Source organism: Pinus tabuliformis, chromosome 1_2 (assembly GCF_031772625.1).
Source record: "Pinus tabuliformis cultivar Carrire ecotype Pingquan chromosome 1_2, CPIR1, whole genome shotgun sequence".
Classification (NCBI taxonomy): domain Eukaryota; kingdom Viridiplantae; phylum Streptophyta; class Pinopsida; order Pinales; family Pinaceae; genus Pinus; species Pinus tabuliformis.
This window is the reverse complement of record NC_142298.1, coordinates 684,990,864-685,062,952: the sequence shown is the minus strand read 5'-3', so window position 1 is coordinate 685,062,952 and position 72,089 is coordinate 684,990,864. Positions and strand designations below refer to the sequence as shown.

Sequence of the window (72,089 nt, the reverse complement as noted above, 5' to 3'; positions counted from 1 at the left end):
GAATGAAGTAACCTTCTTGTTGATGGACATTTGTTACCTTGCCTATCAGTTAGAATGATGATGATTATATTCCTTCCTAGATCTTGTAGATGGGATCTTATGAAGATATCCTACATCCTTGATACCCTTTTACTTTCATGAAGAATATGTGACCTTCTTCATTGCATCTTTAGAGAATGAGTTTATCACCTACATCACTTCGATTTCTTCAGTATTTCTATGTGAGGGGATCTTTCATAAGCATCCATTTCCATAAATTTTGAGGAGACCTATTGATATGTTTAATGACTTAAACTACTTAGAGGACTATGTCTATCCTCCTTCTTCATGTAAGGAATCTTGATGGCCTATCCAACCTATAGATGTCCTTGCAATCATGAAGTCATTTAACCAAATATATAAATTGAAAAGATACTTACATTTCATGTGAAGGTGAAATCTTCACCTTGATTGCTTTGATGATGGTTGAAGCAGATGCATTGATTCTTCCTCTGGATGAGATCCTTGATGTAATGGTATGAAGCTTTCCTTCTTGTCTTCAAGGTTCTTCGACTTATACATCTGATTCTTATGATTCACAACCTATTGATGAACTTGAGATATCATTGTCTTGCTACCACATAAGTGGATTATGGAACCTTGTAATATGTAACATTGTGTAGAACCATATTTTATGGTATTGAGATCCATCAATAAACAACGTCATTCTATATTGAGATCCCTATGGTAAGACATAGACTAAGACTATGAGAGGCATCGAAAATGTTGCCATGAACCCTAGTTTTGAGTACTTGTGATCGAAACTTCATTCTTTGACAAAAGCCTTTGCTGTTGTAGACTGTTGTTGTGGGCTAATCCTTTAATCTTGACAAAGCTCTTGCTTTGATGCCCTTCTTGAAGACTAGTCCTTGTATGTCTCTTTTGCTTCCCTTCCTTTGACTTTAGCACCTTAGCTCTGATGCCATGTTGAAGAATCTAGGGCAAGTAGGATTGATGTGATTCTTCTTATACTTGATAAATATTTGTGAGACATTTTAATTTTCTTCTTACAATCTTCTCTTTGACAATATTAGAGTGTGTGTTTCTTATTTCATCAAATAGCTACCAAAACCAAAGAGACAAGAACACAAGATATTTGGCCTTTTTCCAAGGCCAAAACCTCTCCCTCTTGGAGAGGAAAATCTGCACACAATTCTTCTTATAGAACTTCCATTTGATGAATACCAAGACCTTGACCCTTGACCTACTAGGCCACTCCATGACCAAGACACCAATCCTCATATTTGACACTGTTGAAATCATCATCATTGTTGCACCATTGAGGTCATCACCGCTGCATAATTGAGGTCATTATTGTTGCACCATTGTTGTTCCTTTACCTAGATCATTTTTGCATTCTTCTCTATTATCATCATTATGTCTTCATTGAAGCACTAAGGTATTCATCGTGCCCTTGTCTTCACCAAGATCATTATGTTGATATCATAACTGTGTATAGTATGTTGAGAGAGTATTGTTGTGGAATTACTATTATGTTGATATAGTGATCAGTGTATCATCCTCATCTTCTTCATAAAAAACATACCGAGACAGTGATTAGCACTAAGGTCTATGTCATTACATCTATAACGAGATTGTGACTGTGGTCTTTCCTTGCATCCTAGACTATCACCACCAAGGAGGAGAAGACTATAATTTTCTTACTCAAAATAGTAGGGGTATCCAAGATGTATCCTTCTGTAATGCGAGGTTCAGATTCTTGTACCCATCCGAGAGGATCTGAGGTCCTGTACTTACCCGAAGTTTCAGAGATCTGAGACATTGTTCTGTTGCCTTGATCCGAGATTCCTGTACCTACTGCACCCATCCGAATTTCATAGAAGAATCTGAAATCTTGATTTTCTATGGTGACCCTAACTGTGTATAAATAGTAGTTAGGTCTCTATATTTGAGCCAACGTGACAGTGTGAAGTGTTGTGTCCTTTTATTGAGCTGATGTGACTTTCTTTAGTCTATTTAATTCAATCTGAGGCCAACATGACTCCTCTCTTTATTATTTTGCTTGTTGTCTTCTTCATGAGCATTGTGTTGATCTTGGAGGGCTAATCTGGTCATTAGGTAGACTTATATACATTACATATATGCTCAAGAAGAGCTCTTTGACTCTGACTTTCCTAGACCTATGAAATGAGCAAGAAACTCATTCTCATAATTTAAAAATAATATTTATTTTTCTTGACAAGTACAAAGATCAAAATTACATTTGTAAATACCGAGCCTAGTTACACTTTCTTCAACATACAACCTAGAAGAAACTCCCAAATATCATCAATCCAAGACATAAGAGCTAGTTTCCACACTAGCTTCCCACTAAATCATCCCACCAGTGTTTTGTTGAGGATATCTAAGATGTTCTCAAACTAGATGTTCTTACCAACAACCATAGAGACCGACCCATGCTTAACCCTAACACATTTCTTAGCTTTTGGCTCACATCTAGAATCACGAGGTGAGAATAGAGGTCTCAATGGAGGGCATGACATGGGAGGCCAAAGGGAGACCAAGCAGAGAAAACATTGATTTTCAAAGACTATAGACTCTGCATTTCCACTTGTTGTAGGTATTTGGTTTCTTAAGCTACATACTATAGGCCTTGGATTTGTTATTGGAGTTCAGAATGCTTGTCCTCCTCTTGTGGATTTTCCTACCAAGAAGTTAGCATTTGAAGGGGTGTTTTTATTTGGAATAACTACTCTACCTTTTCCTTTAAATGTACCTTTATTTCCTCTAGCCCTGCTCATATGGGACTAGCATAATTATAGAACCAAAGAGATAGTAGACTCACTAATTTGAATGCATTGAGTTGTTACACTTCCGAAAATTCTAGAGCGAGGCCATCTTTGTGTCTTACTGTTAACTACCTCACTAGTTATATAATGCTAGTATTTGAACGAAAGAAAAACTCGCACATGACAAACTCTTGGAATTAAAGATATGTAAAAAAAATAAGCCATAAATGTGTTAATCCCTTTTAGCATCTCCCCAACAACGATGCCAACAATATAAATCAATTTAATTAACTTAAATTCTGGAGATGAAATTATGAATTTGGGAACATAAGTGTGATATACTAACAATGTATGTGCAAGGTTTAGGACATGAATGGACTTCTAATTGAGGAAAAAAGACTCTTAAACTCTATCTAATTTTTCATAACAAGATCACACCTTTAAAAATCTATATAACTTGAAACAGAGACTTAGAATACCACAGAGATTTTGTTTACTAAATGGTTAATCACAAAAATGCCTCGCTAGTCATGAATCTCTTTCATTCAAGCAACACTCTTAAATGTTTCTATAATTGGTTACAAGTCAGGTCTATATTCCAATCTTTAATGAAAACTATTCCTTTCTAAATAATGAATCAATATAGGTTAGGATAGTTTTAAATAGAGGAGGAATGACCTGTTATAGAGTTTTATGAACCCAACGTTTCGAACTACCAAGTGATTTCATCATCTTTATAATATCTATTGACGCATCCCCTGATGATGGAATCACTTGGTAGTCCGAAACATTGGGTTCATAAAACTCTATAACAGGTCATTCCTCCTCTATTTAAAACTATTCCTTTCTAGTTTACTAGCTTTGATTCTAGGTGGAGACATGTAGGGAAATGTGGAAAAGAAAGTCTAACATATAGGCAATTATGAAAAAACTCTAATGGCTACTACATAAACTAAGATTTCAACAAGATGGCTTTCATCATGGATTGGCAAGTACAAAGTGACTTTAATAGCATAGGTTGAAATATTTTACTTTGTATCAAATTCAAGTGTTCATATAACAAAATAAGAAGCACAACTTCGTCTTTCAATCTTCAATGGAAGGCTTACTCTTTGCAAAGGATAGTACATAACATAACACACAATGAAGATTACCATAAGCAATGAAACAACGAAACAAAACACACAGTGTTTATGAAATTCGAAGAAATACATAACAAACCATATATGCCTATCAATTCTGATACTAACAAGTTGAAGAACAATGTTGGCCAAATTGAGGGGCCCTCCCAATTAGCTTCACACTACTAGAGAACTAGGATGTTAAAGGAAAATCACACACAAGTCCATCTCTGAACATTAGCTCATTCACTTTGTATTAATGGATTAAAGGTTTAATAACACAAATAACAATCCAATGATATTCTTCTATCTATCTATCTCTCAATATATTTATATATGTCATTACATTGTTTTGTTTCTCATTTATATAGACATAGACATTACAAAAGGACACACATGCAAATTCTAACAAATCCCCTTTTTCATGCCTTGAGCATATCAACTACACGATGTGAAAGGTTAAAAAAAAAAGAGATACAATTTACAATCTAGTAAATCCTTGGCAAGAATACAAAACAAATTAGATCAAGTGATATTATTATACATGGAAATGCATAAGAATATCCTTGACCGTTGCCTACGACTACATGTCTCTCTCAGTACTCTATTCTTGGCATGGTTTGATTGCAGGTTTCACTAGAGAAGAGCACCCACCTCGTTTTCTTTGGAACTAATGTTGTAAATAATACTGAGAGGGGGGGTGAATCAGTATTATTAAATTAATAAAACTTTTTCATTTCCATATTAAGATTCATATACGCTACTTCAGTTAAGGCAAATCGCGTGTATACGCAACTATGTGTAATGCAACAAGCGTATATCCAGTAAACTTATGATTCAGTTAGTTGATCCTTAATGAGTGCATCGGAACATTATTAACCATATGAATAGTAAATAGGAGCAGTGAAGTAGAACAGATCATCACACACAAGAAGCACACATGAACACCATTATGTAAGGTGGAAACCCAATGTGGGTGAAAACCACCTGCTGCAAGTCGTCTCAATCTTCTTTTTAATAAGAAACTTCTTTATACAATAGTTATGTACTGGTGCAATCTTATACCAGTACACAGGCTTCTACCTACAGAAGGCTACAACCTTCTGTCGTTCTCCAGACTCTCCTGGAAGGGAGCTATAACCCCCTAATCTCTTGTACTAGCCGATCCATTTACTAGTACGTAAGCGTCGGCCTACTGAATGCTCCAACCTTCACTCGTTTTCCAGTTGCTACTGGAAGGGAGCTGCCACCCCCTTAGCTCTTGTACTAGCTGATGTACTAGTACATAGTTTCCGACCTACAGAAGGCTACAACCTTCTCTTTCTTCCTCCAGGTACCACGTTTCATAAATTTTCAGACTGGATACTCCTGAAGCACAACACTATAATCTGAAGGCCACGTTTCATCCAATTTTCATACTGGACCCATCAACAACATTGAAGCACAAAATCAATCACCACTGAAAAACACCCATCAACTACACCTGCATCATCAATCTTTGAATCACCCACTACTGAAACACTGAAACCCTGTCAACAACACAATCACCAGAACACAGAACAAACAACAGAACTTTGCAACAATAACCAGATCCAACTTCAACTTCAAATATCATGTCTCATAATGTATACGCTACTATGATGAATCAAACCAGCGTACATACGCGCTTTCACCAAAGCCAACCCGCATACAGATCTGCAAATATTTACTCATAACTTTGCAGCTATTCTAAACATCAGTCATAACCAGATCATAACATTCATACAATAAAACATGCGTCAATAATTCAGATCTAGTCTATCCATAATCAAACCATATAATGATAAAACATTCCAAGCCTTAAGATCTCAATCCATCGTTCATCATCATTCATATGGGTGCATCCTTGGTTCAGATCAATCACAGCATCACAAACCCATAACCAGCATACTAGATCTCTCACTTCATCAGATATTCATCACTTCTCAAAAATTGCCTTTGCCTAATGATCTTCTTCTCCTTTTATAGTCTTAGGCCTTACTCAATACCATGGTCCAAAACCATTTAGAACCAATACTAGGGACCCAATACCTGGGTTCAACACTTCGGACGCAATACCAAGGACCAAAACCATAGGTCTAAATACCACAGACCCAAAAATAAGCTTCCCACATGTATGTGCTTTTCCGTGCATGAAAGTGCGTGCATATGCACGCGAATTTTGATCAGCAATCCCGCGTGTATACGCACCTTTGTATATAGTGAACCTGCGTGTATAACCTATGTGTATACCCTAGTTGGTATATAGCGAACCTACGTATATACGCGACTTAGTACATAGTGAACCTGCGTATAAAGTGCATATGTACGCGACGATCTGCTGCACTATAATCTGTCATCTTGCCATCAAGGACAACACTTGTATCATAATTCCAACAATCTCCCCGTTTGGACTTGATGGCAAAGCTAACTTGTCATACTGAGAACTGTCATTTGATTCCTTTGAGTTATCCTGCATCCCATGTATTCTGTCACATCCGATATCTCTTCTATAGATTCATCTAGATATATATAAGTGAGTTGTTCTTCTACGAGTGGGTTGCCATCAAGTACAACATATGCATCATAATGCCAACAATCTCCCCCTTTGGACTTGATGGAAACAACACCAAATCACTCTCCCCCTTTGACATCAAGGGCAAAGGGCAGATCAAGATATTCTCTTTCCTTGATAAACATTCCGTTGTCCATACTCCCCGTGAGTACCTGCTGAAATCTCTGAATGAGCTCCCCCTTTGTATATGCCAAGGTGTACCGATCTAACCATGCTCCCTTTGAGTACATGTTGAAGTCTCTGCTCTGCGGAAGTGTCTTGTTCATGCTCCCCCTGACTGTAAGCAAGGTCTGCAAAAAGATGTTCTACAAGAAGAACATGACTCTATCATAAATGACCTTCCTATCACCAAGGACTCATACATACATCCATCTCCCAACCAAGTGGGGATATACCAATATTGACTCATCCACCCAACCAAGTGGGGATGCACCAGATACCAATTGTTTATACATGACTGAAATATTACATCATCTTTCCCATGCAAGGTGGGGGTACAAATTACATCATATGATCTAAAGGGATTCATAAAATGACTACAATAGATAGAGACAAATTATTACATCATGAGTCTTGATATGACCTTTACATGACATTTATAACAGAGACCAAACATCTAAATAAGACCATGATAGTCATCAGCAACTATCATACACAATGTATGATCTGCTCCATAAGCATCTGTCAACAACATCTAGACCAACAACCTGTATATGTCCATTAGTGTATAAGTCATCAATCTATAACAAGGTATGTCTGCATATAGATATCAACTCATCCTTTTGAACAGAATTCTGCATATGACATACAAAATCATTCATATTATATCATATGTGAAAAACACCATAGCTGTCTCATCAAGATTTGCATGATCCAAGTATCATCACTTTGGGAACATCTGCATCAATCAACATATGTAAGTATCAACCTATCATCATATATGTAAGAACTCATCATCATTATGTCTCCAACAATGCAACTTTGAGTAATCATTCATGTATCCAGCACTATGTATCTTGAGCTCAAGATCATTTGTCAAGACTTCTTGATATCATCAACAGCAACAATCCTCATCCACATGAGCGTCAAGAACTATAGGAATTCTACATCATAATTGTATTATATGATATTTAAGCATATGACGACAACAACATATGAGTGACTCATCATCAAGTGTATTCAAGCTTTGTACTTCTCCTTATCCTTATGAAGATCACCATGTAAGCACCATATATGCATCCACAAATCTAATTAGAACACCAACTATGTAAACCCAAGAATCATATGAGATTTTGTCATGGACAACTCATAACCATATCATAGCAAGATGTATCATTTAGCCATATAAGCATCATCACTAAGGACTACTAACCATAATGCCAACAATGTATTATTAAAAGCATATGCTCCCCCTGAACCTGTGCCATCTTGCTTACTGTCAGATCTGATCATGCATATATCAGCAAGAAGTATCATCATCCACAAGTTAAGATCAAATCATTCCTAAACATCTTACAAGTATCAAGACATTTCCACACAACATCAACAGATTGTAACCATTATGAAACAGAGCAAATAATGGACTGAATCATATCAGACCCCTTTTCCTGAGCCTGTCCCACTGCTTTTCCTCAAACTAACATATATGTGACTGTGTAATAACCAACTCGCGTATATACGCGACTTCCCTTTATGAAACTTGTGTATGGGATTTAGGACAATAAAGTTTTGCACTTTCAGGTCCTTCTGAGTCTGTTATGTTTGTTTATTGTGTTGTGCCACATCTTTCTGATTGTACTTCCTTCTTCTTCCATATCTTCAAGTGTGATGATGTTTTCTCATTTTGGTATGGTGCCCGTACTTTGTTCTTGCATTCCTTTGTTGTATGTCCAAGCTTGTTACATGCATAACATCTTCCATGTTTCATATTCCTTCTATAGCAATCAACAGCTCTGTGACCAAACATATTGCAAGCAAAGTAATATCCCTTAAAGTATCTGGAACGTGATGATCTTTCTGAGTGATGGTCTTGAACCATTCTTCTTATGCATCTGGCTGCAACATGTCCAAGATTATGACATACATAACATTCAACATTATTCATTTGAGGAATTGACCGACTATCATTTCCATGGTTAGGAATAAAAGAATTTCTTTGAAGAATTTCTTTCCTTGGTTGTTGATGGGATTGACCTCTCATCTCCTTGTTGAGCATTTCAGATTTTACATTAGAGTCCCTTGTCTTACTTTGTGAACTAGATTCTCCTTCAACAGATTCATGAAAACCAAGACCCATTATGATAGCAGGAGACCTTTGACTACTAAGAATATCATCCAAGATCTTAGTACTATCTTGAAATTGTAAGAGCTTATCCTTTTCTTCTAAGTTATCTTTAAGAATATTTACCTCAACCTAATGTTGCTCCTCCTTTTCATGATACTGCTTCTTCATGTTTTCTTCATGTTTTCTTCCTTCTTCCAACTGATGTCTTAGTTCAAGAACTTTGTTTTCTTGTTTTTCAAGAGCTTGGAGTAGTTATTTATTTTGCCTTTTTGATTCTTCAAGATCTTCTTTTACCGAGAGGATCGTAGCTTTAAGACTTTCATAGTAACTGGATCTATCTCTGAGTTTCTTGATTGTTGTGCTCCTTTCATTGACTTCATTTCTTAATGATGTCACTTCATCCTGCAACTTTTGACATTGATCTTCCTTGTCCTTGAATAACTTCCTTACCTTGTTTCCTTCCTCTAAATGAGCTTTTAGTTTGGTAGCTTCTTCTTTGAAGGCACATTCCCTTTTGTTCAATAGATCTTGTTGATCTCTAATTTTGTTTGTAAGCCTTTTAAATTCTGTCTCTATTTGATATCTTTCTTGCTCACCCATAAGAGCAAATTCAATTGTTTCGATATCACTTTCATCATCTTCAAAAGGATGGATAAATGTATCACCATAGTATAATAAATTCATACTTGCTAGTTATTTTGCTTGTTCATCTTCATTCTGAAGTGATTCTGAATCTGAAGTGCTTTTTCCACATATTCCCCAATCGATTCTCCCACTGTCATAGCTCTTCTGAGATGTCTTCTTCTTCTTAGGCGCTTTCTTCTTAAGCTTCTTTCCCATTGATCTATGGATCTCCTTCAAGCGATCAAGCTTCTACCAAAGGACCTACTCTGATACCAATTGTTGGAAATAATACTGAGAGGGGGGGTGAATCAGTATTATTAAATCAATAAAACTTTTTCATTTCCATATTAAGATTCATATACGCTACTTCAGTTAAGGCAAACTGCGTGTATACACAACTGTGTGTAATGCAACAAGCATATATCCAGTAAACTTATGATTCAGTTAGTTGATCCTTAATGAGTGCATCAGAACATTATTAGCCATATGAACAGTAAACAGGAGTAGTAAAATAGAACAAATCATCACACACAAGAAGCACACATGAACACCATGATGTAAGGTGGAAACCCAATGTGGGTGAAAACCACCTGCTGCAAGTCGTCTCAATCTTCTTTTTAATAAGAAACTTCTTTATACAATAGTTCTATACTGGTGCAGTCTTATACCAATACACAGGCTTCTACCTGCAGAAGGCCACAACCTTCTCTCGTTCTCGAGACTCTCCTAGAAGGGAGCTACAACCCCCTTAGCTCTTGTACTAGCTGATTCATTTACTAGTACTTAGGTGTCGGCCTACTGAATGCTCTAACCTTCACTCATTTTCTAGCTGCTACTGGAAGGGAGCTGCCACCCCCTTAGCTCTTGTACTAGCTGATGTACTAGTACGTAGGTGTCAACCTATAGAAGGCTACAACCTTCTCTTTCTTCCTCCAGGTACCATGTTTCATAAATTTTCAGACTGGATACTCCTGAAGCACAACACCATAATCTGAAGGCCACGTTTCATCCAATTTTCATACTGGACCCATCAACAACATTGAAGCACAAAATCAATCACCACTGCAAAACACCCATCAACTACACCTGCATCATCAATCTTTGAATCACCCAATACTGAAACCCTGTCAACAACACAATCACCAGAACACAGAACAGACAACAGAACTCTGCAACAATAACCAGATCCAACTGCAACTTCAAATATCATGTCTCATAATGTATACGCTACTATGATGAATCAAACCAGCGTACATACGCGCTTTCACCAAAGCCAACCCGCATACAGATATGCAAATATTTACTCATAACTTTGCAACTGTTCTAGGCATCAGTCATAACCAGATCATAACATTCATACAATAAAACATGTGTTAATAATTCAGATCTAGTCTATCCATAATCAAACCATATAATGATAAAACATTCCAAGCCTTAAGATCTCGATCCATCGTTCATCATCATTCACATGGGTGCATCCTTGGTTCAGATCAATCACAGCATCACAAACCCATAACCAGCATACTAGATCTCTCACTTCATCAGATATTCATCACTTCTCAAAAAATTGCCTTTGCCTAATGATCTTCTTCTCCTTTTATAGTCTTAGGCCTTACTCAATACCATGGTCCAAAACCATTTAGAACCAAGACTAGGGACCCAATACCTGGGTTCAACACTTCGGACGCAATACCAAGGACCAAAACCATAGGTCTAAATACCACGGACCCAAAAATAAGCTTTCCCACATGTATGTGCTTTTCCGTGCATGAAAGTGCGTGCATATACACGCAAATTTTGATCAGCAATCCCGCGTGTATACGCGCCTTTGTATATAGTGAACCTGCGTGTATAACTTGTGTGTATACCCTAGTTGGTATATAGCGAACCTGCGTATATACGCGACTTGGTACATAGTGAACCTACGTATAACCTGCATATGTACGTGACTTGATATATAGTGAACCTGCATATATAATCTTCTTTCTTCATTTTTTGTAGTCTCATCATCAATTCTTTGCTACTGACCTGCTGCACTATAATCTGTCATCTTGCCATCAAGGACAACACTTGTATCATAATGCCAACAACTAATATGATGAACATGGAACCATCTTGTGGAATCGAGGAGAAAGACCCATGTGTCAGAGTTTGTTTTAGAAGTGCATTGGTATGTTGAACAATGAGATTGGTTACTAGATCCATATATTAGTCACAGGGTTTGAACTAGTTAAACCATAATTAGTAATAAAATAACTTTTAACCCCCCTAATTTACCATAAACAATGGGAAAACCACTAAAATAACAACATAATTACCTTATACACTCAGGATAAGCTCTCCATTGAAAAACATGGTAAAAAGGCATCATGATGAGGTAAAAAAGAATGATTAAGTGGTCAAAAAGGGAATAACCAGCTCATTTGATATGTTTTAGTGGGTGCAAATACTTTATAATTAAGAAAGGACATGCAATTTTGCTAGGTAGGAAATATGATTTAAAAATAGTTGAAAAGAAAAAGCATTTATGTAGGAGAGAAAGGGTAACCTAAGCTAATGTTAAATCTCACAAAAGTTTTTCATTTTTCCCTCTTGTGGTTTGCTTAGACAATACACTTGTCACGAATATTTATGCCATGTTTGACAACGCAAAAAGTGCTACACCAAAATGTCCCATTTTACTTCAGCCAATTCTTTCTTGCATTTGCGTAGCGTCCATAGAAAATTTCTTAAGATAGAAATTAATGACTAAAAGCTCTCTTGGAGGATCAACAACAAGAAGAGTAATAAACCATGGTGGAAACCAAAACTTTAAAACACACTGGAAACTTGGCAACAGGGTTCAAGGACTAGGTTTGCCAATAATCTAGCTTAGCCATTTTGACCAACACATAATTCCACATCAACTACAAAAGTTTGCAAGCCAAAAGCGGTCCCCAAGAATCCAAAAATTACTCTTGGTTGACCACAAACCATTGATATTAGGTTAACCAAGGAGGAATAACTTGACTAGTATAGCAATACCTTTTTCCTCTATTCAATCTTAGCACAAAAACATCGTAAAATTCATAGATGGGATTCAATTTGTTTTTCACAATGTCCCCATCCAATTGAATTGTGAGAATATAACAAACAATAAAATGTCAATTGATTACTTGGGGAAAAAAATAAAATGACCATTGATTGATTGTTAACCTTAAGTGGAAATAGCTAATTCATGTTCCATTAGATTGCCGAAGGCATCAACTACCAACAAATAGAGTGGGGATTAATGAGCAAAGCTTGCCTAATGGATCTATAATGACTAAAGGCTTGGAGGTAGATTTAATCAAAGGTTTTCTAGTTGATGCATACACAAATAGGGTGGAGACTACTTTGATGAACTTGGGCTCTAAGGCTATAATTAATGAAATGCCACTCAACACCATCATATGATTTTTCAATGTCTATTTTAATTAATATGATTTTTGGACCATTTTTTCTCGCCCATTCCATCCCTTACCAAGCTATAGCCAAGTTGTGAAAAATAAATCCCACTATAATAATCTCAATTTAATAAGTCTACTAATAAATTCATAAAGAACAAATTGGCTTAGTGTCCAAAAGTATGTCCTTTGGGGCTATCTATAACATCTCTAAACTAGCAACAACTTTGTAACAATCATTAATCATGATGATGATTGAATGTAGGCCCTGTGAAATGTCAATGATATAAGTCCATGCAACTCTGCTAAAAAGCTATTGAAATAAATTTGATTATCAACCTAGGGCCTTAGAAATAATTTTGTAGGCCAATTTTAGTAAGATGGTTAGTCTCCAATTGGAGATTAGTTCAATATGAACAATTATAGGGATCAATTTGATGCTCTCTCAATTAATCAATGTGCCTAGATTGTCCACGTGGAACTCTTCATTGTAAACTCTAAGAAGTGTGGGGTCGATGAAGTCTCACATATCTTTATCAAATTCACAAGGTAACCCATTCATTATTTCTTTGGGGTTTATGATCTACCAGCTCAATGGCAATCTTGAGTTCTTTCAAGAAGAGGTTGAGATCAAAAGAATTTATATGATTGCACAACCCAATTTGGGTTCTAAAAGCCTGTTTATATTGTTCAAGAAATTCATGACTATTTTGTTGTCTTACTAGCCATCCCATGTCAATGTTGAAGGCAAAAATATTCTATGCCATAGGTTGTCGCTTGAGCACCTAAAAAAAGCCTAGTGTCCCTATATTTGACTAAATGGAACTTGGAGCTAATTTGAGCACGTTCGATTTATCTAGCCCCTAAAACATTGAGGATTGCGATTGTAGTACAAATAACTTCTAAAACATTGAGGATTGCAATTATAGTTCATATAGCTTCTAAAACATTCCCTTTGCCTCAAACAAGTTTCCTAACATCTCTACTACTATCAACAATAAAAAGAGTATTAAAATTGTAACAGTTAAATATTATACATATATCTCGTCAAAACAACTACTCTATCCCTACAATGGATCCAAAGGAAAATGAAGTTGTAATAAAAACAAAAAAGAATCCCATAAAATTTAAGTAATCAAAACTTAAAAACTCTATAGACAATAAAATTATAAAATTCAAAAAAAATACATAAAAAAAAATATACATAACTAATTACATAATCAAATAAAGGAAAATACATAACCAAATAAGATGATATGAAAACATTAGATCCCATGGATAAAAGTCGAGCATATGCAAAATGACAGGGCAATTCATCAACCCATTCAAACAAAAGATATGCTAGACCACTTTCAAATTTCTTAAAAGACATGAAATCGGGAATATCATGGTGAAGTCATAAACCGCAGAAAGTATTGTATAGTACAACTGGACTACTCATTTAACAACATCTCTGAATATTTTAAGAACAAATAATAAGAAATATTATTTGTTTGCTCTTTGCAAGGATGAGATCTTTGCTGATGAGAAAAGCATGCCTTTAGAGACAGTCCAAACTCTGTTCGATAAAATAGAAAACTGCCTATCTAAATGCAAGAGTTCATGACAGTTAACAAAAGTTCATGCGTTAATTGCAAATCGGTATCTATCAATATGTGTTATTTGTGTTTTTGATGCTGAAAATGTTAACAGAACCAGAACAGAGCTGGCTGGCTAAACGGACTAGTCAGGTCAATTCCGGGGTTTTCCTTCGGAGAACGGGCCACTCGAACCAGTTTTGGTCTGCACTGGTTCGGAACACATCTTGATCTTCTCAAGAACTTTGTGTATTTGTGTCTAATGGTTTAGATTCATATATATATATCAAAATCGGAATATTTTATATATTTTTAGGTTAAATCAGTTTTTGTGTTATTATTTTTACAGATTCCAGTTTTTGAGGTCAACTAGTTATGAGACCAGTCCAGTACTGATAACAATAGCCCATAAGATGTATCATTATGCAAGTAAATGCAATGGGGCCAAGAACGAGGGTGAATTTACCCTGAATGGAAAAGAATAAAGTAACTCTGTCAAAAATGCTTCTCATAAATGTTAACTAGCCACTATATGACTTTGACAATTTAAAGCAGTGTTTTTGTAGCCATTCAATTGCCAAACACACCATATAACTACTCTAAAGTGGGTTCTCTGACCCAAAAGAAAGAGAAATAGTGCAAGGAAAACGTCATATTGAAATTCCAAACAAGTAGTCATTTTAAAATTCCAACGTCATGTTGAAATTCCAAACATTCCAAACAACTAGTTATATTGAAATTCCAAACAAGTAGTGAATTCTGAATGCTTTTTCAATGCCAGTCTCTTCTTTTGCTAAGACAAACTACCTTTACATATGACAAATATGTAAACCAGGTACAGATTACACATATGGCATTTCAAAAATTCCACTTTGGCAGTGTTCCTAGTGTTCCTACCATCCAGTACAATTTATCGTATTCCCAGAGGCAACTTCATCCGTACAAAAAGCAGTAATCCATTAAAACTAACAGCAGATTTTATTCTAAAACACTTAGACATATATTATAAAATTCACTTCCCTTTAATACCGGTAATCTGTCACCCACAAGTTTTCTTTCGCTTGCTGATGAATAATCATGCTATGTGCAGTTCAGTTCCATTGCATCATCGAACAAAATCCTTGCATTCATGAGTGACTTTCTCCACCTCTAATTCATTACGTGCTCCCTTGTCCACACTCAACTTTCTAGCTTTCATGTAGTGGTGCACGACCTCTAGCCTTGGTACTACATCTGCTCTAGTGCATGACTCCTCGTCAGAGCTCAACTTTCCATCTCTCACCCAATGGTAAATATCTTGCAGAACCAAGGATTCAACATTCTTATTAACATATTTCTCCAAAAATTGTTCTTCTATTAACTGAAAATATCGAGGACATATCATCTCTGTTTTCAACACTTGCATAATCTTCAATGCCTCCATTACTCTATACCGAGGAATTATTCTCTTCTCCATACTGTATCCAAGGACAGCTGGATACTTCAAAAGACTGGCCAATGTAAACCCTGCAGATTTTACAAGAAAATCCACATGCCGTTTCAAATTTTCCTCTGAAATCTTCAGAATGTTCGGATTCCGTCTTGATATCTCTAAACTTTGTGTTTCAGAGAAACCGAAACTTCTCAAATACAGTAGCCTTCTATCTATCTGTTCTTTCCCTAACCCCAACATCGCCTGCATGGCATGGGAAAACCCCCTTGATCCCTTCTTAAACCCCAACCTCTCGACCTGTTCAAATGACTCCACAACCTTTTCCTCTGAAGTCGCGAGCAACATCGGCACCTTCCCCGCTAACTCCGATAACGCTGGACCCTCAACACCCAGCTGTTGCAAAAGTGAAATTGTGGATTTCAGCTTATGCTCGCTGCTACTAAATACCCGTGAACCCCTACCACATAGTTTGTAGATATCCCGTGGCTTCATGAAAGTACCAAAGAGAGTGAGCTTAGACTTTATGTTTCTTTCGGTTCTAAGAAATAAAAGCTCAGGGTTGAAAAGGACGACCCTTCGAATCTGGGCAGGGTCAGTCAAACCACAGCCATTTAACAACTTCAAACCTTCTTCCATATTATGAATTGATTTTGCACGAAGCAATAATCCCTTTCTGTGTCTAAAGGCTTTTGCGATATCGTCCTGTGATAAACCGCATCTGTCGAGGAGAAATCCTGTGACAACATCCCTCTCTGGTTGGGTTGCTAATGGGGTTGCTATTTGAGTGCAGAAATTAAGGAATGTTATGTGGGATTTCAGGGTAACAGCAAATGCAACACGAGGCATTGCCCTTGATAGTCGTTTCCATATGTTCATCGTCATCATCATGCGTGCAGAAGGAAGAAGTCGAGAGCGGCTGCAGAAGGTCAGTGAAGCTTGGAGAGCAAACCTAAAAGATTGGGTGAGTAAGGTAACAGGGAAAGCAAAAATAAAAAATTGGGTAAGCGAACAGGGTTTTATTAGGGTTCGAGAAGCACTACTATACGACTGAGTAGGGTTTACAACAGTGACCGAGTAGGGTTTTATCAGGGTTTGGTCACAAATAAAGGGATTGAGTCAAGATTGTCAACAAAGCCTACCAGGTTACCAGGGACTGTTTGGGATTTCCAAAAACATTTTTTCTATTAGATGTTGTGTTAAATAGGAGAGAAATAAATCAAACAAAATGACGTTCACTTTTATTCATGTGTCCTGTGGCTGGTTGTTCAGTAACGTTTTATACTATTCTTTTACTACCATTAATAATTGTTAAATATTTATTAAGGTTATTGAATTATTTATTAAATTTTAATTTAAAATAATTTTAGACCAGTAAAGTCATATAAATTAAATGATAACGTTATTAGTTTTTTTATTACCATTAATGAACATTATTGATTTTTTTTAATAAATTTTATTTTAAAATGATTTTAGTTTAGTAAAGTCATATAAATTAAATGATTGATAAACTTTTATACATATCCATTAATACTAAACATTAAAAAATTTATTGAGATGTAAATCTAATAAGTATTAAAACACTTTATGATACATCTAAAGTAGCTAAAATTAAAAAAACCATAAAATCTAATTAAATTATAATTTTATTTTAAATTTATATTAATTATAAAGAATTAGTATATCTAAGTTAAACATATATACATTTAAAAAACATGGAACAAGATTTTTAACTATGGTAATTTAGTCTCACTTTACCATGGAGATTTTTAATTCGTAAATAGGCTTTGTTACAATACCATGGTTCATCAATACCACATGTCCAAAAAAACATAATTCACTTCATATAACACTTGTTCATATTATATATATATTTTTAAGTAATCTATTCAATTGAAAGAGAAAAGGGAATAACCACTTTGGAGATAAATTTCAGTCATTCATTTGTATACACCACTATGAATATTCTAGAATACTTCATGGAAGTTAAATCTCTGTCATCAACCTAATAATTATTGATAATTAAACAAGCCCAAATCCATCTTAATTCCAGATCTACCAAGGGCGGAGAGGGGTTTAGAGTAGAAAATGATTTGATCCCTCTTGGTGCTTAGTAAGGTTAACTCCAGATCTACCAAGGGCGGAGAGAGATTTAGAGTAGAAAATGATTTGATCCCTCTTAGTGTTTAGTAGATCCGTAGTTAAGATGGATCTAAGTTGATTCAATTTCCCTCTTGAAGTAGGCTATATTCCACATGAATACCATGGGTTCTCAATACCACATGTTATTTTTATTTTTATTAATATTTTATCTTTTAAGGTTATTTTTATTTTGCTATATTTACTTTTATTTTTATTTTATTTTATTTTGATCATTTTAAAATGCTTACGTTGAATTATATTAATCGTTTTATTCAATTTAATTTATATTTATATTTATATTTATATTTATATTTAAAAGACATCACATTACATTACATTACATTATGTTACAACATCTCTACCATAATAGGCTAGAGAGTGCGAGAGCGCCTCTCAGTGCAATTAAAATTTTTGAAGCTTTATTCCACCAGCTTAGATTCATCTTAACTCTGGATTTATCAAGCGTCAAGAGGGATCAAATCTTTGGTGGTGCAATCCTCTTTTTTCAGTGCAAAACTTGAGAAAATGTTTGCACCTCGAGAGATTTGATCTCTCTTGATGCTTGATAGATCGAGAGTTAAGATGGATCTGGGTTAGTTTAACATATATAAGATCAGTAGTTAAGACAATCTACTTGAAGCTCTATTGTTAGATTGTAAAACCCAATAAGAATATATACATTTGTCTTTGTAGGAGCTGAGGATATTAGTTATCCCTAGTTTAATTTTATTTTTAATGTTATCATTCGATCACCTACATGAAACTCAATAGCAATTGTAACTAAACTAAGTAGTTATAAACATTTGAGAGACATATTCTAGTGAATTTTCATGGGGAGGTTAAAATCAATGGTTGGCATAGTCTAAAACGAGCAACTTCAATAAATTTTAATGTGGACAAAAAAATATAAACAAAAGGTAAAACTGCATGCACCAACTTTTTTTTTTTCATGCTCGCATTTTTCTTCTCACTCGAGTAAAATTTCAAACATATATAATAAAATGAATCACATACAAAAGAGTCTCGAGAAATATGGTATTTAAAGGCTATGTAATTAAGTAAACAGGGTTATTTTTCCCAAGTTTTGCTTGGAAGACATGAAAATTAAGTGTGCCTTTATTAAGTGGTTTTCTTTACCAAATCGGATATGAAAATTGCTTAGGTTTTTTATATTTATGATGGAAATCAAGATTTACTTTGATCTAGCTAAAATCTTTTGTTGCAACAAATGTGTCATGGTCTCAATGCCTAGGGCGACTACCCAACCCATGTCATTGGCAGTTTGTGCGACATCGACTAACTTTTTTGTTTCAATACTACTTAAGTTTTGGACTACACCTCTCTACAAAAATTAACTATTTTATGAAAGTGTTTTTTCTTATAATGCAGCGGAAAACTTCATTCAATAATAAACATCGAACATCAGTCCATAAACAATAATAGTGCAACAACAATTCAATAACGTAAATATATAACATGAAACACAAAGTTATGACGAGAGGGGGAAACTCCCCAAATAATTTTCCCCAACTATTACCATACTTTTGCAAATATAATACAAGTATTGATCCAGGTAGATGTTGGTGGCCACCCACCTATCCCACTTGGACCCCCACAACTGTCTCTTTCAGTTTTTTAGTTTCCTTAATTATAACACAATTTACTATTTTTCGCAGTTTTTCGGGTCCTAAACTTCCAAAACCGTTTTGAGGTCCTCAACGACGTTTTTTGGGAAAGCTGGGAGCAACATGGGTCATACACTGATGTTGCTCACTTGAAAGTTGTAGTCCTCGGATAGATATTTCTAACGAGGTATTGTGCGTGTCAAACGAAGATCGTATGCCAAAGTTACGACCTCGAGAATGATCTGGATTTAAACAGGAACACAACAAATTACAAATATAACCATACACACAGAGATGCAACATAAATAATATTTCATTTCATTACTGTAAAATACTGAAATATGCTTACAAACAAAAATGGAAATAAACTAGCTAGGGTGATGGTAGCTTATCTCTGAGAAGAGATGTGGCGGCTACATGCCTCTGAACCTTCTTATAATGAGGCTCAAAGGCCTATTTATTGTTGAGGAACAATGGAAAACCCTAACCATCCAAAAACCTAACCCTAGGAGATGAAGCGCCAAACTATGCGCCCCGTTTTGGGGAAGTTGGTACATCAACTTCCCGAGGTCGTAACTTTGGCATACGATCTTCATTTGACGCGCACAATACCTCGTTAGAAAGATCTATCTGAGGACTACAACTTTGGGATGAGAAGGATTGATGTTGCTCCTAGTTTTCCCAAAAAAAACATCGTTTAGGGCCTCAAAACGGCTCCGAAAGTTCAAGACCCGAAAAACTGCTAAAAATATTAAATTGTGCTACAATTAAGGAAACTGAAAAATTGAAAGAAACAATGGTGGGGGTCAAAGTGGAATTGGCAAGTGGCCACCAATATCCACCTGGATCATTCCTCCCCCCTTAGGAAGCAATGGTCCCCATTGCATTGAGTTCCTCCATGAGATGGGGAAACTTCTGCTGAACTTGGTCCCTGGTGAACCACTTTCCCTAGTGAAGGAGTTGGCCTGCTTTGACAACTCGATACAGTTGGATCTTCTGTTGGCGAGTGTGCTTGATCTATGTGTCCATGATCTGATTAGTTGCAGCTTGTTCCATGCAATCTGGATTTAACTCTATTAGTGTGAGTTGTTTTGCAATGTCGGATGTGTCTAGTAATGGTGCGAAGTATGGTCGAAGGTGATCCACATTGAACACTGGGTGCAGGCCAAGGAATGGGGGAATGCTAAGCTCAAATGCATTGTCTCCCACGGCCTTGGTAATGTTGTAAGGACCATATCGGAGTGGTTTGAGTTTCTGATAGGCTCCAGTAAGGCGTTCCTTTTGCAAATGCAACCAGACTTTGTCACCCACCTGAAACTTGTGTGGCACCCGATGTTGATCATGTCACTGCTTGTACTTGGCATTTGATTTCTCTAGAATTTCATGGACCTGCTGGCAGATATGTTGGATGTGCTCAATGAAGTTGTTTTCCTTCTCTGTTTCGAACTAGACATGAGTCAAATCTTCCTAAGTAACTGCAAATGGCATGGCCACATCAATGGGACACAGTGGTTGGAATCCCAAGTCCACCTGAAAAGGGTTGTGGCTAGTCGAGTTATGGAGAGCCTAGTTATAGTTGTGTTGAACATAGGGGAGGCTCTCATCCCATGTGCGTGGATGCTTTGAGTTGTGCATGCGCAGAATGTGTACGATCATCCTATTGACAAACTCTGTCTGGCCATCAGTTTGGGGATGGAAGACTGTGGACTTAGTGAGTTTGGTGTCGAGCATCGAACAGACACTAGACCAAAATGTACTGAGGAACCTGTTGTCTCGATCTGATATGATAGACTGTGGGATCCCAAAGTGTACCCACACTCATTCAAAGAAGAGTTTAGCAGTGGCTTCTGTTGTGATATTCTTCTTACAGGCTACCATAATGGCCATCTTCGAGAACCTGTCGACAACCACAAAAACATAGTTGTTTCCATGCATAGTCGAAGGAAGGCCTGACATGTAATCCATGGAGATGGATTCCCAAGGTCGACTAGGGGTAGGTAGCGGGGTATAGAGGCCTTGCCTCTTGATGGTCGATTTGGAAATGACGCAGGCAGTGCAGGATCTGATGTACTTCCCAACATCCTGTCGAAGATTTAGCCAATAGAAATACTTCTGTAACACTGCCACCATTTTCTTGACCCCGAAATGTCGAGCAGCCTGAATGTATTGTGCTTCCCAAATCATCTTGGCACGCTCGCTTGAAGGAACACAAAGGTGACCCAGGTGGCATAACAAGGCATCCTGGAGGTGAAAATCTAGAACATGTTGACCCTCCAAGAGTGTCTGGTATGTGTGGCCGAATTCTGGGTCGCTTTTGTAAAGAAGTGACCAATTAGAAGTCTCGTGCCCACAAGAGTTGAGCACGGTGGTTAACGCTATGATCGGTGGTCGACTGAGGCACTCTGCAATATTATTAGTGTTTCCCTTCTTATACTTGATATTCAAATGGAACTGTTGCAGGTATATGGACCACTTCTGATGGCGATCATTCTACAATTTCCCTTGGGTCTGTATGAACTGCAGGGGTTGGTGGTCTATGTGGATGCCTGTTTCCTTCCCCAAAATATAATGCTTCCATTGTCGGTAGGCCTGCATAATGGAATACATCTCTTTTTCATAAGTGGGATGCTTCCGGACTGTGTCTAAAAGTGTCTCACTATGATATGCCACTGGATGCCCGTGTTGAGTAAGGATTGCCCCAATAGCATAGTAAGAGGCATCTATCTTGATCTCAAATGGTTTTTGCAAGTCTGGTAATGCGAGCTTGGTGCTAAGTAGAGGCGATGTTTCAACTCTGTGAATGTCTTCTGTTGAGATTCAGACCAAAGGAATTTTTCTTTCACTCCTCCCTTGGTGACTTGAATCAAGAGCCAAGTGATATGAGTAAATCCCAACACGAACCTGTAGTAAAAGTTGGCAAGACCTAGAAAGCTGCAGAGCTCTGTCAAAGTGGTTGGAGATGGCCAATCCTGAATGACTTGGATCTTGGCTGGATCCACATGCACCCCCCGTTCATCAATAATGTATCCCAAATACTGAACCTGGGTCATGCCAAAAGTGCCTTTCTCCAAATTGGCACATAAATTGTGTTTCCACAGTGTTTGTAGAACCTGCCGGATGTGGTGGAGGTGTTCTTCCCAAATCTGGTTGAAGAACAGGATCTCATCCAAGTATACCACTACAAATGAGTTGGCGAATGGTCGCAAGATATCATCCATTAGCCTCATGAAGGTTGCAGGAGCATTCGTCCACCCAAAAGGCATAACCAGCCATTCGAAAAGGCCCTCCTTGGATTTGAAGGCAGTCTTCCACACATCAAAGGGTTCGATTGGTACCTAGTGATACCCTGACTTCAAATCAATTTTTCTAAAATATTTTTCCCCCTTCAGTTGGTCCAGGAGGTCATCAATCCGTGGGATCAGGTACCTATTTTGGACAGTGATCTTGTTCAACGCCCAATAGACAATACAGAGTCTCCAAGTCCCATCCTTCTTCTGTACCAACATGATCAGGCTCCCACAGGGCGATGAACTCGATGGATGTGACCTTTCTGCAACAGCTCCTGAATCTGCCTCTTTATTTCATCGTTCTCTAGAACGGAGCATCGATAGATTGGTCCATTGGGCAACGACGCACCTAGGGTCAGATCGATGGAATTCTTGACATGACAGTGCAGAGGAACCCCTACGGGGGAGGTGAAGATGTCCTCATACTCCTCCACGACCTTGTCCATCTGTAGTTGTCGTGCAGAGGGGCCCTGTTTGGAGGTCGTGGCCACCATCTTCTTCTTTCCTTGAGGGTGTATCATCAGGAAAACAAATTTCCCAGTTTTGGAAATGAGCTTACTGCATTGTTTTGCAGTAACCAAAGAGATGGTGGTATGCAGTGCTACCTCTGGTATCATGTACAACTTATTTCCCAAAGTAACAATAATAGCACGAGGCCTTGATTCATACATAGCATGTCACTTCCAAAAGTATTGTTGGCCTAATAATACATCACAAACATCAAGGGGGCAACTTCACACAATACCATGCTTCTTTCAGGAGTTTCCATCCATCACATGAATATTGGTTGCACTTGTACTTACAACTCTTGTTCGAGTAGCCCTGCATTATCTAGATATTATTCAATAAATCAAAACATCATATTACATTAAATCATACCTTACCAGATGGCTCTTCATCATGACATCTTTATGTAGGTATCAACATCCAGTGTACATGTTGACATATCTCCCAAAGATATCCATTATCAAGGGTCTTCATTCCTTTTAGACTTTCATTAGAATCTTCATATCTTTCTGGGAGTTTTCCTAGTCAAATCTTCTTGGTCTTTTAGATGTTGATTGCCTTCATCATTGTTGCATATCTCACGATCTCTTCCTTCCTCACGCATTTCATCGCTTTCAATCATAGTTCCTTTATTGTAGTTAATCACCTCGTACTTCATATGATGACATATTATGTTGATTTCATCTAGTGTGACTTATTCCTTCCTGCATCTTTTAAGAGGAAGAGATCATTTTTCTCTTGATCATGCTTCTTAAGATAGAATAAAAGATCCATATTACCTGCAACCATATGACATGACATTATAATATTAAACACAAGCATATATACCTTATTTTACCTTCAGGTCATCGAGGCTTCTTCTAACAGCTTCCTTGATTGAAAAGATCTTCAATCCCTTGATCTACTTCATGTCATATCATCATCTCATGGATTCCATATGTTGGAGTTCTTGTTGAAACACGTGCTTCCTCTCTAGATTAGTGAACCTTACGATGAGGATTCCATCAGAGAATTTTGAGGATCTTTTATATCCCCAACTGGCAAATGTTTCCTTTTTGACTTGATGTATGATGAGCCTTAGATGACTCCTTTCTTTCCTTCAATGCCCATTGAGGTTCCCAAGAGATATATATTATACATGTTGTCTCTCGTGGATTTTTGTCCTTCATGATACTTATGAAGATGTTACGAGCTCTTGTTTATAATCCTTTCATGATGCCATGATGCATCTTATTATCACTTTCACATCTTTTAACACAAGATTTAGGAGCTTATGATAGGACCCATTTGTGAGGGATACTATCTTACTCATAGGAGAGATTTTTTACTCCATCTTTCCTTGGCCCTTTTCTTCATCTTCCTCCATCTTTCAGTGATATGAGCTTCCAAAATATTTCTATAGCATTGAATCTTAACTATACTTATTTTGTCTTGCTTGAGGACCAACCTTGCCTTTCCTTTCTACACATGGTTGAGTTCTTTTAACCTTCAATATTTTTTCCATCAACTTTTCTTTCTCTATCTAGCATAGAGACCACAAGTTGTTGAATGAGGTAACCTTATTGTTCATGGACATTTGTTACCTTGCCTATCAGTTAGAATGATGATGATTATCTTCCTTCCTAGATCTTGTAGATGGGATCTTATGAAGATATCCTACATCCTTGATACCCTTTTACTTTCATGAAGAATATGTGACCTTCTTCATTGCATCTTTAGAGAATGAATTTATCACCTACATCACTTCGATTTCTTCAGTATTTCTATGTGAGGGGATCTTTCATAAGCATCCCTTTCCATAAATTTTGAGGAGACCTATTGATATGTTTAATGACTTCAGCTACTTAGAGGACTATCTCTATCCTCCTTCTTCATGTAAGGAATCTTGATGGCCTATCCAACCTATAGATGTCCTTGCAATCATGAAGTCATTTAACCAAATATATAAATTGAAAAGATACTTACTTTTCATGTGAAGGTGAAATCTTCACCTTGATTGCTTTGATGATGGTTGAAGCAGATGCATTGATTCTTCCTCTGGATGAGATCCTTGATGTAATGGTATGAAGCTTTCCTTCTTGTCTTCAAGTTTCTTCGACTTATACATCTGATTCTTATGATTCACAACCTATTGATGAACTTGAGATAGCATTGTCTTGCTACCACATAAGTGGATTATGGAACCTTGTAATATGTAACATTGTGTAGAACCATATTTTATGGTATTGAGATCCATCAACAAACAACTTCATTCTATATTGAGATCCCTGTGGTATGACATAGACTAAGACTATGAGAGGCATCGAAAATGTTGCCATGAACCCTAGTTTTGAGTACTTGTGATCGAAACTTCATTCTTTGACAAAAGCCTTTGCAGTTTTAGATTGTTGTTGTGGGCTAATCCTTTAATCTTGACAAAGCTCTTGCTTTGATGCCCTTCTTGAAGACTAGTCCTTGTATGTCTCTTTTGCTTCCCTTCCTTTGACTTTAGCACCTTAGCTCTGATGCCATGTTGAAGAATCTAGGGCAAGTAGGATTGATGTGATTCTTCTTAACTTGATAACTATTTGTGAGACATTTTAATTTTCTTCTTACAATCTTCTCTTTGACAATATTAGAGTGTGTGTTTCTTATTTCATCAAATAGCTACCAAAACCAAAGAGACAAGAACACAAGATATTTGGCTTTTTTCCAAGGCCAAAACCTCTCCCTCTTGGAGAGGAAAATTTGCACACAATTCTTCTTATAGAGCTTCCCTTTGATGAATACCAAGACCTTGACCCTTGACCTACTAGGCCACTCCATGACCAAGACACCAATCCTCATATTTGACACTGCTGAAATCATCATCATTGTTGCACCATTGAGGTCATCACCGCTGCATCATTGAGGTCATTATTGTTGCACCATTGTTGTTCCTTTACCTAGATCATTTTTGCATTCTTCTCTATTATCATCATTATGTCTTCATTGAATAATTGAGGTATTCCTCGTGCCCTTGCCTTCACCAAGATCATTATGTTGATATCATAACTGTGTATAGTATGTTGAGAGAGTATTGTTGTGGAATTACTATTATGTTGAGATAGTGATCAGTGTATCATCCTCATCTTCTTCATAAAAAACATACCGAGACAGTGATTAGCACTAAGGTCTATGTCATTACATCTATAAGGAGATTGTGACTGTGGTCATTCCTTGCATCCTAGACTATCACCACCAAGGAGGGGAAGACTGTAATTTTCTTACTCAAAATTATACTCGAAATAGTAGGCATATCCAAGATGTATCCTTCTGTAATGCAAGGTTCAGATTCTTGTACCCATCTGAGAGGATATGAGGTCATGTACTTACCCTTAGTTTCAAAGATCTGAGACATTGTTCTATTGCCTTGATCCGAGATTCCTGTACCTACTGCACCCATCCGAATTTCAGATAAGAATTTGAAATCTTGATTTTCTATGGTGACCCTAATTGTGTATAAATAGTAGTTAGGTCTCTATATTTGAGCCGACGTGACAGTGTGAAGTGTTGTGTCCTTTTATTGAGCCGACGTGACTTTCTTTAGTCTATTTAATTCAATTTGAGGCCAACATGACTACTCTCTTTATCATTTTGCTTGTTGTCTTCTTCATGAGGATTGTGTTGGTCTTGGAGGGCTAATCTAGTCATTAGGTAGACTTATATACATTACATATATGCTCAAGAAGAGCTCTTTGACTCTGACTTTCCTAGACCTATGAAATGAGCAAGAAACTCATTCTCATAATTTAAAAATAATATTTCTTTTTCTTGACAAGTACAAAGATCAAAATTACATTTGTAAATACCGAACCTAGTTACACTTTCTTCAACATACAACCTAGAAGAAACTCCCAAATATCATCAATCCAAGACATAAGAGCTAGTTTCCACACTAGCTTCCCACTAAATCATCCCACCAGTGTTCTGTTGAGGATATCTAAGATGTTCTCAAACTAGATGTTCTTACCAACAACCATAGAGACCAACCCATGCTTAAACCTAACACATTTCTTAGCTTTTGGCTCACATCTAGAATCACGAGGTGAGAATAGAGATCTCAATGGAGGGCATGACATGGGAGGCCAAAGGGATACCAAGCAGAGAAAACATTGATTTTCAAAGACTATAGACTCTACATTTCCACTTGTTGTAGGTATTTGGTTTCTTAAGCTACATATTATAGGCCTTGGATTTGTTATTGGAGTTCGGAATGCTTGTCCTCCTCTTGTGGATTTTCCTACCAAGAATTTAGCGTTTGAAGGGGTGTTTTTATTTGGAATAACTACTCTACCTTTTCCTTTAAATGTACCTTTATTTCCTCTAGCCCTGCTCATATGGGACTAGCATAGTTATAGAACCAAAGAGATAGTAGACTCACTAATTTGAATGCATTGAGTTGTTACACTTCCGAAAATTCTAGAGCGAGGCCATCTTTGTGTCTTACTGTTAACTACCTCACTAGTTATATAATGCTAGTATTTGAACGAAAGAAAAAACTCGCACACGACAAACTCTTGGAATTTAAGATATGTAAAAAAAATAAGCCATAAATGTGTTAATCCCTTTTAGCATCTCCCCAACAACGATGCCAACAATATAAATCAATTTAATTAACTTAAATTCTGGAGATGAAATTATGAATTTGGGAACATAAGTGTGATATACTGACAATGTATGTGCAAGGTTTAGGACATTAATGGACTTCTAATTGAGGAAAAATGACTTTTAAACTCTATCTAATTTTTCATAACAAGATCACACCTTTAAAAATCTATATAACTTGAAACAGAGACTTAGAATACCACAAAGATTTTGTTTACTAAATGGTTAATCACAAAAATGCCTCGCTAGTCATGAATCTCTTTCATTCAAGCAACGCTCTTAAATGTTTCTATAATTGGTTACAAGTGAGGTCTATATTCCAATCTTTAATGAAAACTATTCCTTTCTAAATAATGAATCCATACAGGTTAGGATAGTTTTAAATAGAGGAGGAATGACCTGTTATAGAGTTTTATGAACCCAACATTTCGAACTACCAAGTGAGTCCATCATCTTTAGAATATCTATTGACGCATCCCTTGATGATGGACTCAATTGGTAGTCCGAAACATTGGGTTCATAAAACTCTATAACAGGTCATTCCTCCTCTATTTAAAACTATTCCTTTCTAGTTTACTAGCTTTGATTCCAGGTGGAGACATGTAGGGAAATGTGGAAAAGAAAGTCTAACATATAGGCAATTATGAAAAAACTCTAATGGCTACTACATAAACTAAGATTTCAACAAGATGGCTTTCATCGTGGATTGGCAAGTACAAAGTGACTTTAATAACACAGGTTGAAATATTTTATTCTGTATCAAATTCAAGTGTTCAGATAACAAAATAAGAAGCACAACTTCGTGTTTCAATCTTCAATGGAAGGCTTACTCTTTGCAAAGGATAGTACATAACATAACACACAATGAAGATTACAATAAGCAATGAAACAACGAAACAAAACACACAGTGTTTATGAAATTCGAAGAAATACATAACAAACCATATATGCCTATCAATTCTGATACTAACAAGTTGAAGAACATTGTTGGCCAAATTGAGGGGCCCTCCCAATTAGCTTCACACTACTAGAGAACTACGATGTTAAAGGAAAATCACACACAAGTCCATCTCTGAACATTAGCTCATTCACTTTGTATTAATGGATTAAAGGTTTAATAACACAAATAACAATCCAATGATATTCTTCTATCTATCTATCTCTCAATATATTTATATATGTCATTACATTGTTTTGTTTCTCATTTATATAGACATAGACATTACAAAAGGACAGACATGCAAATTCTAACAAATCCCCATTTTCATGCCTTGAGCATATCAACTACATGATGTGAAAGGTTAAATAAAAGAGAGATACAATTTACAATCTAGTAAATCCTTGGCAAGGATACAAAACAAATTAGATCAAGTGATATTCTTATACATGGAAATGCATAAGAATATCCTTGACCGTTGCCTACGACTACATGTCTCTCTCAGTACTCTATTCTTGGCATGGTTTGATTGCAGGTTTCACTAGAGAAGAGCACCCACCTCGTTTTCTTTGGAACTAATGTTGTAAATAATACTGAGAGGGGGAGTGAATCAGTATTATTAAATTAATAAAACTTTTTCATTTCCATATTAAGATTCATATACGCTACTTCAGTTAAGGCAAATTGCGTGTATACGCAACTGTGTGTAATGCAACAAGCGTATATCCAGTAAACTTATGATTCAGTTAGTTGATCCTTAATGAGTGCATCGGAACATTATTAACCATATGAACAGTAAACAGGAGCAGTAAAGTAGAACAGGTCATCACACACAAGAAGCACACATGAACACCATTATGTAAGGTGGAAACCCAATGTGGGTGAAAACCACCTGCTGCAAGTCATCTCAATCTTCTTTTTAATAAGAAACTTCTTTATACAATAGTTATGTACTGGTGTAGTCTTATACCAGTACACAGGCTTCTACCTGTAGAAGGCTACAACCTTCTGTCGTTCTCCAGACTCTCCTGGAAGGGAGCTATAACCCCCTTAGCTCTTGTACTAGCGATCCATTTACTAGTACGTAAGCGTCGGCCTACTGAATGCTCCAACCTTCACTCGTTTTCCAATTGCTACTGGAAGGGAGCTGCCACCCCCTTAGCTCTTGTACTAGCTGATGTACTAGTACGTAGGTGTCGACCTACAGAAGGCTACAACCTTCTCTTTCTTCCTCCAGGTACCACGTTTCATAAATTTTCAGACTGGATACTCCTGAAGCACAACACCATAATCTGAAGGCCACGTTTCATCCAATTTTCATACTGGACCCATCAACAACATTGAAGCACAAAATCAATCACCACTGAGAAACACCCATCAACTACACCTGCATCATCAATCTTTGAATCACCCACTACTGAAACACTGAAACCCTGTCAACAACACAATCACCAGAACACAGAACAAACAACAGAACTCTGCAACAATAACCAAATCCAACTTCAACTTCAAATATCATGTCTCATAATGTATACGCTACTATGATGAATCAAAACAGCGTACATACGCGCTTTCACCAAAGCCAACCCGCATACAGATCTGCAAATATTTACTCATAACTTTGCAGCTATTCTAGACATCAGTCATAACCAGATCATAACATTCATACAATAAAACATGCGTCAATAATTCAGATCTAGTCTATCCATAATCAAACCATATAATGATAAAACATTCCAAGCCTTAAGATCTCCATCGTTCATCATCATTCACATGGGTGCATCCTTGGTTCAGATCAATCACAGCATCACAAACCCATAACCAACATACTAGATCTCTCACTTCATCAGATATTCATCACTTCTCAAAAAATTGCCTTTGCCTAATGATCTTCTTCTCCTTTTATAGTCTTAGGCCTTACTCAATACCATGCTCCAAAACCATTTAGAACCAATACTAGGGACCCAATACCTGGGTTCAACACTTCGGACGCAATACCAAGGACCAAAACCATAGGTCTAAATACCACGGACCCAAAAATAAGCTTTCCCACATGTATGTGCTTTTCCGTGCATGAAAGTGCGTGCATATGCACGCAAATTTTGATCAGCAATCCCACGTGTATACGCGCCTTTGTATATAGTGAACCTGCGTGTATAACCTGTGTGTATACCCTAGTTGGTATATAGCAAACCTACGTATATACGCGACTTGGTACATAGTGAACCTGCGTATAACCTGCATATGTACGCGACAATCTGCTGCACTATAATCTGTCATCTTGCCATCAAGGACAACACTTGTATCATAATTCCAACAATCTCCCCCTTTGGACTTGATGGCAAAGCTAACTTGTCATACTGAGAACTGTCATTTGATTCCTTTGAGTTATCCTGCATCCCATGTATTCTGTCACATCCGATATCTCTTCTATAGATTCATCTAGATATATATAAGTGAGTTGTTCTTCTACGAGTGGGTTGCCATCAAGTACAACATATGCATCATAATGCCAACAATCTCCCCCTTTGGACTTGATGGAAACAACACCAAATCACTCTCCCCCTTTGACATCAAGGGCAAAGGGCAGATCAAGATATTCTCTTTCCTTGATAAACATTCTGTTGTCCATACTCCCCCTGGGTACCTGCTGAAATCTCTGAATGAGCTCCCCCTTTGTATATTCCAAGGTGTACCGATCTAACCATGCTCCCTTTGAGTACATGCTGAAGTATCTGCTCTGCTGAAGTGTGTTGTTCATGCTCCCCCTGACTGTAAGCAAGGTCTACAAAAAGATGTTCTACAAGAAGAACATGACTCTATCATAAATGACCTTCCTATCACCAAGGACTCATACATACATCCATCTCCCAACCAAGTGGGGATATACCAATATTGCCTCATCCACCCAACCAAGTGGGGATGCACCAGATACCAATTGTTTATACATGATTGAAATATTACATCATCTTTCCCATGCAAGGTGGGGGTACAAATTACATCATATGATCTAAAGGGATTCATAAAATGACTACAATAGATAGAGACAAATTATTACATCATGAGTCTTGATATGACCTTTACATGACATTTATAACAGAGACCAAACATATAAATAAGATCATGATAGTCATCAACAACTATCATACACAATGTATGATCTGCTCCATAAGCATCTGTCAACAACATCTAGACCAACAACCTGTATATGTCCATTAGTGTATAAGTCATCAATCTATAACAAGGTATGTCTGCATATAGATATCAACTCATCCTTTTGAACAGAATTCTGCATATGACATACAAAATCATTCACATTATATCATATGTGAAAAACACCATAGCCGTCTCATCAAGATCTGCATGATCCAAGTATCATCACTTTGGGAACATCTGCATCAATCAACATATGTAAGTATCAACCTATCATCATATATGTAAGAACTCATCATCATTATGTCTCCAACAATGCAACTTTGAGTAATCATTCATGTATCCAGCACTATGTATCTTGAGCTCAAGATCATTTGTCAAGACTTCTTGATATCATCAACAACAACAATCCTCATCCACATGAGCGCCAAGAACTATAGGAATTCTACATCATAATTGTATTATATGATATTTATGCATATGACGACAACAACATATGAGTGACTCATCATCAAGTGTATTCAAGCTTTGTACTTCTCCTTATCCTTATGAAGATCACCATGTAAGCACCATATATGCATCCACAAATCTAATTAGAACACCAACTATGTAAACCCAAGAATCATATGAGATTTTGTCATGGACAACTCATAACCATATCATAGAAAGATGTATCATTTAGCCATATAAGCATCATCACTAAGGACTACTAACCATAATTCCAACAATGTATTATTAAAAGCATATGCTCCCCCTGAACCTGTGCCATCTTGTTTACTGTCAGATCTGATCATGCATATATCAGCAAGAAGTATCATCATCCACAAGTTAAGATCAAATCATTCCTAAACATCTTACAAGTATCAAGACATTTCCACACAACATCAACATATTGTAAACATTATGAAACAGAGCAAATAATGGACTGAATCATATCAGACCCCTTTTCCTGAGCCTGTCCCACTGCTTTTCCTCAAATTAACATATACGTGACTGTGTAGTAACCAGCTCGCGTATATACGCGACTTCCCTTTATGAAACTTGTGTATGGGGTTTAGGACACTAAAGTTTTGCACTTTCAGGTCCTTCTGAGTCTGTTATGTTTGTATATTGTGTTGTGCCACATCTTTCTAACTGTACTTCCTTCTTCTTCCATATCTTCAAGTGTGATGATGTTTTCTCCTTTTGGTATGGTGCCCGTACTTTGTTCCTGCATTCCTTTGTTGTATGTCCAAGCTTGTTACATGCATAACATCTTCCATGTTTCATATTCCTTCTATAGTAATCAACAACTCTGTGACCAAACATATTGCAAGCAAAGTAATATCCCTTAAAGTACCTGGAACGTGATGATCTTTTTGAGTGATGGTCTTGAACCATTCTTCTTATGCATCTGGCTGCAACATGTCCAAGATTATGACATACATAACATTCAACATTATTCATTTGAGGAATTGACCGACTATCATTTCCATGGTTAGGAATAAAAGAATTTCTTTGAAGAATTTCTTTCCTTGGTTGTTGATGGGATTGACCTCTCATCTCCTTGTTGAGCATTTCAGATTTTACATTAGAGTCCCTTGTCTTACTTTGTGAACTAGATTCTCCTTCAACAGATTCATGAAAACCAAGACCCGTTATGATAGCAGGAGACCTTTGACTACTAAGAATATCATCCAAGATTTTAGTACTATCTTGAAATCGTAAGAGCTTATCCTTTTCTTCTAAGTTATCTTTAAGAATATTTACCTCAACCTAATGTTGCTCCTCCTTTTCATGATACTGCTTCTTCATGTTTTCTTCCTTCTTCCAACTGATGTCTTAGTTCAAGAACTTCGTTTTCTTGTTTTTCAAGAGCTTGGAGTAGTTATTTATTTTGCCTTTTTGATTCTTCAAGATCTTCTTTTACCGAGAGGATCGTAGCTTTAAGACTTTCATAGTAACTGGATCTATCTCTGAGTTTCTTGATTGTTGTGCTCCTTTCATTGACTTCATTTCTTAATGATGTCACTTCATCCTGCAACTTTTGACATTGATCTTCCTTGTCCTTGAATAACTTCCTTACCTTGTTTCCTTCCTCTAAATGAGCTTTTAGTTTGGTAGCTTCTTCTTTGAAGGCACATTCCCTTTTGTTCAATAGATCTTGTTGATCTCTAATTTTGTTTGTAAGCCTTTTAAATTCTGTCTCTATTTGATATCTTTCTTGCTCACCCATAAGAGCAAATTCAGTTGTTTCGCTATCACTTTCATCATCTTCAAAAGGATGGATAAATGTATCACCAGAATATAAAAAATTCATACTTGCTAGTTCTTTTGCTTGTTCATCTTCATTCTGAAGTGATTCTGAATCTGAAGTGCTTTTTCCACATATTCCCCAATCGATTCTCCCACTGTCATAGCTCTTCTGAGATGTCTTCTTCTTCTTAGGCGCTTTCTTCTTAAGCTTCTTTCCCATTGATCTATGGATCTCCTTCAAGCGATCAAGCTTCTACCAAAGGACCTGCTCTGATACCAATTGTTGGAAATAATATTGAGAGGGGGGTGAATCAGTATTATTAAATCAATAAAACTTTTTCATTTCCATATTAAGATTCATATACGCTACTTCAGTTAAGGCAAACTGCATGTATACACAATTGTGTGTAATGCAACAAGCATATATCCAGTAAACTTATGATTCAGTTAGTTGATCCTTAATGAGTGCATCAGAACATTATTAACCATATGAACAGTAAACAGGAGCAGTAAAATAGAACAAATCATCACACACAAGAAGCACACATGAACACCATGATGTAAGGTGGAAACCCAATGTGGGTGAAAACCACCTGCTACAAGTCGTCTCAATCTTCTTTTTAATAATAAACTTCTTTATACAATAGTTCTATACTGGTGCAGTCTTATACCAGTACACAGGCTTCTACCTGTAGAAGGCCACAACCTTCTCTCGTTCTCCAGACTCTCCTAGAAGGGAGCTACAACCCCCTTAGCTCTTGTACTAGCTGATCCATTTACTAGTACGTAGGTGCCAGCCTACTGAATGCTCCAATCTTCACTCATTTTCTAGCTGCTACTGGAAGGGAGCTGCCACCCCCTTAGCTCTTGTACTAGCTGATGTACTAGTACGTAGGTGTCAACCTATAAAAGGCTACAACCTTCTCTTTCTTCCTCCAGGTACCATGTTTCATAAATTTTCAGACTGGATACTCCTGAAGCACAACACCATAATCTGAAGGCCACGTTTCATCCAATTTTCATACTGGACCCATCAACAACATTGAAGCACAAAATCAATCACCACTGAGAAACACCCATCAACTACACCTGCATCATCAATCTTTGAATCACCCAATACTGAAACCCTGTCAACAACACAATCACTAGAACACAGAACAGACAACAGAACTCTGCAACAATAACCAGATCCAACTTCAACTTCAAATATCATGTCTCATAATGTATACGCTACTATGATGAATCAAACCAGCGTACATACGTGCTTTCACCAAAGCCAACCCGCATACAGATATGCAAATATTTACTCATAACTTTGCAACTGTTCTAGGCATCAGTCATAACCAGATCATAACATTCATACAATAAAACATGTGTCAATAATTCAGATCTAGTCTATCCATAATCAAACCATATAATGATAAAACATTCCAAGCCTTAGGATCTCGATCCATCATTCATCATCATTCACATGGGTGCATCCTTGGTTCAGATCAATCACAGCATCACAAACCCATAACCAGCATACTAGATCTCTCACTTCATCAGATATTCATCACTTCTCAAAAAATTGCCTTTGCCTAATGATCTTCTTCTCCTTTTATAGTCTTAGGCCTTACTCAATACCATGCTCCAAAACCATTTAGAACCAATACTAGGGACCCAATACCTGGGTTCAACACTTCGGACGCAATACCAAAGACCAAAACCATAGGTCTAAATACCACGGACCCAAAAATAAGCTTTCCCACATGTATTTGCTTTTTCGTGCATGAAAGTGCGTGCATATACACAGATATTTTGATCAGCAATTCCGCGTGTATACGCGCCTTTGTATATAGTGAACCTGCGTGTATAACCTGTGTGTATACCCTAGTTGGTATATAGCGAACCTGTGTATATACGCGACTTGGTACATAGTGAACCTGCGTATAACCTGCATATGTACGTGACTTGATATATAGTGAACCTGCGTATATAATCTTCTTTCTTCATTTTTTGTAGTCTGATCATCAATTCTTTGCTACCTACCTGCTGCACTATAATCTGTCATCTTGCCATCAAGGACAACACTTGTATCATAATGCCAACAACTAATATGATGAACATGGAACCATCTTGTGGAATCGAGGATGTTGACACCTAATCCGAAACGGATGAGGTGAAGCCGGACAGTCATCTAGAAGATGAACTGATCTGTTTTGTATTTGTATAAATAAAGTGCTAGCTAATGAATAAATCATTCAGTGTTTTCTCTCGTTCAAATGAGGAGTTACCCTGGCCTGACATGGTATCAGAGCACAGGTCCCAAATTAGTTGTAACTCCTGGTCTGTTCTGTCATGAACGCCTCTGGCCTGACACTGCTCACTGACTGCCAGAGACTACGCCTCTGGAGACTGCGCCCTCAGACCTTGAGTACTGGCGCCCTGAGTTGATGCGTTCATTCCCTGGCGTTGAGGTCCGTTACCTATGCGTTGATGCTGTTGAACTGAGAACTGAGGTATCGTTTTCTTTTAATGGTGACTGTGGTATGCGTTCAAGATTTTGGCTGCCTTCTTAGTTTAATCAAGACTGACGGTGAATGCGTTGAAGACATGGTAGAACAGTTGCTGCGTTGGGTTTATTACTCTACCCCCATCTCACCTGAAATATGACTGCGTTTTTAAAGAGCTGTGGACTGAGTCTGCGTTTGTTATGACTGTAAATTGTGACTGCGTTTTTTATTAAGAACAGTGGTATTGCGCAGCAGTGATATATATAGTGCGTATGTTTCTGGAATTTATGATGCTTGAAACAATACGTATAACCGGGTATCCCTCTCTCTATATATGCTTACAAATATATATGCAAAGAATTTAAGAAATTGATGCACTGTATATGGAAATACAGTTATCAAAAAAAAACTTGGTGTGATGCATTTCTTTATGCTCATATGTGAAATTCGATAGGCTGGTTGTTCATTTGAAAGCGTTCTGTGCATTCAAATCTGGGCTGGTTGTTCATTTGAAAGCGTTCTGTGCATTCAAATCTGGGCTGGTTGTTCATTGAAAATGGCTGCGTGCGTCCTTATGACCACTGCGTTAATGGTGCCTTCTTCATGACTGCGTTTCAGTGATATATATTGAGACCTGCGTTTAATGCTATTGAGAACGTATTGAGACCTGCGTTTAATGTTATGGTATCAAAGCAGTGATATATATTGAGACCTGCGTTAATGGTGTGCTATTGAGACCAGCGTTTAATGCTATTGGTAACTGCATTTTTTTGTTAAACAGTAATATATATTGATATATGGAAAAGCAGTGAGCGCCCTCATTTTTTTAAACAGTGATATATGTGAGCAGTGAACAGTGTATTGAGCGCCCTTTGATTTTTGAACAATGATATATATATACTGTTGGAATGTTAGAAGAAAAATAAAATTGCAGAAGGCAATCATATAAGGATTTTTTTTTTCCTCTCAACAGAAGTGTTTTTGGCAGAGATATTTTTTTTTACAGAATGCATTCAATCATTTCTATGGTCGGAATAGTTCTCACTGGCAAGGAGAACTATTCTGAATGGTCCCGGATGGTAAAACACACCCTTATCTACAATGAGCTGTGGAAAGGTGTGTGTGTCGGAGAAGAAGACAGAGACCCTGTGCAGCCCACATCAGACAAAGAACTCGCCATTTGGGAAAACAAGAACAGCAAAGCCTTTGCATTGATCGCAACATCTGTCAATGAGGAAGTAAGTCGTCATATTTCCTGCTATTCCACTGCCTTTGAAGCTTTACAAAAGCTGAAAGAACTCTATGATACACATTCTGCACTTGAAGTTGTTCAGCTCATGATTAAACTCTTCACTCTTGAACTGAAAAATAATGATCCTCTTGCTCTTGCATCTGAAATAAAGTCTATAATGCATGATATAAAATCCACTAAGGTTGAGCTGGATATCTCTCTTATTGCCTTTCTCAAAGCACTCTATCCTACCTACTCCAATTATCTTGAGTCTTTACAAGCAAATGGAAACCTTAAAGATATAACATTTGACTCTCTTGTGAAAAAGTTTGCTGAAAGAGAGAAAGCCTTTGGAAAGAAAACAGTTCCTGAATCTTCTGAAGAGACTGTTTGCCTTCCTCACAAAGAAAAGCATCCTGCTCAAGATTCTGCAAGAGGAAGAGGTGGACGAAGAGGAAGAGGAAGATACTTCAGAGGCAGGGGGGGCAGACATTCTCAAGCAGAAAAGGCAGATCTGCATTGCATTCGCTGCAAACGAAATGGATCACATGATGCTTCTACATGCAAGCTACCATGGGACAAAGTTGAGCAGAGAAGAAATCAGCAGAAAGGTAAAACTGATGACTCAGACAAAGGTAAAGCACCTGAATCTGCACACTATATTGAGGCACAATGTAATATTGGAGTAAATGAAGATTTGTTTAATGCTTCACTTGCTTCTTCGAAAAATGACTGGTTGCTTGATTCAGGAGCAACCTGTCATATGACTCATAGGAGAGATTTCTTTGAAGATTTCACTAACAATGTTGATGGAGCAGTATACTTTGCAGATCAGTCAAAAATCAAGCCATCAGGGCTTGGCACAATCAGGCTTAAACTGCCTGGTCTTCCAAACTTTCTTCTGGATCATGTTCTATATCTCCCACAGCTGAAGAGAAACTTGCTGTCCCTGGTCCACATCCGCCAGCAAGGTCACTCCATTCACATGTTTGATGGCAAGCTTGAGGTAAGAAAGGCATCTGACCACTCACTTGTCATGAGGGGTATAGAAGAAGAAAGACTCCTTAAACTGCAAGGAACCTCTACTCATGCACAACATTTCTCATATATTTCTCATCATGAAGAAGGTGCACTTCCATCAAGTTTATTATGGCATGCTAGATTTGGACATTTAAACTATGATAGTCTCCGCTTGTTGAAGAAAAATGGTGTTGCTGGTTTGCCTACAATTCCTAGAAAACATAAACAATGTGATGCTTGCATTCTAGGAAAGCACAGCAAACAGTCTTTTCATGATTCACATTCAAGAGCACATAGGAAGCTTGAACTTATTCATTCAGATTTATGTGGTCCAATGCCTGTTTCTTTTGCAAATGGAAATAAATATATCATGACATTTATTGATGATTACACCAGAATGTGTTGGGTTTACTTATTGAAGAACAAATCTGATGCTTTTCAAACATTCAAGAATTTTCATAAATGGATTGAAAATGATGCACAATCTCATATTGGGTCTATTCGCACTGATAATGGAAAAGAATATACATCAAATGAATTTTAACACTATCTTCGCCAACATGGGATTAAACATCAAACAACTGTGCCTTATAATCCTCAACAGAATGGTGTAGCTGAAAGAATGAACAGAACAATTTTGAATATGGTACGATCCATGCTTTTCTTCAAAAATGTAAAGACAATGTTTTGGGCTGATGCTGTTCTATGTGCTGCATATATAAAGAATAGATGTCCATCTAGTGCTATAAGAAACAAGACTCCTTATGAATTGTGGTATGGACATGTTCCTTCGGTAAAACATCTCAGGATATTTGGTTCCACCTGTTATGCTTTAATACCAAAGGTACATAGAAACAAACTTGGTGCTAGAAGTCGTAAGTGTATCTTCCTGGGGTATTCAAACACATCTAAAGCATACAGCCTTTATGATGAAGTAAATAAAAAGTTTGTTTTATCTAGAGATGTCATTTTTTTTTAATCATCCAAATCTGACAGTGTTGTTGAGCGACAACTTGATCGCTTGGATAGATTCACAAAACCGAAATCATTTCAAGAGTTTGATAATCAGATTCCACATCTTGAAGGGGGGATTCCTATACTAGATCAACATGTGGAATCTTCTTCTGAAGAACAACCTCCCCTGCATGACACTCCAACAACGGATGATGCTTTAAGTGATGTAATTGATAGAATTGGGAGACTCAATCTTGATTCAGACCCAACTCAATCAACAGAACAGCCTGGACCATCTCAGAAAGGTCCCCCAAAGTGGCTGACAAAGACACTTGAAAGTGTTCATCCTGATGAAATTGGAAAAACAGGAACCCGAAATTCAAACCGACAAGATGGAGGTGATGTAGATAACTCTAATTCACCTGTTGATATGGATGTTACTTATGATTGTGAATTGAACTTGTCTACAGATTTTGAACCAACTTCCTTCAAAGAAGCTGCTTCTCATGATGAATGGAAAGAAGCGATGCAGAAGGAGTATGATGCCCTCATAAAGAATGGCACTTGGAAGCTGGTTGATCCTCCATTTGGAACCAAACCAATTGGCTGCAAGTGGGTCTACAAGAACAAGTACAAAGCTGATGGCTCACTTGGCAAGCACAAAGCTAGGCTTGTGGCAAAAGGTTTTGCATAGAAGGAAGGGGTCGATTATGAGGAAACTTTTGCTCCCACAGCAAAATGGGCCACCATCCGGACACTCTTTGCACTAGCTGCTCAGAACGGTTGGAAAGTCCATCAAATGGATGTAAAAACTGCATTCTTGAATGGAGATCTAAAAGAGAATGTTTTTATGTCCCAGCCTGAAGGATTTGCTGTGAAAGGACATGAACACAAAGTATGCAAACTTGTGAAGTCCTTGTATGGCCTCAAACAAGCACCACGAGCCTGGTATGAAAAACTAACTGAGCATCTTCTGAAACTCAACTTCAAACATTTTGATCTTGATGATGCAACTTTATTTGTCAAGAAAGTTGGCAAAACAGTTGTATATCTTGTGGTATATGTAGATGATCTTTTAATGACAGGGAACAATGAAAGCTATATTGCATCCATAAAGAAAGAATTAGGAAAATTTTTTGAAATGACTGATTTGGGCTATGTTCATTACTATCTTGGCATTGAAGTAACCCAACATCCAAAGTCCATATTTCTTTCTCAAAAGAAATACATTGGAGATTTGTTAAACAGATTTGGCATGACAGAGTGCAATCCCCTTTCTACTCCAATGGAACAAAACTTGAAGCTCACATCTATTGAAGGAAAAGAATTTGAGGATGCAACAAAGTATAGACAGCTTGTAGGAAGTCTCATCTACCTCACTACTACCAGACCAGACATTTCATTTGCTGTTGGAATCCTCTCCAGGTTTATGCAAAAGCCTTGTGAGGGACATTGGTTTGCTGCAAAAAGAGTTCTAAGGTACTTGAAGGGAACTCAAGACCTTGGAATCAAGTATACACAGGTGGACGACTTCAACTTGATTGGATACTCTGATTCAGACTTCGATGGAGACAAAGAAACAGGGGTATCTACTTCAGGATATACTATGAGTCTTGGATTAGGAGCTGTCTCATGGAGATCACGCAAACAATCAGTACCAGCAGATTCCACAACGGAAGCAGAATATGTGGCAGCAGCTGAAGCAACGAAAGAAATTGTGTGGCTCAGGAAAATTCTTGAAGATTTGCAGGTAAAACAAATACAATCAACTCCACTCATGATTGATAACACATCTGCAATAAAGTTGGCCAAGAACCCAAAGTTCCATGATCGTACTAAGCACATCAATACTAAATATCATCTGATCCGACATCATGTTGAGGCCAAAACAATCCATCTTCGTCATTGTTCCACAAACGAGCAAATTGCAGACATCTTCACCAAAGCGCTTGGAAGAGAAAAGCTTGAAAGATTCAGAATGATGCTTGGACTCACCAACATCCCTTCAGATTAAGGGGGGGAATGTTGACACCTAATCCGAAACGGATGAGGTGAAGCCGGACAGTCATCTAGAAGATGAACTGATCCGTTTTGTATTTGTATAAATAAAGTGCTAGCTAATGAATAAATCATTCAATGTTTTCTCTCGTTCAAATGAGGAGTTACCCTGGCCTGACAAGACCCATGTGTCAGAGTTTGTTTTAGAAGTGCATTGGTATGTTGAACAATGAGATTGGTTACTAGATCCATATATTAGTCACAGGGTTTGAACTAGTTAAACCATAATTAGTAATAAAATAACTTTTAACCCCCCTAATTTACCATAAACAATGGGAAAACCACTAAAATAACAACATAATTACCTTATACACTCAGGATAAGCTCTCCATTGAAAAACATGGTAAAAAGGCATCATGGTGAGGTAAAAAAGAATGATTAAGTGGTCAAAAAGGGAATAACCAGCTCATTTGATATGTTTTAGTGGGTGCAAATACTTTATAATTAAGAAAGGACATGCAATTTTGCTAGGTAGGAAATATGATTTAAAAATAGTTGAAAAGAAAAAGCATTTATGTAGGAGAGAAAGGGTAACCTAAGCTAATGTTAAATCTCACAAAAGTTTTTCATTTTTCCTTCTTGTGGTTTGCTTAGACAATACACTTGTCACGAATATTTATGCCATGTTTGACAACGCGAAAAGTGCTACACCAAAATGTCCCATTTTACTTCAGCCAATTCTTTCTTGCATTTGCGTAGCGTCCATAGAAAATTTCTTAAGATAGAAATTAATGGCTAAAAGCTCTCTTGGAGGATCAACAACAAGAAGAGTACTAAACCATGGTGGAAACCAAAACTTTAAAACACACTTGAAACTTGGCAACAGGGTTCAAGGACTAGGTTTGCCAATAATCTAGCTTAGTCATTTTGACCAACACATAATTCCACATCAACTACAAAAGTTTGCAAGCCAAAAGCGGTCCCCAAGAATCCAAAAATTACTCTTGGTTGACCACAAACCATTGATATTAGGTTAACCAAGGAGGAATAACTTGACTAGTATAGCAATACTTTTTTCCTCTATTCAATCTTAGCACAAAAACATCGTAAAATTCATAGATGGGATTCAATTTGTTTTTCACAATGTCCCCATCCAATTGAATTGTGAGAATATAACAAACAATAAAATGTCAATTGATTACTTGGGGAAAAAAATAAAATGACCATTGATTGATTGTTAACCTTAAGTGGAAAAAATCCCTCAAACATGACACGTGTAGCTAATTCATGTTCCATTAGATTACCGAAGGCATCAACTACCAACAAATAGAGTGGGGGTTAATGAGCAAAGCTTGCCTAATGGATCTATAATGACTAAAGGCTTGGAGGTAGATTTAATCAAAGATTTTCTAGTTGATGCATACACAAATAGGGTGGAGACTACTTTGATGAACTTGGGCTCTAAGGCTATAATTAATGAAATGCCACTCAACACCATCATATGATTTTTCAATGTCTATTTTAATTAATATGATTTTTGGACCATTTTTTCTCGCCCATTTCGTCCCTTACCAAGCTATAGCCAAGTTGTGAAAAATAAATCCCACTATAATAATCTCAATTTGATAAGTCTACTAATAAATTCATAAAGAACAAATTGGCTTGGAGATAGTGTTAAGTGTCCAAAAGTATGTCCTTTGGGGCTATCTATAACATCTCTAAACTAGCAACAACTTTGTAACAATCATTAATCATGATGATGATTGAATATAGGCCCTGTGAAATGTCAATGATATAAGTCCATGCAACTCTGCTAAAAAGCTATTGAAATAAATTTGATTATCAACCTAGGGCCTTAGAAATAATTTTGTAGGCCAATTTTAGTAAGATGGTTAGTCTCCAATTGGAGATCAGTTCAATATGAACAATTATAGGGATCAATTTGATGCTCTCTCAATTAATCAATGTGCCTAGATTGTCCACGTGGAACTCTTCATTGTAAACTCTAAGAAGTGTGGGGTCGATCAAGTCTCACATATCTTTATCAAATTCACAAGGTAACCCATTCATTATTTCTTTGGGGCTTATGATCTACCAGCTCAATGGCAATCTTGAGTTCTTTCAAGAAGAGGTTGAGATCAAAAGAATTTATATGATTGCACAACCCAATTTGGGTTGTAAAAGCCTGTTTATATTGTTCAAGAAATTCATGACTATTTTGTTGTCTTACTAGCCATCCCATGTCAATGTTGAAGGCAAAAATATTCTATGCCATAGGTTGTCGCTTGAGCACCTAAAAAAAGCCTAGTGTCCCTCTATTTGACTAAATGGAACTTGGAGCTAATTTGGGCACGTTCAGTTTATCTAGCTCCTAAAACATCGAGGATTGCAATTGTAGTTCAAATAACTTTTAAAACATTAAGGATTGCAATTATAGTCCATATAGCTTCTAAAACATTCTCTTTGCCTCAAACAAATTTCCTAAAATCGCTAATGCTATCAACAATAAAAGGAGTATTGAGATTGTAGCAATTAAATATTACACATATATCGCGTCAAAACAACTACTCTATCCCTACAATAGAGCCAAAGGAAAATGAGATCGTAATAAAAACAGAAAAAATCGCATTTAAGTAATCAAAACTTAAAAACTCTATAAACAATAAAATTATAAAACTCAAAAAAAAATTACATAAAAAAAATACCTAACCAATTAAGGAAAATACATAACCAAATAAGATCATATGAAAACATTAGATCCCATTGATAAAAGTCGAGCATATGCAAAATGACAGGGCAATTCATCAACCCATTCAAACAAAAGATATGCCCACTTTCAAATTTCTTAAAAGACATGAAATCGGGAATATCATGGTGAAGTCATAAACCGTAGAAAGTATTGTATAGTACAACTGGACTACTCATTTAACAACATCTCTGAATATTTTAAGAACAAATAATTCGAAATGTTATTTGTTTGCTCTTTGCAAGGATGAGATCTTTGCTGATGAGAAAAGCATGCCTTTAGAGACAGTCCAAACTCTGTTCGATAAAATAGAAAACTGCGTTCATGATAGTTAACAAAAGTTCATGCGTTAATTGCAAATCGGTATCTATCAATATGTGTTATTTGTGTTTTTGATGCTGAAAATGTTAACAGAACCAGAACAGAGCTGGCTGGCTAAACGGACTAGTCAGGTCAATTCCGGGGTTTTCCTTCGGAGAACGGGCCACTCGAACCAGTTTTGGTCTGCACTGGTTTGGAACACATCTTGATCTTCTCAAGAACTTTGTGTATTTGTGTCTAATGGTCTAGATTCATATATATATATATATATCAAAATCGGAATATTTTATATATTTTTAGGTTAAATCAGTTTTTGTGTTATTATTTTTACAGATTCCAGTTTTTGAGGTCAACTAGTTATGAGACCAGTCCAGTACTGATAACAATGGCCCATAAGATGTATCATTATGCAAGTAAATGCAATGGGGCCAAGAACGAGGGTGAATTTACCCTGAATGGAAAAGAATAAAGTAACTCTGTCAAAAATGCTTCTCATAAATGTTAACTAGCCACTATATGACTTTGACAATTTAAAGCAGTGTTTTTGTAGCCATTCAATTGCCAAACACAACATATAACTACTCTAAAGTGGGTTCTCTGACCCAAAAAAAAGAGAAAAAGTGCAAGGAAAACGTCATATTGAAATATCAAACATTCCAAACATTCCAAACAACTAGTTATATTGAAATTCCAAACAAGTAGTGAATTCTGAATCCTTTTTCAATGCCAGTCTCTTCTTTTGCTAAGACAAACTACCTTTACATATGACAAATATGTAAATCAGGTACAGATTACACATGGCATTTCAAAAATTCCACTCTGGCAGTGTTCCTACTGTTCCTACCATCCAGTACAATTCATCGTATTCCCAGAGGCAACTTCATCTATACAAAAAGCAGTAATCCATTAAAACTAGCAGCAGATTTCATTCTAAAACCCTTAGACATACATTATAAAATTCACTTCCCTTTAACACGGGTAATCTGTCACCCACAAGTTTTCTTTCGCTTGCTGATGAATAATCATGCTATGTGCAGTTCAGTTCCATTGCATCATCGAACAAAATCCTTGCATTCATGAGTGACTTTCTCCACCTCTAATTCATTAAGTGCTCCCTTGTCCACACTCAACTTTCTAGCTTTCATGTAGTGGTGCACGACCTCTAGCCTTGGTACTACATCTGCTCTAGTGCATGACTCCTCGTCAGAGCTCAACTTTCCATCTCTCACCCAATGGTAAATATCTTGCAGAACCAAGGATTCAACATTCTTATTAACATATTTCTCAAAAAATTGTTCTTCTGTTAACTGAAAATATGCAGGACATATCATCTCTGTTTTCAACACTTGCATAGTCTTCAATGCCTCCATTACTCTATACCGAGGAATTATCCTCTTCTCCATACTGTATCCAAGGACAGCTGGATACTTCAAAAGACTGGCCAATGTAAACCCTGCAGATTTTACAAGAAAATCCACATGCTGTTTCAAATTTTCCTCTGAAAACTTCAGAATGTTCGGATTCCGTCTTGATATCTCTAAACTTTGTGTTTCAGAGAAACCGAAACTTCTCAAATACAGTAGCCTTCTATCTATGCGTTCTTTCCCTAACCACAATATCGCATGCAGGGCATGGGAAAACCCCCTTGATCCCTTCCTAAACCCCAAACTCTCGACCTGTTCAAATGACTCCACAACCTTTTCCTCTGAAATCGTGAGCAACATAGGCACCCTCCACACTAACCTCGATAACGCTGGACCCTCAACACCCAGCTGTTGCAAAAGTGAAATTGCGGATTTCAGTTTATGCTCGCTGCTACTAAATACCTTTGAACCCTGAATGCATAGTTTGTAGATATCCGATGTCTTCATGAAAGTACCAAAGAGAGTGAACTTCGACTTTAGGTTTCTTTCGGTTCTAAGAAATAAAAACTCAGGGTTGAAAAGGACGACCCTTCGAATCTGGGCAGGGTCAGTCAAACCACAGCCATTTAACAACTTCAAACCTTCTTCCATATTATGAATTGATTTTGCACGAAGCAATAATCCCTTTCTGTGTCTAAAGGCTTTTGCGATATCGTCCTGTGATAAACCGCATCTGTCGAGGAGAAATCCTGTGACAACATCCCTCTCTGGTTGGGTTGCTAATGGGGTTGCTATTTGAGTGCAGAAATTAAGGAATGTTATGTGGGATTTCAGGGTAACAGCAAATGCAACAGGAGGCATTGCCCTTGATAGTCGTTTCCATATGTTCATCGTCATCATCATGCGTGCAGAAGGAAGAAGTCGAGAGCGGCTGCAGAAGGTCAGTGAAGCTTGGAGAGCAAACCTAAAAGATTGGGTGAGTAAGGTGACAGGGAAAGCAAAAATAAAAAAATTGGTTAAGCGAACACGGTTTTATTAGGGTTTGAGAAGCACTATAAGACGGAGGAGGGTTTACAACAGTAACCGAGTAGGGTTTTATCAGGGTTTGGTCACAAATAAAGGGATTGAGTCAAGATTGTCAACAAAGCCTACCAGGTTACCAGGGACTGTTTGGGATTTCCAAAAACATTTTTTCTATTAGATGTTCACTCTTATGTTGTGTTAAATAGGAGAGAAATAAATCAAAGAAAATGACGTTCACTTTTATCCATGTGTCCTCTGGCTGGTTGCTCAGTAACGGTTTATACTATTTTTTTACTACCATTAATAATTGTTAAATATTTATTAAGGTTATTGAATTTTTTATTAAATTTTATTTTAAAATAATTATAGACCAGTAAAGTCATATAAATTAAATGATAATGTTATTAGTTTTTTTTATTATTAAATATTTATTAATATTATTGATTTTTTATTAAATTTTATTTTAAAATGATTTTAGTCCAGTAAAATTATATAAATTAAATGATTGATAAGCAAACCCGAAGACGTAGTCCATCAGGGACGAACTTCGTAATCAACTTTGATGTCTGGTATCACTGTGTTTTTTCTATTTTCACTTCTATTATGCATCTTACTTATGTTTAAGTAGCTGTCGTAAAGTCTTTCTTCTCAAACAGTTCTTTTGATTTCTGCACTTTTAGTTAACAATCAATTCAATAATGGCTAATCAATTCTACATCAATTTTAACTTATGATAATTTCAAATCATACCCTTGGCTAGAATATAGGTCTCATCCATTCCTCACTTCTGTGGTGAAAAAAAGAAATGAGAGCTCTAAACAAGGCCATGTGCCATCCATATTTAAAAAATAAATAAAAAAGAAGAAGAAACTATTAAGGAGGTGTTGTATACCAGTGAGCACAAGAGTCAATAGGTCCTGCATGGAGCGCAATCCTAAGATGATATTTAAGTTTTTTTATGATGGGTGTCTAAGCCTTATTATGTAGGTTGAAGCCTAGTGTCTTAAGATCTTAAAAATTGCGTCTGACTGTGGAAAACTAGTTTTGAGAGTCACCCATTAACATATCAAGCGATACTTCATCCACTCTATGGGTGTTGCCAAAAGGGTGGACGCTAAGCATGTTTTGTTGGCCAACTACGCAACAAATCCTAGGTATGTTAGAATCTCATGTGAAAACAAATGGTTCCATTTTTAGGACATGGAAGGTTGTGTTATGGATTGTTTCATGGTAGGAATGGGTAAGTCATGGAATCATACCAAGGAAGAGATGATTTGATGGGAAAAATGGGCATGAGTTTGCAGCAAAAGAGATCAGGGATAAAATAAAGAACATGGAGAAATGGTTGCAAAAGCATGGGTTCACTAAAATCCACAAGCCTTCTTTGGAGAGTTCTCAAATATCCTAATAGAATGGGTTCAATGGTTAAAGGACAACAATTCAATGTATCACCATGATGGAACGAGGAGGTGGACTCCAAAGGAGGTACAATAGTTACAAGCATCAAGTAACGAAATTTCACAAGCTGTATATTTCTAGTTCAAAAGTTTATTGGAGGGATATGTTTTTTTATTTGTAGTGGAAGCAATGGTATCTTACATTGTGGTGCAAAGAAATTTTTTGAAGGGACCACGAGGAAAATTTATACAGTCATTACCCTTATCCATCATGATGATGTTGTACAACCACAAATTATACCTTTGGATTCAGATAGCATGAGCAACTAAAATACTCATGCACCAAAGGAAATGGGGGAGAATTAGGAGATGGTCTGAGAAGAGAGAAAGGAGAAATGATAGAAAGAATTTTGTGGAGGCTGATAGTGGGTATGGGATTGCGCATGTGAAGATGAGGAGACATGATGGAAATATAGAGTTTTGAGGGTGTTACTTTGAGGAGTGGAAGGAGGTTTTGACGGGGTGATGCCAGAGGAGGCTAGTAAACATTGATGCCTGTCAAGAGGAGAAGCCTAGGGTGAGGGTCTAGAAGAGGCCTTCTAAAGATAAGGAGTAGCACAATGACTAGAGTTATAAAGGAACACAACTTGGTACCCCACCCATACAATAAGAGGAAGGAGAGAAATTGAGTCCACATAGGACGAAATTTTTGGAACTTAGACAACATAATCAGATCGTGCCTGGCGTTGAACCCATGATCCCATGCACTTCTAAAAATTAGGAGCTAAGTAATAAAAATACTATCACAACTAGTATAGAGGGTAAATATAGTCAAGGAGGTGGAGGTACTAGTAGCAATGGAATTAGTTAAACCGTAGGAGGGTCATCCTAAGGTGCTCAAGCTTAGTTTTTTGTGCAAATAAGTGCACAATTTTACAATAGTTCAACAGGAGCGAGTGGAAGTACTTCATCAAGAAGTATTGCATAAAGTTTAATGGAAAATGTTGATTCAAGAATGCTTATGTTTCATGGTGGTGGGAAAAAAGACCTACAACAAAAGTTGTTTGTGTGTGAGGTCGTCTAGGCAATTAAGCAGGTACAAGATGAGGTGACAAATATTGCACAATTGGAAGCAAATTTCAGGGACTGCGCATTGAAATGGTATATGAATTTCAAGAGTGCGACTCCTATTGGACAAAACATAATCTTGAATGAGATTAAACAATATTTAATAAGGGAATTTAAAAAGTTGAAGTCTGAATACAAGTGCATTACGGAGTTGAAGGAGATCAAGCAAAGCTCAAGCGAGTCTGTGTGGGACTTTGATCAACTATTTAAGATTTTGAAGGACAGACTGACATTCAAAATTCCAAACGTGCAACACAAGGAGTGGTTTATTGTTGGATTGTTTCCCCACATTAGGATGTCATTAGCACAACAACAGATAGATGCATAGACAGAGGCATTGAAGCTCACATTAAAGCTAGAAGCTTCACCAACAAGAATCAGAGAGAGAAATGGTATTGTTCAAGTACAACCATGATTGGTTGCGCTGACTTTGTAGCTTCAGTACCTGACTGAGGGAAAATAGAAGAGGGAAGAGGTATGGTGCACCATCCATTGGATAAAATATCACCATAGGAACAAATGTAAGTTGCTAGAAGACTACATGGTGACTAACGCAAGGTGGTGTGAAGTATCTCAAGTGTGGGGCCATAATCCTCAGAGCCGTGCAATAAGTAAAATTATGAAGCTATGGCCGATACTCTATTGTGGTTTCTAAAAATTAGTGGGACCTGATATCCACCACTATCGTGCGTTGGAGTTGATGTAGGAGCACACCTTTGATTCATTTCAGGTATAGGGACCTGAAGGATGCAATGCCAACTACTTTTAATCAACTAGGAACCAAACTAGACAATACAATCATTAGGGATGAGGAAAAGGAATGACATCCAGAGGATTTGGAGGGCTAGCTCGAGGAAGAGGAGAATTTGGATGAGTTCATGAAATGAGATTATGTTATAATTATGGAAAACAAGGGCATCTTGTGCAGGACTACACTAATCCTTGCTACACATGTACTTATTGTAAGGTGATAGACCATTCAACTGAGAATTTTCGATAGTTTATTCCAAAATAGAAAGAGAGGAAAGGGCCAAATGTGTAGATGATAATTGTTGAGCCCCACAAAAAAAAATAGCGGGTTGGCTCAATAACTTGAGGAGGTGTTAGTACTAGGGTAGATGATGCAAAGCCTGGAGTGCCATAACCACAGTGGGTGAGAAGGGCACTTGAACCTCCTATGAAGTTTGATCTTGTTTGGGAAAAGGTGATTTAAAAAGAAGCATAGAGGGAGATGGTTGTTGCAGAATGGGATAAAGCAAAGGAAATCTATGAAGCAACCATGCTAGTTATCTATGATAGCACTATAGGCAGAGGGTCGGTGATAAAGGCAGATCTAGTTCTAAACTTGCTCTAGAGTTTTCTTGATTTAGTAAGGGATATGCAAGCGTTGGAAAAATTTAGGAAGTTGGTAGAACAATGTGCCAAGGAATCTGAAGAAACTATCATGTGAGCATTACTGCACATAGTGAACCAGGTAGCTCGCAGGAAGAGGACCAATAAAGAATTATGATTTGGCAAGCAAATTGGGGAATATGAAAGGGACAATATTATACTGGACTTGGGGTATGATGTAAACATTTTGTCAAAAAGTACCTAGGAGATGATGGGGAAACCAAAGTTGACTTGGTCCCCTATTCAATTGAGATTGTAAATTAAACATCGTATCTTTCCCATTGGTAGACTAACTACAGTTCCAGTGGATATTGATGGAGTGTCGAGCACTACTAATTTGGAAGTCATAGAGGTTATAAATGATACTGATCAATACCTTGACTTACTAGGGGATTGATTAGGCATTCGATAATCAAGTAATCATTAATATGAAGAAAAGACAAATGGTCTTTGAAGGAGGATACATCCGCATGATCACACCTTTGGATACATGCAAAGGAGACTAGTACATTGAGCCTGTTAAAGGTGAGCTGAGTCAGGAAGAGCTAGCTGATATGTACAATGTGATAGCTCGATGAGAGGACTACATGAACCTTGTTGCACACTTTTTGTCAAAGTTCTAAGGAAGCAGATATGCCAATTTTTTTCAAAGGGTTGAAGTCATCAACCTTTAGTTATTCAGCCATTGTAAACCCATTCTGCAAAATTTGTAATGTAAATGATGCTAGTAAGACCATGTATGTATGTAAAAACCTAGGTAAGCTTATTATTTTGGTGAGAATTTCATCCTATGAGGTTTTTCATCTCACTGATTTAACTGTGTTTCTAAACACAGATGATGGGCATGGCTTTTCCCTCCAACCTCACCCCAAAGCTACAGTCGAATTTATCGTCAAAGTCTTAGGTGAGTCCTAGTGTTTTAGTCGAGCCTTATGTAAAAGTGATTTGGGAATAATTTAAGCTAATTAGCTAAATTACTTTATTACAAATCACTTGGTCCACTAGATCATATTGTGACGCAGAGTTGGGTGTGTAATTTGAGGGTCTATACTGAACGAGTGTTCCCCCTTTAAGGGTCATAAATGTAAAATATTATGTAACAAATATTTTAGTGTATGGTCCCTCATACTTAGACACCATGGCTAAAACATTAGAGGGTGGAAAATTATTTAATCCCCTCAAATGTCAATTAATTAATTTTTCTAGCAAAATTAAACTAAATTCCTAAGCCAGAAAATTAATTAATTAGAGTCAAAATTAAAGTCTGAGAGAAATTAAATTCTCCAGGTGGAAAAATTTGTGGGTATCAAAGAAATTAATTTTTGGAGGCCCCCCACCAAGGAAATGTTGGAAATTTCATGAAAAATTGGACCCTTATGCTTTGGTGGTTAGTCAAAGTCATTTTTTTGGGGAAATTAGCTCAAATTAATTATTTTTGAGATAACAAAAAATTGATTAAATGAGAAATTCGAAATTTCTTCCAAAATAAATATTTTCGATTGTGAAGATTAAAATATGATTAAATATTTATCAATATTCGAACTTATTTTGACAGGGATCAAGCCAACTAACCATTATTTTTCCACTTGGAGGATTCATCTATAAATTAGAGGTCATTTGTGTTTCTAGCTACAAGGATGATGATGAAATCTCTAGCTCTGATTTATGTAATTATGTAACATTTGTGTTGTTCCATTGATTTGCTAGGAACATTCGAAATATCATAATAAAAGACTTTGGGGTTCAGTTCATGGTGTTATTTTTCTAATGATTTGTGGTATGTGCTGGTTACGAGCTTTCCTATATTGTACTTAATTTTTTTATAAACTTGTTTATTCATTAGACGAGGATAATAACATTCTATTGGTAGATTCTGGGTCTAACTTAGGTGATTTGATTCACCATATGCCTAACAAGTTTTCTTGAAGAAAAATATAGAGTTTGTAGGTACACTAGCCCTTGGCCTCCAAGTTCACAGACTTTGGAGGAGAGATGCCCTTGTTTGGGCTCTAAGGATTTTGTTTGATTTTCTTACTTCGCTAAGGCTTTGAGAAACACCAAAAAATTTGAAACACATAAGATATATTGACATATTTCATCATTTAAAAAATTATTTCTCAAAATTATTTTATTTGCAAGCATTGTACATTGTAAATAATTGTAAATATTTTTTGTAAAATAAATGTTCTAACCCTCGTTTTGTAGCTAATTGGGGTTTGGGGTTTTCATTTTATTTTTTGTATATATTTGAGTTTTGCGTATTTTATTTTCATTTTTGTAGGCAATATTTCAAGCCATTTGAAGAAAATTGTTGGATTAGGGCTAGATCTAGGCCCTTGAGGGTAAGATCTAGTCTCCAAATTTCTTGTAGGGCTAGTTACTGAAGAAATTTTGCAGAAATTGAAGATCCAAAGAAAAAATAATTTTTTCAAGCGAGGTTTTGTAAACTTTTTAGGGCCTTGAGGCCCAACATCCCTCTCCAACCCCCTATATGAGCCTTGTAGGGCCCCGTGTCATTTTTTTTGGCATCTTTGAGGCTAGTTGTAAGCCCTAGAGGGACTCGGCCTTCTCCTTAGCCCTCACGTCAGGGTTTTTAGGCAATTTTTGTCATGGCCGCAAGCCTAGGAGGTTTCAGACCCCATCCTAGATCCTATACACCAACCCTAAGGGTTTTTCATGGGCCTTTTAGGCATTTTCCTAGCCTCAAACCTCCTCTTCCTCCTCTGCATCCCTTCGCTCCCCCTCTCAACCTCCTTTTCAACTTCGACGCCCGCCTTTTTGACACTTTTCCCTAGTCGTTTAGCCTTTTAGTCCCCTTCTAATATTAACCCTACTCGGTCTAGTGTTATCCCTAGCTTGCCTCCCCTTCATCCCTGGTTTTCCTCTTGATTTCCTGGACTGAATGTTGGTGGGATTTCTAGGAAAAATTGGCTCAAAATTCGTGTTTTCAGGTGGCATAATCATTGGGGAAATTTTGGCAAATTGGACAAGTGATATTTAAGGATTTGAGCCCAGGGTTTTCTCTTTAAACCATCATCCTTCCTCACTATTTGCTACAGTTGTCATATTCATTTCATAGCAGTGACTTAAGTTCCCTAGAATCTCATCTAAGGGACCTAAGCATCTTAATAAATTCATGATAAAAATATAATAGACATTGGGTATTTTGGCATCATATTTGGGTGTAAATATAACTTTTTTAATGACTGAAATATCTCTGCATAACTAGTAGATTGGATCTAGTATAATTCTAATATAACATCTTAAGAGGGCTAGAATTTTCAAAATTTTCACATTGGAAAACTTGTCTTTGGTATTAAGAAATTTTAGCACCTTTTGGGCACACACTCTCACATTGATCACTCACTGTTTTCATAATTTTATTACTGTTGTCATAAGTGATTCCAAATTTGATATAACATTGGATAATTCATCATAAGAAGGCTAAGAAAGTCATGTAATTACTTGGAAGGTAATTTAGTGCTCCATTAATCAATGTTGGTCCTTACATGCTTGTCAATTATTGGTTTAGAGTGATTTACTTGTTGTTGTCTTAAAGGTTTAATAAATTCTCATTTGAATGTGATTAGGATATAAGTAACATAAGATATTTCATTTATCATGTTCTAAAGATTATAAATATTCTTGTTTCATGCTTTTATAGACAATTGATCTATATTTGTTTCAAGTACACTAACATATTTGTTGTTTTGAGTTGGTTGAAAATCTATAAGTTCACATCTAATATTAAACACTCACTAAAGCACCTTAATCCTAAATCACTTGATTCAAGTTTCTTCGTGCATCTTATCTCTCTTGGTTGGAATCATGTAGCTTTGGCATAATATCATTATTCGTCATTAGAATATCTTTAGTAATTGTGATTTGCATTATTGTGTTCAGAAAATAAGTGTTTAAGGGATATTGCTAAGAAATCATTGGATAATTGCTAAACACATTGTGTTAATAAGTGGCTTCTTTTAATATTGGCATAACATCATTGGGATTTACTTTGTTTGGAGATTTTTTTAATTGTTGCAAGTAATTTTCATCATTAGTTAAGTATTATGATCTTGCTATCATTGGATAAAACTATATTTGGATTATTTGATATTGGAAATTGGTAATTGGCACATCCTTGGTAATAATATTGTCTTTTTCATTTCTAAGTACTCATTGTAGTAATTAAAGATGAATCGTAACTAAAGTACTTAAATCACATAAGCAATATTTAACCAAGAATTCACTTACCTAACTTTCATAAACATTTTAAGTCTAGTTGCACTAATAATTTACCTCCAAGCATGATCTTGGTTGATAGGCTTCTAGGGTCACCCATTCTCACCTAGTTTGAGGTATTCAACAACTTCTTAGTGGTTAACACGATGACCTTGTAGCTGTAAGAGCCACAGTCTCTATAGCGCTAGAGGCACCAGGTGGTTGGAACACAGGGGTAGGTATCATTAATCAAGCCTCTGCTTGCTTCCTGTTGGCGTCCATCCCACAAACTACTCTAAAGATAGGTTCCAAAATAGTTAAGAGGAAGGTTTGATTTAGATTAGGCATATAACTTAAAATTAACCAATATACTTGCATTACAACTAGGTATTAGGATTTTCATAGCATATAATATAGTTGATCATTCAAGTAGTGTTTTTCCATCTGGTTACTTGGCTCTTAATTAGTAGTAAGTAAGAAATTGACTCCACAAGGAACTAGCCTCAAATATAAATTTAATCTAATCCTTAAAATCTTGCTTGAATTAACCAAGTAGCTAGGCCACTTAGTTGTGTCTCCCAGACTCGTTGGTTGCCAACTTTTCCTTCATCCTATCATTTCCATAGGGACTACCCCCATAGCCTGTTGTTGGGAGACAACTGGAACTGAGTGGGAAGGGATCAAAGTGACAGCCCCAACCCTGATTCGTTGCCACCGTGCCTATAAAATCTAAGTGACAACCAAACCTACAACTGATGGAGTGTTGAGTTGGTGCAGTATTCGGTCCTACACTTGAGATTCATAAGAAGTATTGGAAAATTAGAAAAACATACTTCATGAGGTAAGTACAAAAAGGTGTGCACACATCACCAGAGTGGTGCATTGGATAGAGATCGAGGTGCATAATCCACCTCGCTTCAACAAACTATCCGAGGTAAATATTTTTATACATGATTTTGAAGACCAGATATTAGAACACCAAAGGATACCCACACTAGTTGTCACATTCCACACAACCCCAATGAGATGGTGGGTTGCCCATAAGGATCACTAGTCATGAGATGTAAAAAGGCAAACCATTAATATGTCTCAAATTTGGGACCAATTCTGGGGTCCCAGGTAAAAATTACGTGGGAATGGAAAGCCCAAGGATGCACTTAAAATGGTGTGTCGCAACATGGATGAAAGGATGTGTGCCACAACAAGAGTTGGTACACTGATTTATACATATGTTGGACATTATTGCTACAAACTAGTATGTTGAGTTGGAGATGCATAGAGGAACATAAGATTGGATTGAGATAGCATAGAGTTTTAGAGCCAATTTTAGCTTTGAAGGAGAAGAGACAACACTTGACAAAGCCTTCAAGGTGTTGCGACAAAATATTTTCACCATAAGGGAACCCACAATGCTGGAAAGAGAACCAATTTGTTCAACACATAAACATCAACAATGAGTACAATAGTTTCTGGAATGCTACAATGTGGTAGAATAGGGTTAAGATGAAGATGATCCACAAAATATAAAATTTCCATAGGTTGAAGGGAAAATGCAGTTGATGGACTATCATTTCAGTTCACAGAGTATGTGCAACCTATTAGGACCCAAAAGGTGAATATTGGGATAGAGGAAAGTCCCAAGATGGTTGCGATATGGGGTTACTAGGGATGATGAAATGGTAGAGCAAGTGGAAGACCTATTAAGTAAGTACCAAGACCTATTCTCTAATACATTTGAAGAGATAAAGGGGATTGTCATGGATTTAGCAGAGCTGAGGATTCCTTTGAAACCTAATGCTAAGCACTTGAACAAGCGACCTTATTGACTAAACCCGATATATAAGGAGAAGGTAAAACTAGAAATGGATAAGATGTTGCAAGCGAGAACTATTCAACCAATGAAATAATATAAATGGAAAATATCAATGGTGTTACTAAATAGGAAATCGAGAAAGATCAGAAATTGTGTCATCTTTCGGAGCTCAATCAATGTAGAGAGAAAGTGACGAAGGAAACACAACCCCTATGTATATAAAAAAAAGTATGTTATTCATATGTTAAAGTTAAGATTATGATAGTTATTAGCAGTTTGCATTGAATTTTTTGACAAGAATATTTAGGAGGATATAAACCAAACAGATCTTGCATGCTAAAAGGAGGAAGAATGAACCACATATAGTTTGGCACAAGAGTAGTGTTAAGATAGACAACACACAATGTTGGGGGTTGACCCGCTAGAGAAAAGTCAAGTGAAGAAAGTGAAAAGGGAGTAGTAAATCATATTTTTGGAGTTCAGATGTACCAATGATGGTGTACTATAGCATGATGGAGCCCATAGTTTGGGTGAAGGAAAAAACCATATGATGGGAACTGCATAGAAATGACCATCCCCAATATAGTAATCACGGGTGCAGTGAAAGAAAATGAATGAAAACACTACCAAATCTAATAATGGTTGTAGAAGAAAGCACAGGAACCATCAATTCTATGCATGGGTTATCGAGAAAATGAAATTAGAAGGGGATAGTACTGAGGTGGAGGAATAAAGTAAGATGAGATTAGCATGAACATGAGAAGTAGCACATGTAAGCTATCTTATCAAACTAAATTGAAAGGGGATTTCACACATGTTTTATGGAGACATGCAATGATTCGAATCTATAGTAATAATGATTGAATCACTATCATGATCATCTAGGAGGTGGAGTGGGGGACACGAAGGAATATAAGGAACCACCTAAGGGATGGAAAAGTAGTAGAAGAATTGGTAGGAAAATTTTTAGAGCTTATGAGAATATAGGGAATAGAGTAGTTCATGATTGGAGAAAAAGAAGTAGCATGAGGATGACGCAAGAGATAAGGTATATGACAATTGCACCAGAAGGAGGTGCTGGAGAGTTAGGAAGAGTTGAGAACACGCTTAGAGAAATTGTATAAATTTATGATTAGTATAGGGTAACATAACTATGGAAGAAAAGACTGCATCAAGAGAACCCGAAATTACAAAAAGAGAATTGGAGAATTTGTTCAAGGGTGGTGATTAAGTTGTGTCAGCTAGCCTAGACAAGGGAGGGCCCCTTCCACTCAAAATGATGGTTTATAGGGCACATTGTATTTGTAACAGTTAAGTTAAGTTGAGACAGATTATGGGAGGTTTTGTTACCCTTCCTCATGTGGTTCAAGAAATTGATGGGTAAGAGCCAAGGTCTAAATTCAGATGCCTTTTAAAGCACCTTAGGGGCCTTTTAAATGCCTCCTAAAGTTACAGAGAAGTTAAATTGATTGTGGGGTCCACTATTAGAGCTTGGAGGTGTGTTGGAGGGTTTAACTTTAATAGTGTAAGAACCACTTATTGGAACCCTACTAGGAATGCACAATAGGGAAGAAGGGTGATTTTTAGGAATATGCTTAGTGCCTGTTAAATTTTGGGCATCTTTCGGGTGGATCATCATCCATCTCTGCCCGGATGCCCCCGGAAGCATTTTAGAGGGGTAACTCGCTCAGGTGTTAAACAATTCCCCTCCCCACCCCCCCAAAAGGAACAGAACTGCAGATCTAGATCAAACGATCCAGATTTATCTCGAGGGGGAACGCGAGGTCTACCCTCCTGCTATCTGACCCGTCGAAGGATAGTGGGAGTGGGGACCACCCGCCACCTATATCAATCCACGGGCAGCATTGCAAGTGAGCGTGATTTTGAAAAAATAGTAACTCTACCCCACCCCGCTCCTATCCACCTGTCCTTGCCATCACCAAAATACTTCCTACCACGTGTCCACTCCATGACATCACCCCATGTCACTTGACCATTTCCCTCACGCAACCTATAAAAACCTTCCCGCGTCTCCATTTTTTAAATTGTGTTCAGTGTTGCGTCGCTCTCCCACCAGTCACCTGTCTAGAATGTTGTTCAAGATTTTCCGATAGAGTGCCTCCATCTCGACGTTGGTTTTTTCTCTCTTCGAGACAATCACGTAATACCAATCCATCTGGTACACCTGTTATTTCATTGAGGGGATTTATAATATGAAGAAAGCGACCCCCCAGGACCCAAAGGCTAGAGAGGCCAAAAACTCCACTAGTGTGGAACCCCTCATGGGCACAAAGGCCCAAATAGCTGATTTGGCTTGTGCCTATCACCTGGATGACCTCCGCTTCGACCTATACGAAAACCACATAAGGGGGGAGGACCCATTCCAAGTAGTGGACTTCGGTCTGTATTATAAAATTGCACCCATTGTGCACCATTTCCCAAAGTTTGTTTCTTGGTTAGCCACAACTTACATGAAAATAATTGCTTTGTCTCCTCCTCCAGAGAAAAAATCCTCGAACTAACCCCAAAGTTAATCCAAAGGGCCTTGGTTTACCCCACTTATCCAGAGCCCCAACAATTCACTGATGTCACCCTAGTGTATTGCTACTCAACCCTCCTAGATGATGAAATGAGTTATTTCCTATAGATGGTCTTGGCCCCTGGCCTACAAGCCCTTCCTGTAGCTGACAGCTTCCCAGTCACTATCTTTGATGAACCTATCCAACCCATCCTATCTCTAATTGCCCATCTACTAGGAGATGATGATGCTAGCATAGCCAACAAAGTCACCTTGGGGTTTTTAAGACAGTTGATGCAACCTAGCCACTTACTTGACATTTCAACCTACCTGGCTAAAGTCATAAGGTTTTAGCTACATCATTTTTCCACTTCATCCCATTTTAGGTATTATCCCCTATTGTTCTACCTATTTGTTTATACCCATGTGGATGATTTTGAGTGCTTGGGCCTCAACTTGTTGAATGGAAACAAGTAGAGGAAGTATGTTTTTGACTCAGATATTACTGATAGAAAGAGGCCAGATGCTAATGGATACTCCCAACTCATATCCACCTATATGGCCATCTCATACAAGATTATTCATGGTTATGCTCCCCCCTAAAGTGCTTCCCCAACAAAGAGATCTTATTCAGCTCACTAAAGATACCAGGGTTGGGGACTGATACCTTTTTGAGGACCGTACTAAGATTAGGGTTTATGGCTGTGAGCTTCCATCATACCATCTACCCGTGTTTATGCCTATGAGGATAATTTCCTTAGAATTTATAAGGCAGAGTCTCAACTCAGACTAGCTCCACTTTGTCACTATAGAGAAGGGACATATTTTCAAATTAGGAAAGATCAAGGGGTCCTTTTCTTGTCAACACCAGGAAGGCCTTCAAGGCAGATGAATCGTTATTGAAGAAAATGAATTTTTAGCTAGGAGATGTCTAGCATTATAACCGTCATGGTGTCAATTCTCAAAGGAGGGATAACATCAAAGCCTCGACCTATGAACATGATTATAGGACTAAAATTGAATTGAAATATAACCACGATTCATGGCCTACGGATACAAAAATGGAGACCGAGCCTTCAATGGTCAAGGATAAAGCCTAAAAGAGAACTGTTGACCAGGCTAGAGATATAGAGATGGAAGATGTACATGCAGCGAAGAAGGTAAAGACCCAAGAGGCAGAGAAGAAGAAATTGAAACCAGGCTAGTGGAGACAATGCCAGATCAACCAGGTTTCCAAGTGTACTTGGAGGAACCATCACAAGTTTCTACCTCATCCTCTTATGAGGTAGCTATTCTAGGTGCACAAGGAAGTGCAACTGCTACTGTATCAAGCTGGTGTACTAGAAAGGCCATTAAGGAGAGAAATAAGAAGGTTAGAGAGGAGATGCAACAGTAAATGGTCTCTCACTCAGTTCCATTCCAGACTAGACTGTTGGCTGTTATGGATCTAGAAAGTAAGCAAATGAAGCTTTCACTTCAACATCCATTGGCACAATGTTTGCCTTCAGGTTCCCAGTTTAAAGCCTTGTATGTTTCATTCGACCTAACAAGTTTTCCCTTGCTACACAAGATAAAATTCCACATGCAGGTTGGAGAGATGTTGTACATCGAGCTCAATAGAAATTCCATGACCATCAGTAAGGTTGATAAATTGTTGGATAAGGCTGCATCAAGGTTGAAGCAAGAGAGATCCAACTCAAGGGCTCTCCACATGCGGAATGAGAGCTTCAAGGAGATAGTCATGAAGTTAGGAGCAAATCCTGAAGATAAATAAACTTTTGAAGCTCTCCTCCAAAGCTCCCAAAACAAAATCCAAGAGTTGGGGCATAAACTGAAGATGTCGGGTAGTGAGCATGTTCAATCCAAGAATCTTGCACAGGTAGAAGAAGAGAAGGAGATATTGGCCAAGGATCTCATTGATAGAAACAATGAAATAGTGGCCCTGAAGTACAAAACTGCAAAGTTCCAAAACAAGATAGATTCACATATATGTGAAATGATAGTCCCTGAAGACCCTAAAATTCCAACTGAATATATCACTAAGACCCTCACTGATATCCAACTTTCATAGTGAGAGGTTAAAAATGTAGAAAAGCTGGTGCAAGTTAACCTGATAATGTAATCTAAATCAAAGCAGAATACTATAACCTATTTCTACTATCAATTTGTGGAAGCTTAAATATCACGCTAAACAATATAACCAGAAGAAGAAGAATCAATGCACAATACACGTGAGAATACTTTGGGGAAAGCCTCAACGAAAAACTCCACTATTTGTATTATCATACAAGGTAGAAATACATAGGAATTATACAAAGCCTTAGCTCTCACAGCTAGCCAGCTCTCAGTACAATCCTCACAGATGCTCACAGGAACTCTTGGCTTCTCTCCAGCCTTCCTCTCTACCCTCTAAGCTCCTATTTCCTTGCGTTGTTCCTTGTGGATGATTCTCCTATTACCAAGTGGAACACTCTCTCACACACTGCCAGAACTACGCAATCCTCAAGGAAATGATTCTTGACTGCATGCATGAGTTTTATTTATAAGAAAACACATGCAAATCAGTACATTGTCCTTGACTTTAATATCAACTGGGTCTTTCTCAGAATAGACATGCATGAGTTTTTGATGAGGGAATCTTCAGTTAACTAGAGTACACAAGTTGACTGCATGCATGCATCAACTGGCTGTTAACTCACCATTAGTTCCTCAAATAGTTTGGAACTAATTTAACTAGACTTAACTCAGTAAACTGAGTTAACTAATTACAACTCAAATATAACTCAATGTTATCTCCTTAATTTAATGGATAACTCTTGCATGACTTTAAAAAGACTTCTAACTTGAATTTCTCCAACTAATTAATTCAAAATGAATTAATCAATTATTTCCAAGTAGCTTTTAAGACTAAATTTGATTTTAATTCACAATTTAATTCAAGGACAAATTAAATTGGAATATTCTTGTTGCCATATTTCAACACTCCCTCTCAACAAGAAAGGGATTATTTTCCACCACAAACCTGTCTCTATGGAACTCAAATCTACACTTTGACAATGCCTTTTTCAATATGTCAGCATCTTGCTCCTCTATTGAAATATACTGCAGCAACATGATCCTCCCATCATCAGCAACTTTCTTTACTTTGTAAAGCCAATGTGAACTCACAACTGACTTGTTCTCCAGTATCAGAACTGGTGGGCTCCAGTATTGTAGCAATAATGCTGCAACTCCTGGGACTCCCTTCTTTACTTTTATCAACCCGGTAGTTTGTAACAAACTTGGAAGCGATGATGCTATATGCACAAGTACTAGCTCTTGCTGCAGGTTGTCACTTGATCAGTTGGCACAAGTCCGCTAGGAGCTTAAGCCAACTTCTATGAGCTCTTAGAAGAAGCTTTTAACTGTGATGGACGAAATCTAACTCTAAGGAGGCTAATCTATTTGCAGAAAGAAACTAAAAGCTGAAAGGAAATACAAACCCTAGAAAACCCTAGTTTTACCGACTAACCCTACTAGTGCAAGAAAAGAGATGAAAGCTGCTAAAATGGATGCCATTGGCTCTTGGAAAGGTAAAATGCATGTGTCTAAGCTACTTTTGAAGTAAGATCTAGAAAAAACATCTTTTTGTATTTTTGAGTAATTTTGCAGAATTATTATGCATGTGCTTTAACTATTTTTGACTATGCAAAGGTTGATTGGCGAAAGGAAATGGAGTGGGCACTTGCAGGAGGTTGGGAAGGTGAGAAGAGGGCCTAAGGGGTCCCTAGCACCCTTCTAAAGAGTTTCACAATGATCAGATCTCGAGAAACTACCCACGTGATCTTCTACAGGAAGTCTGCAGGGGTTCTATAGGATGTTCTACAAGAAGAGCTGAGAGAGGATTTTTGAGGGTTGATGGAGGAAAAACAATGGGAAAGTGGAAATGGAGGTTGGATGAGGCTATGAAGAGGTCTAGGACCTAGTAAATGAGGCTAGCGGGTGATGAAGACGGTTGGATTTGTTCAAGGATGGAGGGACCAATGTTGCACAAAAATGAAGAAATTAGGTCAAACTGGCAGAGTGTGGTGAATGAAGGGAAGGAATCCAAAATTTGGGGTTGGAGCAGGTGGTGTGAGGGAGGAAGGATAGGCAGGGATGGATTACAGGTGATCTGCACACCATTTCTCCAAACTAATCAAAGAAAGACTAAAAACATAAGAGATCTATGTACTTTAACCTATTCTGACCTAAAAACTAAAAATCATGGTGGATAGAAGTTTATTGGCAGAAAATCATGTAAGACAACTATGAAAACCGAGCAAGAACAGATCTAAGCATGTCATCATAACTGATATCAACTTCCCTAACTAAAAATCTAACATTTGCGATTGCATGGAAAGGCAAAACAGTGTTTTTGTGGCAACAAGTATGCCTTGGTCTCAGCTCATGGTCCCAAGGAGGGAGAGATGAGATCAAGGATTGCTTGGTGGCATTTTTGTAGGTCTTTTCCTTTACCAAACTATCAAAACAACCTGAAGCATGAAAAGCTATTTCAATCATCAAAATCAACCTAAATAACAAAGCAATATGTTAATCTAAGTAGCAGAAACTATTCTAGGAATGCAGCAAAAACATATAAAAGTACACAAGAGGAGGTACTGGCACTTGGGTTGGGCCCAACCCCAAGAGTTATAGCCTCCTAAAAGAAGCTCAGAGCTGATGCAAAGTGAAACTGATCTCCATTACTCAAAAAATAACCATGTCACAAAAAGGTTTACAGCAAAAGCTCGAAAATGAGCTGAAAGGCAGAGTAGCACTAAAGTGCGAAAATACAATTGTTCAAGAGCTAAACTATGAAGGCTGGAAGCCTTCCTACTTATCACCATGAGGACCTCCAACAACCCTCCTTAACTCAAGGGGCTTGGCTGCTCAAAACTGCAAGTAATCAGCCACTTCACAAAAGCTGCTCAACTGCCCTTGGGGATCATCTTCGGTGGGCTGCTGAACTCCGAGCTGATGGTGGAGAACTCGAGGAAGGGGCCATTTAGTGCAGGAGACACCCTTCCTACAAATCCTCAACCTTGTTCCCTCGTATTTGGCTGTCAACTGGCTCATAAATGCTTGACCTTGGTCCAAAAGATGTCCAAAAATCTGCAATAAGCACGTATTAGACTTCATGGTCAAGTGACTATTCTCATTCATTCAATTAACATAAATATACTCAAAAGCATGCATAAACTATGAAGGATGGTGGATTAATGGAGAACAATAGGCAAAATGAGCCCAATAAGTTACCCATTTTTGGGGCTCATCATCACCCCCCTGCTAAATGGGTTGCTCATCCTCTGAGCAACTAATCTAGCTCATCATCTTTGATTGCTTTGACTGCCTCTCTCACATCCCAGGCTTCCGAGGTGATGTCTTCTTCTCGGTCATGGAACCCTGCTTTTCTCTCTACTTCCTCCCACTGCCTGTGCTCCTCTTCTTCTTTGACTCCTTCCAGCAGTCCTAAAAGCAAGGGAGGACTGAACTTTAGGCCGATCCAGTTGGCCTGCAGATTTTGCATTGACTGTTTATAGAGTGGTACTCTTGCCAAGGCCTCCCTCATCCTTGTTGGGGTGTGGTATTCTCTTATTTTCAGACTGTGGGACAGTGTGTTCCATCTCCTTGTGCAAGCATGAATGCAGTTATCCCCCAATAGTCTTTCCATGTCCTCAAAGTGAGCAATGGCCTGAGCTTGTTTCTCAATGTAATCTAGGTGAACCTGGGGGTTTTTTGAAAGTTGCTAATGGGAATACACTAAAGCTAAGGGATATTCTGGTTCTGCTCTGATCATGAGTGGCTCCTGTAGCTCCCTGTCCATAACATTCCAAATTTCTACTGCCCTCTTTTCCTCATGGTTTAACCAAGAGGCCATGGCCATGAGTTACACATCCCTAATGAAGCATTGGGGTCCCACAAATTCATGTTTGGAAGGGTCAAATTCTGTAAATAGAATTATGATAACTTGGCCTTATCTTCTGTCGAGTTGCTGTCACACAAAGCCATGAATTGATGGTAATTCTAAAATGGAATGGTGCCCCTTTGGGCCAAGGTGTTAATTTAGAATTGCAACCAAATGTCTTTAAATTATAAGGCATATGACTTAGTAGGTTGCCTACATTGTAAGGCTTCTACTACCTAGTTGGCCATGTAGGCTAGTTGGGCCTCTTTCTCTTGCACCTCTTGCTTTAGGGACTGTATTTCCTCTGTTTCTTGTGACTCCTTTTCCTGTTGTTGAGATTGCAACAAGATGATGGAGCTTAGTGAAATGAGTCGCCTTCACTAAGTGGGCCCACAGGCTATTTTTGGCGCAAGTCTATTTTTAGACATATGGATCATGTCTATGGATTGTAGGTTGCTGTTTATGGATGATTGGTCAAGTTGGGAAAAATATATGGACTTCTATTTTTAGATCACATCGGAGTGACTACTCAGTCGAAATATAGAACAGTAAAATATTATTAGCTCATAATAATATTTAGACTATAAACTTTGTCTTATTCTCTTGGAGCACTTCAGGATGAGCTACGGATGTGGTACATGTAGATCTCAGAAGGAAATACGTGGTTACCTATGGGATGATTGATCTTTACATGTAGGACTTCAGTTAGAACTCAAGTGAGTTGAGTTTAGTGGACTGGAGGTGCAGTTGATGGAGTTGTGTTCAGTTTAGCTTTGTTAAACTGGTTGTATTTAGTCTAACTGGAAAAAAGACGAGAGATGAGTTGGTTGAATTAGTTATTAATTAATTCACAAGTTATTAACTCATAATTCAACTATAGAATACATCATTTAAATCAGTTTCATGTCAGTGCATGTTCAGTTCAGCAGGGACAGGTGTTAGAGGATCAGATTGCTATCAGTTGTGACTATAGTTGTGCATGAGGATTTGCACAATCAAAGGGATTGAGTATGCCAATGAATTGGCCAATACCAAGTAATTGTAGCCTATGCTCACGTCTTCCATAGTGTGAGTGTTTCTTTGCAGGTAAAATACGAGTTTGGTAAACCATTCTCATCAATTCTTGAGCAAGTATTGAGCTGTGGAGGCAGGCAAGCAGTGGAATAGATTTGGAGATCAGATCTGAGCTGTATTGTGTGTAACAGGTGGAGCTGGTATTGGATTGCTTGTGATAAGAATTGTACTTTGTAATGTTACATGTTCTCAATCATTAATATACAGATAGTGTGGGGTTTTTAACGAGATGCTTTCCCCGGGTTACATACTGTGTTAATATGTGAATGCTCTTGATGTTTTATTGTTATTGATGCTGCTATATTGATGATCAACGTAGAGGAGCTTATGTATTGTGTATATATTCTACAATAGTACATGATCAGGATAATCTCTGTTGAATATGTGTTTATTATTCAAAATTTCTACATGGTATCAGAGCTGTTGATCATCTGATCTACTATTCAGGAAGTGTTTACATTCTATTTCTTCAGGCAGAGTCTGTAATCGGGCCAAGTAGCCTCTGGATTCATCCTTATTTTGGAAGGTGAGATATTTGGTGAATTCCCATACAGTCGATCTCTGTACGAGAAATATTGTGTTCTCACGAATCTTAGATCCGAGGCGGTTGAGTTGGTTGTTGGTGGAATTCGAATTTGCAGCAGTTTTTTCTTGGTGGCAACGCAACAATGTCTTTCACAGGATTGTGATTGGAGTATGCTCTTGAGGGCAGCTCAAACTATATTGCATGGAAGGACAGGATGGAGTCAGTATTGGATGATAACGGGCTGAAGGAGTTCATATAGATGGATGTCCCAAATCCTACTGATGCTACTCAAGCTGATGCTTGGCAAAAGAAGACCACAAAATGTCGAAGAATTCTGTTGGAGGGCATGAAGGATCACATTGTGTCCAGCCTCCATGGAAAGGCTACGCCATATTTGATGTGGAAATTATTAACAGAATTATTCCAAAGTAAGAGCGATCAGAGGAAGCTGGCGCTCAAAGATAAACTCAGAAACATCAAATGCGAGAAGGGTGACAGTATGCCCAAGTATCTCATGAGGTTCACTCAGTGTCAAGATGAGCTGGGAAGTGTGGGGGTTATTGTCGATGATGAGGACTTGGTGAGCTTGGCTCTCCTTGGTCTTCCGAAGAGTTGGCATTCCTATCAGGACTCTGTCAATGGTCGGGAGAAATTTCCAGGGTGGGAAAGACTGTGGTCAGATCTTGTGCAGGAGGAGATCAAGCGGAGTACCAGGGACAGATCTTCGTCAAAGGGAACTGATGAAGAAAATTGCGCTTTGGCTACCAAAGCAAAGAAAGGAAAGAGCAAGAAAGCTTCTCAGTCTGGTGCGAAAGGCAAGAAGCAGGACATGTCCAAGGTGAAGTGCTTTCATTGTCACCAGCACGGACACTATGCCACTAATTGTCCGCAGAAGAAGAAGAACAAGCAGGCTGCTGGATCTTCAGCAGGAGAGGCTCTAGCCTCACAATTTGAGCTTGATTTTTCATTGATCGCATGCTTGGTTTCAAGTGTGATGGGATCGGTGTGGTTCTTGGACAGTGGTGTGCCTTTTCACATGACGAGAGATAGATATTTGTTTTCTGATCTAGAGGACAAAGATCTTGGAGTACACATCGAGATGGGCGATGATGGTAGATACAGTGCGACCAGTATCGGTACCATTTCCTTTGAGAGGGAGTTTGGTAAACCCTTCGTATTGAAGGAAGTCATGCATGTTCCAGGATTGAAGAAGAATCTCATCTCTATGACGATGTTAGAAGACAAGGGGTATGATGTTGTTTTCAGCGAGGGAAAAGCTTTTCTGTGCAGCAAGACAATTGGTGAGACCTGGAAGATAGGGGTTCGAGTAAGGAACCTTTATCAGTTGCATGTAGATGGATGCACAACAATGGTAGGCAAGGCAAAAGGATTGGTGAGTCGGGATGATGGCGAGTTGTGTCACAGGAGATTGGGTCACCTTCACCATGGAGCCTTGAAGACACTGCAGCAGATCACTACAGGGCTTCCTAAAGGCACTGTTGTGCAGTCAGATCAGTGCAAGGGGTGTACTTTGGGTAAGTTTATGAAAGCCACCTTTCACAAGAAGGATAGTCACGCCACGACGATCCTTGAGAGAATTCACACAGACGTGTGTGGACCTTTCTCAGTTGCTTCGACAGCAAAACACAGGTATTATGTGATTTTTGTTGATGATTTCTCTCGTAAGTGCTGGATCTTCTTCATGCAGAAGAAGAGCGAAACATATTCAAACTTCTGTGAATTCAAAGCATTGGTTGAGAAGGAGTCGGGGAAGAAGGTGAAGGCTCTTAGGAGTGATAACAGTGGTGAATACATATCGAACGAGTTCAAGGATTTCTGCAAGGCAGAAGGGATTCGTAGAGAGCTCATAGCTCCCCATAACCCACAGCAGAATGGGGTAGCTGAGCGGAAGAACAGAACGATCGTGGGTGTTGCACGGACAATGTTGCATGATCAGGGCCTACTCGTTCACTTGTGGGTGGAAGCATGCAATACAACAGTTTATGTGCAGAACTGTTGTCCTCATAGGATACTTGGCATGAGTACACCCGAGGAGGCTTATTCTGGTAAGAAGCCTAATCTTTCTCATTTGAGGATTTTTGGTGCTAACGTTTACATGCATGTGACGAAGGATGCCAGGAAGAAGTTGGAGCCGACCGTAGAGGTTGGGATATTTGTGGGGTACATTGATACACCCCACAACTATCGTGTGTATTTTCCAGACAATGGTAAAACTGTTGTGCGACGGGATATAAGATTTCAGGAGGCGAAAACCATGAAGTGTTCAATTGAGAGGGAGATACACTTGCATGCAGATGAGAAGCTATTAGTTCCTAAGGATGAGCTTCAGGACGTGGATCAGCCACATGATGAGGTTCATGGAGTGGAAGAGTCCACTCATGCAGCGCCAACCATCAGAGGGTGAAAGCGCTTGACAGAAGCTGAGCGACTGGCTCAAGATGCAGAGAAAGTTGTAGGACCAGCTACAGCCCAACGCAGGTAGAGACAGTCACCTGATCGGTACACTGGATACATGGCTCTTATGAGCAAGTGTGTTGTGACTGAGCCATCCTCTTTCGAGGAAGCTGTGGAGGATCTCGCATGGGTAGACGCCATGGTGGAAGAGTATGATTATATTGTCAGAAATGGTGCATGGGAGATTGTTCCTAGACCGGAAGGGAAATCAGTGGTGGGTTCGAGATGGATCTACAAAGTTAAGTAGGCAGCTGACGGGAGTGTGGAGAAGTACAAGGCAAGATTTGTTGCCTAAGGCTTTTCACAGATAGAGGGGATCGATTATGAGGAGACCTTTGCACCTGTCGCAAGGTATTCTTCCATACGATCGATTCTTGCTCTCTCAATGCAGATGGGATGTCACATTCATCAGATGGATGTGAAGACTGCGTTCCTCAACGGAGTCATTGAGGAGGAGGTGTACATTGAGTAGCCCGAAGGCTTTGAGGTCTTCAGCAGCAAGTCGCATGTGTGCAGGCTCAAGAGAGCGCTGTATGGGTTGAAACAAGCACCACGTGCTTGGTACACACAAATAGACAACTATTTCACAGGATTGGATTCTCCAAGAGCGAGGCGGATTCTAACCTATACCAGATTGTGGTGGAGGGTAAGTTGCTTATCATTGTACTGTATGTTGATGATTTGATTCTAACAGGTTATGAGCTGTTGATACTGTCATGCAAGAAGGATCTTGCTACAGAGTTTGAGATGAAGGACTTGGGCCTCCTTCACTATTTCCTAGGATTGGAAATATGGCAGCGCAGTGGTGGACTGTTTGTTTCTCAGGGCAAGTATGCTCGGGAGATACTGGAGAAATTCAACATGCATGGCTGCAAGCTTGTTGATACTCCTCTTCCTGGAGGTTGGAGGAAGGAGGATGCCACTTCGGGAGAAGAAGTGGATGCCACTATTTATCGACAGTTGGTGGTGTTGCTAATGTATTTGGTTAATACACGACCTGATATATGCTATGCAGTTAACCAGCTTTCACGAGCTATGATTTAGCCTACCAAGCTCTTCCGGAAGGCGGGCAAGCATGTATTGCGCTACTTGAGAGGCACATCGGGATATGGATCTTGGTACAGACAGGAGGATGTAGATTGGGTAGGGAGCTCAAGAGGCGAGTACATGGCAATATTGAAATCAGGTACCATCATATCAGAGATTGTGTGCAGCGGAGGATCATGTTACTTTCGTACATTCCAACAGAGGATCAGGATGTTGATATTCTAACGAAGGCTCTCACCAGGAGCAAATTAGAAAACCACCGAGGCAGGATAGGGGTTGCTGATAATCCATATCTTGTCAAGAGGGAGTGTTGAGATTGCAACAAGATGATGGAGCTTAGTGAAATGAGTCGCCTTCACTAAGTGGGCCTGCAGGCTATTTTTGGTGCAAGTCTATTTTTAGACTATGTCTATTTTTAGACATATGGATCATGTCTATGGATTGCAGGTTGTTGTTTATGGATGATTGGTCAAGTTGCGAAAAATAGATGGACTTCTATTTTTAGATCACAGCGGAGTGACTGCTCAATCTAAATATAGAACAGTCAAATATTATTAGCTCATAATAATATTTAGACTATAAACTTTGTCTTATTCTCTTGGAGCACTTTAGGATGAGCTACGGATGTGGTACATGCAGATCTCAGAAGGAAATACCTGGTTACCTGTGGGATGATCGATCTTTACATGCAGGACTTCAATTAGAACTCAAGTGAGTTGAGTTTAGTGGACTGGAGGTGCAGTTGATGGAGTTGTGTTCAGTTTAGCTTTGTTACACTGGTTGTATTTAGTATAACTGGCAAATGGACTAGAGATGAGTTGGGTGAATTAGTTATTAATTAATTCAAAAGTTATTAACTCATAATGCAACTATAGAATACATCAGTTAACTCAGTTTCATGTCAGTGCATGTTCAGTTCAGCAGGGACAAGTGTTAGAGGATTAGATTGCTATCAGTTGTGACTATAGTTGTGCATGAGGATTTGCACAATCAAAGGGATTGAGTATGCCAATGAATTGGCCAATACCAAGTAATTGTAGCATGTGCTCACGTCTTCCATAGTGTGAGT

The 72,089-nt window shown here is 37.9% G+C and overlaps 2 protein-coding genes across 2 annotated transcripts; both read right to left on the bottom strand.

Annotated features, from left to right (window-relative positions):
* Nucleotides 1-15,177: 15,177 nt before the first annotated feature.
* On the bottom strand, nucleotides 15,178-17,024 carry LOC149207580 (uncharacterized). Its single transcript, XM_089395802.1, has one exon. The coding sequence runs from the start codon at nucleotides 16,731-16,733 to the stop codon at nucleotides 15,519-15,521; it is 1,215 nt and encodes a 404-aa protein (XP_089251928.1). The 5' UTR covers nucleotides 16,734-17,024; the 3' UTR covers nucleotides 15,178-15,518.
* A 29,074-nt stretch (nucleotides 17,025-46,098) lies between these two features.
* On the bottom strand, nucleotides 46,099-47,533 carry LOC149207579 (uncharacterized). The gene has a single exon (XM_089393914.1). The coding sequence runs from the start codon at nucleotides 47,384-47,386 to the stop codon at nucleotides 46,172-46,174; it is 1,215 nt and encodes a 404-aa protein (XP_089250040.1). The 5' UTR covers nucleotides 47,387-47,533; the 3' UTR covers nucleotides 46,099-46,171.
* Nucleotides 47,534-72,089: the final 24,556 nt, after the last annotated feature.

Coding starts and splice junctions, on each gene's coding strand:
- LOC149207580 (XM_089395802.1), bottom strand. CDS start 16,733: ATGATGATGACGATGAACATATGGAAACGACTATCAAGGGCAATGCCT.
- LOC149207579 (XM_089393914.1), bottom strand. CDS start 47,386: ATGATGATGACGATGAACATATGGAAACGACTATCAAGGGCAATGCCT.